The sequence below is a fragment of the Thalassophryne amazonica genome, chromosome 11 (assembly GCF_902500255.1).
Source record: "Thalassophryne amazonica chromosome 11, fThaAma1.1, whole genome shotgun sequence".
NCBI classification, from domain to species: Eukaryota; Metazoa; Chordata; class Actinopteri; order Batrachoidiformes; family Batrachoididae; genus Thalassophryne; species Thalassophryne amazonica.
In genome coordinates this window covers 38,304,199-38,376,287 of record NC_047113.1, presented here as the reverse complement: position 1 = coordinate 38,376,287, position 72,089 = coordinate 38,304,199, and the positions used below count along the sequence as shown (strand labels likewise).

Genomic DNA, 72,089 nt, shown 5'->3' with positions numbered 1-72,089 from the left:
CCCCTATGGGGAGGGGTTTTTGAAAGTTTCAAGGGGGCGCTATTGAGGCATTTTGCCCCGCCCATGGGCGATGCCCCTATGAATTGTAAGAGGTTGTCGTGCTTGACCTGTGTATCAATTTTCATGATGATGTGACAAAATTAAAGCCGTCAAAAGGAAGAACGTAATTTCATGGCGAATGGGCAATATTCGGTACGCCGCCACACGGACGCCGTTACTCGTAACTTCACGGCGTTTATCGCCTATGTTCACCAATTTGTTCTGCATGTTTTAAAAGTGGAATGAAGTTGATTGGGTTAAGTATGTGACATCAGGACCTCTTAAAGTAAAAATAGGACATTTCCCGCCACCACCGGGGGGCGCTATGGCGCAGGTGGGAACCTAAGATATGTAGACGTTCAGGGCGGAGCCCTCATCATGTCCAGCAAGTTTGAAGGATCTACGATGAAGTATGTGGGCGTGACAGCCGTTCGAAGTGAAATGGCGTGCTCCGAAAAGCTCGCCAAAGTTTGACGACCCCTAGCAGCCACGCCTTTTGACTTAATTAGAATATTTTGATAACTTTTGATTACCATTGTGTTGTGATGATTTTGACCAAATTTGAAGTCGATCGGATGAAATCCCTAGGACGAGTTTGTTCAAATGTAAGTAGTGGAAATGGCCAAAAATGGCAAAATTTGCTCAAAATCGAAACTTAAAATCAAAATGGCCGACTTCCTGTCGATATTTCATCATGACAGTAAGATACTTTTTTGTGCGTCCTGGCATGGTAAATATGTGTACCGCATTTCGTGAGGCTACGACGAAAAAAGCCCAATGCGGAGGGGTTTTTGAAAATTGCTAGGGGGCGCTATTTCGTGATTTTTCTACAACCATGTGCAAGGCCCCAAAATATCGAATTTCGGATCCGGCCGGACGACTTTGGAAAGTTTGGTGAGTTTTTGAGCATGGGAAGAGGCCGAAATTTTCGATTTCAAGAGTGAGAATAATAATAATAATAATAATAATAATAATAATAAACAGTGCAATTACAATAGGGTCCTCGTAGGATGTTGCCTACTCGGGCCCTAATAATAAATAACTAGATTTACATGCAAATATTAAGGGTCCAAGCACCCCACGTGCCACTGCGGATGCAGGCCTGCCCCAGGGACCACGAAGAAGCCTTGTAAGACTCACAAGATCTCCATGAATTGCGGACCATGTTAGAGCTATGAAATGTATAAAAATATACTTTGCAGTGCCATCTACTGGTGCAGATCCACCAAATTTGGCACTATGGTTCTAACAGAGGCCATCCACATCCATCAGATTTTATGCTATTCAGTAATCCCATTAATAAGAAAACCCATCATAAATTAAATAGCTGTACACATGGTCAAAGTTAAAAAAACAAAAACAAACCCCTGCAAACAGGAAACATTTTTTAAAGTTTCTGCTTCAAATTTTTAGTCATGAAGCAGAGAACATTTTGATACCAATCTAGCCTTTCTATGTAAATAATATCTAGAGACTAGTTCATGTCGGCCTATTTTGAAGACCATGAGGCCCATATTTCGAAATGTTGAAAAAAGTATCGAAGCACAAATGGGCATGACCTATGCCAGTGGAAAGAGACCATTCTACTGATGGCAACAATATAAAGGTTTCCTTTATGTGACTGAAAACAAACAAACAAACAAAAACTATCTTGTTACAAATAAACGTGGCCTACACCACTGGAAAGAGTTAATCCCCTGATCGCAGCAGTGCAAAGGGTTCTGATGTACGATTGATGGATCAGAATTTTTTAGAAGTTGTTTTTTTTACAAAGTCTATTTATAGCACCACTTAGTGTTTTTTTACTTTACAGACTGTTTGTTTTGTGCTCTACACACCATTAACAGTATTCTGACTGAAGCTGACAAATTTGGCAACATTTTGAGAGCATATTGAGTTGTTTCCGCTGTTCTAAAATGAATTAAAAAAATATGAAATCATTTTTTAAGAGGTGATTCATCATCTTTGTTCTGGCAGCAAAACAGCACCTTTCAGGGATAATCTACATAAAACTTTGAAAAATTTGTACCTCACAACGAAAACAATCCAACAACGCGCCCATGTGTCCGAAAGGGTGTGGGCAGAAGCAAAAGCTTCTAAACGCCCATCCCTTTAACCAAAAGAGAAAAAAATGTATACATATGTATATAAAAATATACATACACCCATGATAACTGCTACAAAATGTAATCATTGAACTAAGATTTCAAACACAAATGCGCCATGCACAAACCCCAAAACAAAATCGATAAACAAAAAACAAAAACTGAAAAACTTTCATTCATTCATTCATATGACAGTTGGAACCTAGTATTCTGAGAATAATTCCGATATTCCACTTGCTTGCATTACATGATTGCATCATTTCATGAGTTACACAATCCATGAACATGACTTTTCAGGTTCTTTTTTCTTTTTTTGTCTTGCAGCTTTGTTTCTACTGGAACATGTTGGGTCTTGTAGTGTCATATCTTCTTGCTTTCTCTTCTGAAGGTCACACCTTTCTCTCCAGGAGTTTTGCAGATCTAGAGTAAATGGTAGAACACAAATTATTTTGGATTATTCTGTGACAAAATCTATTCAAATTATTGTAATTCAGTCTCTACACAGGATAGACAATTTATGGGAATTTATTTTAACACTTTAACGGCTGGCGTTTGTCCATTCTGAATAAATATCTTACCATTACTAACTTATTTCCTTCAATTGTTGCTGAGAAGTGATACGTAGGAAACTGTGCTGAAATGACGTTGTTATCCATACTGACAGGGGCCTAGAACATATGTACAGACGTCACGGAAGCAGTTGAGCTGGTTCACTGTAATATTCTCCTCTATGAATCAATGCTGCATTGTTTAATGTATGAATTTATAAAAAAAAACTCACCTTAAACTTGATGCCTGTCATTGTCTGCAGCTCACACTCCTCACCTACAGTGAATGTGTTGGTCCAGGTCCAGTCGGGGGTGAGCTGGGTCCAGGTGAATGTTTTACCATTCTGAACCACCTCTGTTACAACTTTATGGTCTGTTTTTGACTGAGGGAGTCCTGAACAACATGTTCCAAATGCAGAAAGTAGGCAAGTGTTAAATCAATGACTACACATTTATGTATATTGTGACATTCATGATTCATCTATTAATTAAAATAAATAAATGAAATCCTGGATTCTACCGATTGCTTCCCGAAACGCTTCATAATTTTCTTGGCTCTCCTGCAAATATTTTCCATTGAAATCCATGTTGGTGAAAGCGCTTGGAAAGAGATATGGAAGGAGTTTAAGAGCAAAATGAAAAAAAAAAAAGAAAGAGGAGTGGCCTGCTGCAGATTCTTTTTGTGCTGTGTGAATCTGTACCAAACCTGCCTCTTCCGTTCAAACAGACTGAAAAGACGCCCACAAAATGTCAGGAGTGTTTTTCTAAGAGGGTTTGTCACATGTTTCAGGCTTACGTTGTGTAAACTGACAAAAGACTTTCATATCTTCCCTCAGGCCGTCACCATCAGGTTTTACCGGTGCCTGTGTAACTTGAAAAACATTTGTTTTTCAGGTTGGCGTATGTATGATGGAGCGAGAAAATCCTTTTAAGTGGTGTCGATTTTCAGCTGGTGTTAAGTTTTAAATCCACTCTGAACTGAGGCAAAAATAAAGAAATAAAAATTGATTTAGGGGAAAGAAAACCCTCAAAATGTCTTTTTTTTTTTTTTTTTTTTTTTAGATGTTACTTTGCAGAGGTGGGGATAGATCGGTTGTCTGCCTGGATGGTTGCTATCTATGACTCAAGATTGATCCTGTGGTGTGGTGGATGTGGCATTGCGTAACATCAGAACATGATCCATATTTCTGATAGCCGCTGTTTCCTGAAGGTGGATCTCTTTGCACAGAACAGGCCGCTGCATTTGATGCAAAATGTGCAAGTGGAAGAAAAACATCTGAAAAACCTGTTCCTGAAATGTGCTTTGACATGAAAAGATGTAGCAGAATCGATATAAGGATGTTTCCACGAGAGCCGCTTCTCTTTCAGAAACCGACTGCTTGTTTCTAGGCTGAAAATATGGCTCTTTTATTGAAGCGCAAGCTGTCGTCAACTTCCCACAACACTGGTCGTGACGTGACCTTCTCCACTCTGCAGAAAGCATTTTTCCCTCTTTCCGACAGACACAGTGGGACAAAGCATCTGACCCTCTGAGCTTTATTTAACTCAATAATAAACATTTGAAGGAGGTGCAGACATTCAGTGGTGCAGTGAACAAACAAAAACAGCACTGTTTCCCCTCTCTGTGTGCGCCTTTCAACACTCTGTGCACAGGTCATTATGTCAAATCATCATAAAAAAGCTGAAACGTTTCCTGTAGTTTTTCACCAGGTTTGCACACACTGCAGCAGGGATTTTGGTCCACTCCTCCATACAGATCTTCTCTAGATCTTTCAGGTTTGGAGTTTCAGCTCCCTCCAAAGATTTTCTATTGTGTTCAGGTCTGGAGACTGGCCAGGCCACTCCAGGACCTTGAAATGCTTCTTATGGAGCCCCTCTTTAGTTGCCCTGGCTGTGTGTTTGGGGTCATTGTCATGCTGGAAGACCCAGCCATGACCCATCTTCAATGCTCTTACTGAGGGAAGGAGGTTGTTTGACAAAATCTCGCAATACATGACCCCATCCATCCTCCCTTCAATACGGTGCAGTCGTCCTGTCCCCTTTGTAGAAGAGCACCCCCAGAGTATGATGTTTCCACCCCCATGCTTCACGGTTGGGATGGTTTTCTTGGGGTTGTTCTCATCCTCTAAACATGGTAAGTGGAGTTGATTCCAAAAAGCTCTATTTTGGTCTCATCTGAACACATGACCCTCTCCCATGCCTCCTCTGGATCATCCAGATGGTCACTGGTGAACTTCAAACCGGCCTGGACATGTGCTGGCTTGAGCAGGGGGACCTTGTTGCCCTGCAGGATTTTAAACCATGACAGCATGTGTTACTAATGTAATCTTTGTGACTGTGGTCCCAGCTCTCTTCAGGTCATTGACCAGGTCCTCCTGTGTAGTTCCGAGCTTTCTCAGAATCATCCTTACCCCACAAAGTGAGATCTTGCATGGAATCCCAGACCGAGGGAGATTGACAGTCATCTTGTGTTTCTTCCACTTTCTAATAAATAATCATAACAGTTGTTGTCTTCTACCAAGCTGCTTGCCTGTTGTCCTGTAGTCCATCCCAGCCTTGTGCAGGTCTACAGTTTTGTCCCTGGTGTCCTTAGACAGCTCTTTGGTCTTGGCTATGGTGGACAGGTTGGAGTGTGATTGATTGAGTGTGTGAACAGGTGTCTTTTATACAGGTAACAGTTCAAACAGGTGCAATTAATACAGGTAAAGAGTGCAGAATAAGAGGGCTTCTTAAAGAAAAATTAACAGGTCTGTGTGAGCCAGAATTCTTGCTGGTTGGTAGGTGTTCAAATACTTATTTGCAGCAGTAACATACAAATAAATTATTTAAAAAAAATCATACATCGTGATTTCCGGATTTTTTTTTTAGATTATATCTCTCACAGTGGACATGCACCTAAGATGAAACTTTCAGACCCCTCCATGATTTCTAAGTGGGAGAACAAAATCTCAGGGTGTTCAAATATTTATTTTTCTCACTGTATATATTCAGTCCTCCACCATATCACTGTATGTTGAAGTTTGTTTCACACTGGGGTATTGTGTGTAGAATTTTGAGAAAAAAAAAAAAAGATTTTCATCTATTTTGAATAAGGCTGTAACATAACTAAATGTGGAAAAAGTGAAGTGCTGTGAATATTTTCCAGATGTACTGTATATGTGGGCAAAGACACATTTATGGGTGGCCATCTTAAATTTTCAAATGTGGATGACTAAAATAATTTTGTTATCAACACCATTGATTCCTCGGCCCTGAAAATGCATATTTAGCCACTGGAATCAAGAATCTAAGTCACCTAGAAGCCGTGATATTGAAAAACTTCCATTTTAAAGTAAGATGACCACTACAGTAGCTTCAGGGAAATGGAATAATCCATTTTCTGATTGGCTCTTATATTCACTTTTCAAAATAATATAGTTTTGCAAATCTCCACAACATTTCAATGAAAACTATACCTGAACATAGTGAACATGACTAAAGTGTTTCTTATATCACTGGTAATGTTTGTTTTCAGTTTCAGTTCATTTATTTTTTGAAACCTACCTTAACCCAAACTGTGAGGGATTGTAAGCAGGTGTGTGTGTCTGTTTGTGTCATAAAGTATTGATCTAGCTGACTGTAATGGTTTAAACACAGTTGGACGTTGTTCCTCCAGCACCACCTAGCATCCATCACAGGATGGTTCTGGTCTTCAGTGATACATTTTCACAACAGTTGCTGAAGCTGTTGCAGCTCAAGTTTGATGCTCAATAGCATCCATTCACATTGCTCAAATTTTTACAGGTTTTGTAGGCAAACAGCATTAAAAACACAATAATTAAAGCAACAAATAGGATCCAGAGACACTGGTGGTCTGAAAGCTGGCCACCAGGTCCTATTGTCCTGCTGTGTCTGTCTCACACACAATATGTGTGTGTATTTGTGTGGATGCTTAAAGGAGAAGAAACAAAGAGGCAGAATCCAACAGCAGTGGGGCCACATGCTGCTCTCCATTGATTGAGTGCCACACACTTAAGATTAGAAATAGAATATGTAGCTCCAGAAAGTGAAATCCAACAAGAAGTGGGTTTGGCAAAAAGCAGTGCTCCAAGTGCCAGCTGTCAATGGAGTGTAAATCAGACTGCAAAACATCACTGGACCAGCAGCCAAGAAATCCGCCACTGCCAACTAAGCCACAAAAGCGTCAGTGGGCGTGCAAAGGCTTTGGAAGTGTACCACTGCAGCCGTGATGGAAAGACTTCCCCAAAATGGCAAAATTAGGTTGGGGAATGTTGCTTTTTCCCCCACTGTGGACTCATGTGATTATTTGCTCTTTTTCTCTCCATGACATCATGTCACATATAAAACAGTTTCTCCACAAAGTAGGGCTGCGTGTTCTTTAACATGTTTGTCTATTCTTTGGTTGTGTACACATTATATTGATCCAAAATTAATCCCATCAGGTCTTAATGATTAGCTATCATGAGTAGTTGATAATAGTATTTTGACACTATCATCCGTTACATGGTGCATCCACAACACCATAGAACTGCCTTAGGTCCTGGCAGACATCCGGTCCATCCCACATCTCTAAAGTAACCATCTAATCGCTGCACCCAGGTGAAACTTGAGTATCCCCTTGGCTTTCTCCAGTCTACTGGGTTCCTGCACTCTCAGTCACTCACAGTTGCAAGTGATGCTCTCATCTTAGTCTCCCTCATTAACCGCTCGTTTGATACAAGTCATTCCCAGTGGTACCTAAGGAGCCTCCAAAGAGACGTAGGACCAAAAACATCCAGCCGTTGCCTTAAGTCACCGATGGTGTCCAAGTGTCACAACCATACAGTAAGACAGGTCACACCAAGACTCTAAAGACTTGGACATTCGTTCTTTTGTAGATATCGGCATCACCAAACACCTCTGTCCAGCACCCTCACGACTCCATAAGCTCACAGGTAGGAAGTTGATAAAAGCCTGGATCTTAGTCTTGATCCAGCAAAATCACAAACCCAGACACTTTGATTCCTCACTCAGCTTCTCAAGTTCTGCAATCAGAGTATCCTTTTATTCTGCAAAGATTAAAGCACTGACAAGGTTAGTAAACCATTCCTTGCAAACAAAGGTATCTAGGTCTCTGGTTTCCACTATCCCAGCTAGAACACATCCCTGACATACAGCAGCTTTCACATGGAAAAACTTCCTCCTCTCCATACAGCACTCACGGTAACTGGCTATGACAGGGTTCTCAGGCTGTCCCAGAGAGGGGTCCAATCATCTGAATCAAACATTTTGCAAAACCAACATAAGCTATAAAGAAGAACTGACGATATTCACGCTTGCTTTTTTATGAGTACTTGCAGGGGTGGTGGCCAAGTGGTAATGTGTTTGGTTTCACTGCAGAAGGTTCCGGGTTCCAATCCCACCCTGCCCACATTTCTCCATATAATGTGGAGTTGCATCAGGAAGGGCATCCGGTGTAAAACCTATGCAAATTCAACATGCAGATCCACCTTGGATTTGCTGTGGCGACCCCGAGTGCAAACAATGGAGCAGCCGAAGGGACTTTACTTGCTGGGCTAGAATGTGGTGGATGGTTGACTTTGTGGGCCTGAAGCCAGCAAGTAGCTGGAACTGAAACCTGTTGAATAATCCTTGCAAGCATGTCCCCCGGCACAGAGAACAGTGTGACACCCCTATAGTGTGGCACCACTCTTTCCTTTTCAGACTGGACAAGTCCTTTCTTCCAGTCTGTAGAGATGATACCTGTCTCCCAGACTGAAAGAACAACCCATTCTCACGGCAGTTCATTTCATCTATGGGTTTGTGCCGGGGGTACAAATTAATTTTGTGATGGGGCTGGAAATGTGGGTGGGTGGGGGGGTCTTGGGGGGGTTATGGTTAGGGTTAGGGGAGGGTAGACACTAACACTATGGTTATGGTTAGAGTTAGGGGAAGGGGAAGACTGTAAATAGCAAAATAAAAAAATGTGCCACAAAATCTGGCGCTTTTCGTGACAGGGACATGAAAAAAACAAAACAAAAACGTGACACTGGGCTGTGAAACAAACATCGTTTGCAATGCCAGCAGAGCAGCATCTCCACCAATGTGGAGGAGCTCCAATGCCACAGATCCCTGGAGCTTTCCATTCCCTCAGCTGTTTCATAGCCTTTGCGATCTCACCATTTGGTGGTCCCATCTTATCTTAGGGACCTCATAGTACCATATCACCCCAATAGCGCGCTTCACTCTCAGACTCCAGGCTTACTTGTAGTTCCTAGGGTTTGTAAGAGTAGAATGGGAGGCAGAGCCTTCAGCTTTCAGGCTCCTCTCCTCTGGAACCAGCTCCCAATTCGGATCAGGGAGACAGACACCCTCTCTACTTTTAAGATTAGGCTTAAAACTTTCCTTTTGCTAAAGCTTATAGTTAGGGCTGAATCAGGTGACCCTGAACATCCCTTAGTTATGCTGCTATAGACGTAGACTGCTGGGGGGTTCCCATGATGCACTGAGTGTTTCTTTCTCTTTTTGCTCTGTATGCACCACTCTGCTTTTATCATTAGTGATCGATCTCTGCTCCCCTCCACAGCATGTCCTTTTCCTGGTTCTCTCCCTCAGCCCCAACCAGTCCCAGCAGAAGACTGCCCTCCCTGAGCCTTGTTCTGCTGGAGGTTTCTTCCTGTTTAAAAGGGAGTTTTTCCTTCCCACTGTCACCAAGTGCTTGCTCAGAGGGGGTCGTTTTGACTGTTGGGGTTTTTCCGTAATTATTGCATGGCTTTGCCTTACAATATAAAGCGCCTTGGGCACTGTTTGTTGTGATTTGGCGCTATATAAATAAAACTGATTGATTTGATTTGGTTTTAAAACTGAATGAAGAATCAGCCACAAGAACCCTGGCACCAGCGATATCTAACATCCCAGCAGGAGGATCAACCTCATACTAACTGCTCAAAGCAACCGGGCCAACGTGACAGTACAGCAGAGACACAGTTCAGGATACTATCTATTCATATAAAAAAAGTCACAGGAGGGGGCGGGGCTATACTATACAGCAACAGTGACAGTAAATTAGTAAGTATCGACTGAATTGTTTTGTTTGAAATGGTAAATAAGTATCTAAAGAAATTGTTTAAATTGCTCTTTAAAACAGTAAACAATTTAGAAGCAATTGTTTTGTGTTTTGAAGCAGTGAATCATTTTCTAAAGCATTTGCTTCATGTTTATAAGGCATACTAAGCAGTAAATCAAGTTTACACTGAAATGTTTAGTGTTTGAAACAGTGAATGTCTGAAGCAGTTGTTTCATTTACTCTTTAAATCATTCAATCATTTTAAAGCAATTGCTTATTGTCTTTGAAACAGTGAATCATTTTCTGAAATAGTTCTTTAATTTATTTTCATATATTTTTTAAGAATTTAAAAATGGTGTATCATATGAAACTTAGATTGAATTATTAGTATTTTGAAACACTAAATAATTGTATGAAACTATTACCTGTTTATGTCCCAATCTGCCCCATGTCTGGGTTGTCATCTTGGTTTTGTTCTTTGTCTGTGTCCATGTCCCCAGTGTTTGAGCCTCTGTCTTTGATTTTTGGTTTATGATTACTTTAGTCACTGGTTTTATTTTCCTTTTTTTTTTTTTTACCACTGTATTCATTGGTTGTATTATCTGTTTATTATACTTTTGTCACATGTTGGTCATTTCTAGTTTCAGCTCCAGCCTTGAATTTTCTTGCTGATCTCTTTCAGTTCTCACCTTTCTTTTCCTGGTTTTGATCCTTTGTTCCTTTCATGTGTGGATTGCAGTGGTGGGCAACTGGATTGCAGTTCCGATAATCGATAATTATCGAAGATAATGTTTTCATTATCGGATTTTTTTTTTAGATAACTTGAAAACCATTATCGGACTAATTATCTTGCAATAAAATTTTTAGACCGATAACATGGTAAATAAAGCTGAACAGCTACAAATATTTATAAAACTTAAAATCAGTTGAGCTCCTACCTGTTAAATGTTTCGTAGCTGATGTGTAGTTCTACCCTCTGCAAAACAGAGAAGAGCTGCTTTAAGAAGAAAACGCTCTGTCCTCTGCAGGCAATGGAGAACTGGTTCCCCCCCAAAATATAAAAACTCATTTCTCTTAACCCCATACTAATACGCGGGCAATATCACCCAAGTCATACAGAGGCATACATTTTAACTTATGGTTCAACTTTTAACCAAACTAATATCGGACCAGTTATTTAAATTAATGTCATGTCTGAAATTTTATGAAGTGAAATATCAGATATATGTTTCAGTTTTAAAGTAATACGGTAATTTTTAAGGTTTTAATGTGGATATATGCTGTGCCCAGCAGTGCATTATGGGTAGGATAGGGTAATCTCAGTACGTTCACGACATGAGAAATGCATTTGAAACACTCTGATCAGGTTCTATGGACAACAGCATTAAACTCTAGTGTCTAAAATTCTCATGAATATATTCTCTGGGTTTATAGACGTGTTATTGTGTCTGCGTTTATTAAATTCCACGCATTTTAAATGTAGCAGACACGGATTATCTGGAATTTTGTTTTGGCAAGTTTTCAAGGTCTCTACTGGCCAGTAGTGTTCATTCGCCCTATTGATGTATCCCATAATCCCTTGCGTGCCAGAGAGTCGCTGCAGTCAACAACATATAGAGAATCAACATGATGACAGTTGTAAATTAATATTATACTACAAAAATGTATTTTTTTTATGCTTTTCGGCACGTTATATGAGACTGTTGCATGATACCCTGAAAACTTGCCTAAAACAATTATAACAATAATCCGTGTCTGTTATGTTTAATCTGCATGGAATTTAATAAATGCAAACTGAATTTCAGACATATTATATACAGTGAGGAAAATAAGTATTGAACACCCTGCGATTTTGCAAGTTCTCCCACTTAGAAATCATGGAGGGGTCTGAAATTTTCATCTTAGGTGCATGTCCACAAAAAAAAAAAAAAAAAAAAAAAATCCGGAAATCACAATGTATGATATTTTTAATAATTTATTTGAATGTTACTGCTGTAAATATGTATTTGAACACCTGTGAAAATCAATGTTAATATTTGGTACAGTAGCCTTTGTTTGCAATTACAGAGGTCAAACGTTTCCTGTAGTTTTTCACCAGGTTTGCACACACTGCAGCAGGGATTTTGGTTCACTCATCCATACAGATCTTCTCTAGATCTTTCAGGTTTGGAGTTTCAGCTACCTCCAAGATTTTCTATTGAGTTCAGGTCTGGAGACTGGCCAGGCCACTCAGGACCTTGAATATTTCTACTGAGCCCCCTCCTTAGTTTGCCCTGGCTGTGTGTTTGGGGTCATTGTCATGCTGGAAGACCCAGCCATGACCCATCTTCAATGCTCTTACTGAGGGAAGAAGATTGTTTGACAAAATCTCGCAATACATGACCCCATCCATCCTCCCTTCAATACGGTGCAGTCGTCCTGTCCCCTTTGCAGAAGAGCACCCCCAGAGTATGATGTTTCCACCCCCCATGCTTCACGGTTGGGATGGTTTTCTTGGGGTTGTTCTCATCTTCTAAACATGGTAAGTGGAGTTGATTCCAAAAAGCTCTATTCTGGTCTCATCTGACCACATGACCCTCTCCCATGCCTCCTCTGGATCATCCAGATGGTCACTGGTGAACTTCAAACGGGCCTGGACATGTGCTGGCTTGAGCAGGGGGACCTTGCTGCCCTGCAGGGTTTTAAACCATGACAGCATCATGTGTTACTAATGTAATCTTTGTGACTGTGGTCCCAGCTCTCTTTAGGTCATTGACCAGGTCCTCCTGTGTAGTTCTGAGCTTTCTCAGAATCATCCTTATCCCACAAAGTGAGATCTTGCATGGAATCCCAGACCGAGGGAGATTGACAGTCATCTTGTGTTTCTTCCACTTTCTAATAAATAATCATAACAATTGTTGTCTTCTACCAAGCTGCTTGCCTGTTGTCCTGTAGTCCATCCCAGCCTTGTGCAAGTCTGCAGTTTTGTCCCTGGTGTCCTTAGACAGCTCTTTGGTCTTGGCTATGGTGGACAGGTTGGAGTGTGATTGACTGAGTGTGTGAACAGGTGTCTTTATACAGGTAACAAGTTCAAACAGGTGCAATTAATACAGGTAAGAGTGCAGAATAAGAGGGCTTCTTAAAGAAAATTAACAGGTCTGTGAGAGCCAGAATTCTTGCTGGTTGGTAGGTGTTCAAATACTTATTTGCAGCAGTAACATACAAATAAATTATAAAAAAAAAAATCATACATTGTGATTTCGGACAATTTTTTTAGATTATGTCTCTCACAGTGGACATGCACCTAAGATGAACATTTCAGACCCCTCCATGATTTCTAAGTGGGAGAACTTGCAAAATCGCAGGGTGTTCAAATACTTATTTTCCTCACTGTATATTAGTCTCGAACAAAGAGGACAAACAGTATTGTAAATAACAATAATCAAGATGTTAAAGAGCAAACTTCACTTTCCTCCAGAACAACATGATCAGGAAGCGAGCGTAGCTCACAGCAGCTCCCATTGAAAATAACGTAGAGACAGCCTGTGATTCTCGCATTTTTACATAAAACAATGCAATAACAACGTCCTATAAACCCAGAGAATATATTCACGATAGTTTTAGGCACAATATAAAACTAGTTTTATGTTGCGATGTTAATGGTGTTATCTGGTGCAGCAGACAGTTAAAGTGCAGCGTGATCACAGCATCTCAATGCAGTTCTCAATGTTACTGAGATCCTCACAGTGTGGCGACCTCTCCGAGGTTTTGTGGAATTTGAAACGTCAATACGGCGAATAGCCACACTTATGTGTGAAGACAATGTTGAGTGCATGTTTTACAATATAATAAAACGTTCGCACAACATCATAAAACGTGAGCACATCTCTCCACATGCACAACATTTTGCGATGACACTTCCAGGGCTCCGTAAAAATGCCTGTTTTTACAAATAAAAAATGGAATATTTTACAAAAGCACATTTATCTGTAAACACCAACACACGACACACGTCACATTAACGTGTTGGTTTACATAATGAATGACTGAACCAATCAGTGTTTAGCAGAGGCACATTTTACCCAGAATCATTTGCGATCTGTCTGTTTGTTACAAAACCTCAGAATTAGTGCATTATTCAACATTAAAGATATATGTTATATTTTAACTTTGCACAAATGACAGAATTGACATTAATGGAGTTATTCTATCAGTATTAATGTTATTTATAAATCAAAACCATAAGTCAGCACTGCCTTATTTTCGAAGACCTCCGCCTGACTGGAGCGTTGTGATTGGTAGAGAGCTGGGCTTTATGGCTACTCTCAGCTTGCTTCTGTGCTGGAAGCTTTGTAGTAAACAAGAGCTTCCAGCAGGGGGCAAGATGTTCAAAGACAGAAATGTGGGCTCATTGTTTGGGTTTGTTGTCACTTTTGATGCTACCAGAAGCGAACGTGGTGTTAAAACTCAAATTCAGTTTATTAGTAGTTGCAAATGTACCAGAGACAATACTGGAATTTATCGGTGATCTGTAACTTCCGATACATTTTTGGGTGGTTTATCGTTTTATCTTTATCAAAGATAACTTTTCAGTTATCTGATTATCTGTTATCAAAGTAATTTTTTGGTTCTGTGTCCACCACTGGGGATTGTTTGCATTTACTTTGTATTATTATTGGATTCACCTCTCAGTCTATTTCTGCTTAGTATTTACTTTACTGCTCTCTCTTGCTCCTGCTTGTCTCATCTTGGCCTCTTTCTTCCACTCCTCTGTCTGTTTAGTGTTTATTTTACTGCTCTCTCTTGCTCCTGCTTGCCTCATCTTTGCCTCTTTCTTAAATGCCCCTTCCTGAACTTTCTCACACACCTGGTCTCACTCTCCTTAATCACTACACTTTATATTTGAACCTCACCTTGTTCACTCCCTCTCTGTCAGTTCTGCCACAGCTCTCGTCCACCCTGTTTGTTGCTCTTGTTTTGTCTGTGTTCCACTGTGTGTGCCCTTGCTTTGTATTTTGACCTCACTTTTGCTTCAGCCTTTGTACTTGAACTCACAGGCTCATTTCACATATAGATCTACACAGAAATGAAGAGTTTTCCCTCAAAGTTTGAGCAACATTTATTTATTTATCCACCACAGTTCTCCAAGTGACATTCAGAATGTTTCGTACATCAAACATACAAATAGTTGATTACGTTTCATTGTGCACAGCAGATAAACCAGGCTACACATTATATCCACAACATACCATAAAGATATCAAGTGAATGCAACACAATTGTGACTGTTTGTTTATTACATATCTTACAGAAACCCTTTTCTTTCTCACGTTCGGTCTTTTTGCAAAGGACATGTGGACTTTTAATTTAAAGTGAAATAAAACATTTGTTTCCCGTCATAATTTATTGTTGTCTTTAATCACGTCTCACACACACACACTGGTGTTTTTTCTAATTTGAATACATCTTTGTAACGTTTTTCCTTGCAGTTCACTGAAACAAAGCTTACACACCACTTCACCACAGATACAGTAAGAAAGAACACAATAGGCCTCACACAGCAGCATCTTCACGAGTCTGTCACCGAACACTGCTCACGACCCACACACTGATGTGTGGTCACCCACTGAATCAACAGGTCAAAGTTTGTGAAGCCTCATCACTTACATCCTGTCCTCAGGAATGAAGGTCTGCTTGTTGACTCTCCTGTCAGCGCTCTTACCAAAGGAGAAGGAGAAAACGCCACTGCTGAAGCCCTCTGTAGGTTTCGTTCCTTTGTTGTCTCCTCTCTGCTGGCAGTCTGTGGGGCTAGCACTCAGCATGCTGGGGGTGGACAGCGTTGGGCTTGTGGTCCCCCAGATGAATAATGTTTCTCCTTCGGGGCACGGCGGGAGGCCCTGGCTCAGGTAGCTGGGGCTCGGAGTGGCTGAGGACGGCAGAGTACGCTGGCTGCCATTCAAAAAGCTGGAGTTGTGCTCGGCTGAGCCTTTGCGCGAGTGTTCGCAAGAGCTGAAGTTGGAGGAGCGGTAATTGTACCCCCTCCAGCCGGGGCGCTTCCGCTGGTGACACTGGCATCGGAGGATGCGGATGAAGGCGAGTTTAAACTCACGGTTGTAGCAGGGGTAGATGATGGGGTTCAAGCAGCTGTTGCGGATGAAGGCGAGTTTAAACTCACGGTTGTAGCGGGTAGATGATGGGGTTCAAGCAGCTGTTGAAATATCCCAACCAGAAGATCACTTTGAACAGGACATCAGGAGGGCGCAGGTTCACATTAAAAGACCCTGAAACAGCAAAGGAAGACAAAATGGAAATATTGGATTTAATCATCAGCATGGCTTTACGTAACTGTATGACATGCATGTCTTCATCATCATCATCATCATCATCATTTATTATTATTATAATCATTATTCATTTAAACAAAAGGTCATTCATTTGACATTTTGATGGGAAATAGTAGGAATTTAAAAATATTATTTTCTTTTATTTAGGAGACAAATTATTACAAGTGAAGCTGCATTTGGCCCGCAGGCCTCCTGTTGCCCATCCCCAAACTTTTGGTTTGTTGATCTTGATGAAGCCTAATTAAGTTGTACCCAGTAGATGGCAGCATTGATTAGGACTGCTGCAACATAGGGCGGCTGTGTGTGTGTGTGTGTGTGTGTGTGTGTGTTAAAGTTATGTTTTACAGAATTTTAATAGATTATTCTCCAGCATGAAACTTTCACAAACAGTGAAGTTAATCTCTAAAATGCACTAAAATGTTGAAACCACTTTATGCAGTACTAAGAATGAACTAATTCTACTTCACTGACATCAAACATATATGTATAAGGAATGCATACAAAAACTACTACAATATACATAACTTTTTGGGATAATTAATTAATTAATTTTAATTAAATTAGTTTTACTTTAATTTAAAGTAAACTTAAATAAATGACAAAAATTCCAGCTGTGTGACTTGTATGTGCTGCAGCTTTTGCGATATGGTATTTTTAGAAGACACAGCGTGATCAGTAATGCTGTCCACCCGGTTGTTTCCTTTCATCTGTTTGGAGTCCAAGAATGATTAAGATGTTCTATTTTGTATTGATGGCTGCGAGAACGTCACATGTTCAGCTGAAACAGTAGCAGCAGCAGCTGTTGGCACTGAATTTACTCACTCTCTCATCTTGAACTGCTCACTCTAATTAAGGGTCACAGGGGCACTGAATTTATTTCAAACAAATTTCAGATTTAGTCTGTGGGGCTAGATGGAAATAATACTCGTTTATCCACATTATTTAGCATTACGCATCTCATAAACAAGTCTACTTTTGTGGCCAGATGTGTCTTTTTTCTAAACTGAGGCAGAACTGTTACATCGGAGAACACTTTTAATAGAGATGCTGGTCAGACATGCTGCTTTGAGATAAGGGGAGCTTTTTAATTGACAGTACATGGAATGTCAGCTGAACTAATACAATGACTGTCGAAATAACACTGAGGTTTTAATAGATTTAGGATGCTGTGTGAATACTCAGACAGATGGCAACACAACAATCTCACACGTGTTTGTGTGTGTGTGTGTGTGTGAGTCACATTTCAGTATCAAATTTAAACATTATTAATGACTAAATCTAAAACATCTCATACAATTCCGTGACAGATGTATTTGTCCACTAATGAGTTAAGTGCATTAACTCTGTAATTTTACAAACGAAGCTCTATTTTTGATGTTTTGGGAGTCAAAGTTGTGACATAAATGAAATTTAATTGCGACAAAATTGATTTAGAATCTAAGTGCCATCATGTGCTAACTCACTATAGAAAAACACTATCAATGTGTTACAGAATCAGCCCCTCATCAGTGGTCCATTCGTAATTCAGTGGAAATGGCACTGGGAGAGGATGGTAGGCTAAGGTAAGTGGCTAACAGTATAACTGATCCTATTTAAAAAGTTTGTTTACATTTAGTTAGTAAACCGTGCACATTTACTCAGCGGGACCCTGCTGTGCTGGTGGACACTTCTAATGACATTTTTGCCTGCTCTGGAGTGTTTTTATCATTAATTAGCCGGTTAGCCTGCGAATGTGTTTGTGTTCCAAAACTGATTTTTATTTTTGGACCTGAGTGAAAGATAAAATATCTATAGAGAGAGCCCATGTGGAAAATTTTGAACTTCCCCCTATATAGGCATATAGGATTACACAACATTATCACCCTTTGAAGCCTTTTGTTCTTACAATAAAACATCTTCATTAATTATTTTTGAGGGTGTTTCCCAAGCTCTGGAAACATGGGACTAGTCTGACGATTTCAACACAGCACCTCATCAAACCATGACTCATTTCTGCAGTGCCGTGGCAGCAAAACAATATATACTGCCCATTTGTGCCTCAGTACCGTGAGGCAGCAGAACAACATGTCTGTGCATAGAGCCGCAAAAAACTGGCCTAAAGTCCAGGGCAGTGTCATCGTGGTACTTAGGGAGCCCAACACTCAAACGAATTGTTGCCTTTTGTATCACCTTTTTTCTTCCCCACATTCCAACCTTGAAAGTCCCCGTGTGCCAGAGCGCACAGATGTGTGCGACAGCCACATTTCCACAAGGGAGCTAAATGCACTTGATCTGAAATGATCTGGATCCTGAACTGTTATCAGCATGAATTACAATGACCGGTTGTGTGACTGATGTGTGAATCACATTTTATTCAAATCAATGCTGCCATGTAGAGTATTATGCAAATGTTGAGTTGTTGATTTTGAGGTTGTTGAAAAGTTGATTTTTTTTTTATAAGTACAACTAAAACTAATTTGAAATTTTATTACAGCAAAAATTAACAACAAAATAAATTAAATTAAAAGTTAAAACCTTATATTTTATTACCGGCAGTGGTGGCCACACTTTAGCGAATCAGCTAACAGCTAAGTAGTGAAGCTAATTTATTCATTAGCAGATTAGTTTTTCATCACCTCTGAAAACCATTTGCGCAAACAATTGAAAAAGGTTTAACAGTCTTAAATATTTGTAAACCCTAAAAACCACGTGTGTTCTTGTTGTAGCTCATACATTAATCCAGACAGCAAAACTGACACATCGCGCTAAAGTAATAAGCAGAATAAATGTATTAATTAGATTATTAAAATGATGTTACTGTTTTTTTAATTCTTAGTGTTTCTTATTTAATATATACTTGTACTATGTACTGTGAATAAACTATATGTTGAAGGGAAACTACTGTTTAATTTATTTGTGGTTACATTATTTATGTACAACTGATCATCTATCTGACCCTGCCATGCAAAAACTTTATGAACCTACCTGTTGATGCTACAAATTTCACATTTCTAGGTCTGTTTTCAGCGTTTTTAGAAACCCAAGCCATAACTACTGTTGTGTGGGCTGCCGAAGAGGAGGTACTGCTGGCCCACCACCAGATGGTGCCTGCCTTGTGGGCATCTTTTTGCCAGTAGAGGGCGCTTTGGCCTGTTGGCACCACCAGGTGCGCACCGTTAGGCTGTCAGCTGTCTGTCATCAGTCATCACCCGTCCATAAAAGCATGGGAGAGACACCATAACTCTGACGAGTTATCAGCTTACCACACAGGTAAACCTACTCAGCCGTTTTGTGCCGTACGCACATTCATTGTTACTGAAGTCTTTGCAGTTGTGACTTATACTTGCAGCTTGTAGCCGAGTTGTGGAAGTTGGAGGAGTTGGTGTCTCCACTCCTCACTTCTGACTTACTGAGTATAACATTTGACACTGCACGTCCTCCAGTTTTTCCTCTGCACTCTGGGATTTATTCCTCAAGAGGATAACTGTGAGTTGCTGACTGTTTGCTGGGTGTACACACACCCACCTTAACCTGTTTTTGCTCCTGCCAGCAGTACCGGTCTGACAGCCTTGAGTGGTGGCCACCTGGGGACCAGGACTTGGGCGGCTCTGGTGTATTGCAGGCCTCCGGCTGGTGGTGGAACTTCGTGGGCTCTGGCTCTTCTCTGGATAGGCATCTCCTACCATGGGCCTGCCACGTGTCACCATTTTGTTATTAATTGGACTCAGCATATTCGTCTTCTGTTTGCACTTTTGCATAATAAATTGTTATTTATTGGAATTCCTATTGACCACTCATTTACGCTCCCTAACGTGGGTCCGTGCATTCACTTTCCCAGCAGGATAACTCGGCCACGTCATGGACTCCGAGGGGCGGTTTACTACCTACTGACCAATCAATGGAAGTGCAAGGTGCGCAGGATCCACCAGGAGGATCACTGGGTGAGCTGCAGCACATTCTGTCTAACCTCACTGCTCGGTTGGATTTATTAACTGAGCAGGACGCTCTCCTCAGCCGTTGGATGGAGGCTCTCACCGCGCAGGTAGACGCGTGCGCGCAGCCGCTCCCACTCCAGTGGATCAGCCGCCAAACAGAGTTAATCCAGTGGTCGTTCAGAGCCCCCCATCGCCCGAAGCTTACATAAGTCCCCGGAACATACGGTGGTTGTTGTTGAAACATGTGCGGACTTCCTGATGCAGTGCGCACTGTCTTTTTTCACAACGGCCCATTATGTACGCGTCTTGAGCACAGCCGGTTGGCTTACGTAATTTAATTTACTTTGGGGCAGAGCATGCGCCTGGGCTACGGCGCTCTGGGAACGAGATTCACAGGTCCTCTCTACTTATACTGAGTTTTATAAGGGAGTTTGGACAGGTGTTCAATCATCCCAACAGAGGCCGCTTCAAATATGCTGCTGTCAATGAGACAGGGACGACGGAGTGCTGCTGATTATGCAATCGACTTCCGCATCGCAGCAGCGAGGTCCGGTTGGAATGCAGTCTCACTCTGCGCCGCCTTTGTAACGGGCTGTCTCCTGCCTTAAAGGAGCATCTGGTGGCTAAGGACAGCCGTGGGATTTAGATGGGCTTATTGATCTGGTTATACGCTTAGACAATCGGCTTGAGGAATTCAAGCGGGAGCAAGACGAAGGGCGTGCCGGTGTGCGCGCTGTCCCTCTCCCCTCCAGATCCGAGTTAGTGCCGTCCCTTTCCCCGCTCCAAAGCCTGGGCTCTCCGCGTTACACCAGCTCCCCTGCTGACGTTGCTATGGAAACGAGCAGGGTGAAAGTGACAGTAAAGAAAAAACAAAGGAGACTGGCACGTGGAGAGTGTGTTTACTGCGGCTCGAATGAGCATGCACAGAATAAGGGGCCCCAGGCGGTTAACACCAAAGCTCACCTTAGAGACTGGGCTAAGAGTGAGCCATACAAACCACACGGGTGTCCCACGCAAATGCGCATGACTCCCAGTCACAATCCTCTGTGGGGATTTAACCCTTACCCCTCCAGCACTGATTGACACAGGATCAGAAGGGAACCTACTGGACAGTAGGTGGGCTAAGGCTGTAGGGCTCCCTCTGGTGGCCGTTCCTTCTCCATTAAAGGTGGGGGTACTAGATGGCACCCTACTACCAGAAATAACACACCAGACACAGCCTTTAACCTTGGTTGTCTCTGGTAATCACAGGGAGGAGATTGTGTTTTATGTAACACCTTCTACCTCCAGAGTTATTTTGGGTTATCATGGATGATAAAACACAACCCCGGATTGATTGGCCATCTGGGGTTGTGGCTCAATGGAACGAAACCTGCCACCGGGAGTGTTTAAGATCCTCGGTGCCACCTGGAGATGAAGTTAAAGAGGAGGTCAGAGTCCCCCCAATCTCACGGAGGTGCCGGCTGAGTATCATGACCTTGCTGACGTCTTCAGCAAGGATCTGGCACTCACCCTGCCCCCCGCATAGACCGTATGATTGTGCCATTGATTTGGTTCCGGGCGCTGAGTATCCGTCCAGCAGACTGTACAACCGCTCACGTCCTGAAGGCGAATCAATGGAGACCTACATCTGGGACTCTTTAGCTGCCGGGCTAATCCGGAATTCTTCATCCCCATTAGGTGCAGGTTTCTTTTTGTGGGCAAGAAGTACGGCGGTCTCCATCCATGCATTGATTATAGAGGGCTCAATGAGATCACGGTTTGCAACCCGATACCCGTTACCGCTCTTAGATTCAGTGTTCACACCCCTGCATGGAGCCAAAATATTCATGAAGTTGGATCTTAGGAATGTTTACCACCTAGTTCGGATAAGGAAGGGAGACGAGTGGAAGACGGCATTTAACACCCCCTTAGGGCACTTTGAGTACCTGGTCATGCCGTTCGGCCTCACTAATGCCCCCGCTACATTCCAGGCATTGGTTAATGATGTACTGCGGGATTTCCTGCACGGTTCATCTTTGTATACCTGGATGATATTCTCATCTTCTCCCAGGACGTTGAGACTCATGTTAAGCATGTCCGTCAGGTCCTTCAGCGGTTATTGGAGAACCGGCTGTTTGTGAAGGCCGAGAAGTGTGAGTTCCATCGCACTTCTTTGTCCTTCCTGGGGTTTATTATCTCCTCCAACTCCGTCGCACCCGATCCGGTTAAGGTAGCTGCGGTGAGAGATTGGCCCCAACCGGTAAATTGTAGGAAGCTGCAACAGTTCCTAGGGTTCACCAATTTTTACAGGAGATTCATTAAGGGCTATAGTCAGGTAGTTAGCCCCCTTACAGCCCTGATCTCCACCAAAGTCCCCTTCACCTGGTCGGATTGGTGCGAAGCCGCGTTTAGGGAGTTGAAACACCAGTTTTCAACTGCACCAGTTCTGGTGCAGCCCGAACCTAGCCGCCAGTTCATTGTTGAAGTGGATGCCTCTGACTCAGGGATAGGAGCCATGCTATCCCAGAGCAGGGAGTCCGATAGTGTTCTCCACCCTTGTGCTTACTTCTCCCGCAGGTTAACCCCCGACGAACAGAACTATGACTTTGGCAATCGGGAACTCCTGGCTGTGAAAGAGGCCCTTGAGGAGTGGAGACATCTGTGAAGGGCAGCTGTGGTCCCATTTGTGGTTCTCATTGACCCCCGGAACCTGGAATATATCAGACCGCTAAGCGTCTGAACCCAGGCAAGCCCAGTGGTCACTGTTTTTTGGACGCTTTAGCTTCAAGATCACCTATGCCCCGGGACCAAGAACGTCCGGTCTGACGCCCTGTCCCGGGTGCATGAAGAGGAAGTTAAAGCAAGGCTGTTGGACCCACCGGACACCATCATACCGGAATCCACTATCGTCGCAACCCTCACGTGGGACGTGGAGGGAGTTGTTAGGGAGGCCCTGACGCGACACCCGGATCTCGGAGGTGGACCACACCAACAGACTGTACGTGCCACCAGACACTCGGACTGCCGTGTTGGACTTCTGTCACGGTTCCAAGCTCTCCTGCCATCCGGGGGGTGCGAAGGACCGTGGCAGTGGTCCGGCAGCAGTTCTGGTGGCCGTCAGTCGAAGCCGACACCAGGGACTACATCCGGGCATGCACCACCTGCGCCAGGGGCAAGGCTTCCCACCAGCCGAAGAAGGGGCTCCTTCAGCCGTTGCCTGTGCCTCGTCGCCCCTGGTCCAACATCGGTTTGGACTTCGTCATAGGTCTCCCTGCGTCCCAGGGTAAGACAGTCATCATGAAGATAGTGGACCGGTTCTCCAAGGCGGCCCACTTCGTGGCCCTCCCGAAGCTCACCAGCCTCCGGCTGGCGCTGGAACTTCGTGGGTTCCGGCTCTTCTCTGGATAGGCATCTCCTACCCTCGGGCCTGCCCACGTGTCACCATTTTGTTATTAATTGGACTCAGCATATTCGTCTTCTGTTTGCACTTTTGCATAATAAATTGTTACTTATTGGAATTCCTATTGACCGCTCATTAACGCCCCCTAACGTGGGTCCGTGCATTCACTTTCCCAACAACTACTTTCATATTATAAAAGTTAGTGATTACTGGTCGCATTAGTGAAATGTTTTTAGCTGTTAATGGTGTCACAGTTAACTTTTCAGTTAGCAGATTAGTGGTTACTGAAGGTAAATTTTAGGTCGTCTCAGTCCACCACTGCTAACCGGTACATGACACGTCAGTTGCCAATGTTTACTCAATATTATAATTAATATAAAACCTGAATGCAGTAAACACATCAAGATTTTTTAAATGAACTGCTGGAGATCACATAAATTTTTTAAAAACTGCAGCCTTTCAAATTTCACAAAACTGACTAAATTGAGTTTTCTACCAACATATACGCATTATAATGTTGGTTATTTTTGTAATATGTCACAAAATCACAGCTCATTTTAATGAACACATATTTACTTGATGTGTGTTCATGGAGCGTGCACGCTAACAGTCGTAAGATGTCTTAATCACTTCAGAGGTGCTTTAAAAAAAACAGCCTTTTTAGATTTAGAAGTGTTATTTCTCACTAACTTTTGCAAAATATATGAAAAACATGTTAGATTTATACAGGAAAAAAAGATGTTTTTGGAGTGTTTTCCACCATCTTGGTTTATTTTGTTCGAGTGAGCAGCGACACCTCCTTACTCCGATTGGCAGTTGCTCCATCCTTGCAGCAGCATTCTGCACCAACTGGAGACGTGCAAGAGACGACTGATTAATGCCCGAATAAAGTGCATTACAATAATCAAGTCTGGAGCTGATGAAAGCATGAATGGCCGTCTCAAGATCACATCTACTGAGGAAGTGCTTTATTTTAGCCAAAAGGCTAAGTTGGAAAAAACTAGCATTGACAACAGAATTTATCTGTTGATCGAACCTCAAACAGCTGTCAATATCACTCCCAAATTCTTGACAGCTGGTTTTACATAGTTAGCCAAGCACCAAAATTTGGTGTTACCACATTTGGTATGCCAGAACGCTCAAACACCATGATCTCAGTTTTACCATCATTCAGGTAAAGGAAGTTTTGGGACAGCCACTGCTTTACATCACAAATACAATTAAATAATGATGACAAAGCATCACTCCCATTAGTCCTCACAGGCAGATAGATTTGCAGATCATCTGCATAACAATGAAAGGACAGGTTGTGCTGGGTTATAATTGACCCCAATGGCAAAATGTACAAAGAAAATAGAATCGGCCCAAGGACAGAACCCTGCGGCACTCCACAAGACAGATGAACAGTTGATGAGGAGATGTCCCCAGTCATGACAGAAAAGCTCCTTTCAGCCAAATATGATCTAAACCACTTAAGTGCAGTACCATGAATGCCAATAAAATGTTCTAACCGGGAAACAAGTACCGTGTGATCCACAGTATCAAAGGCTGCTGTGAGGTCCAACAGAACCAGCACAGCAGGATTCCCTGCATCCACCAACAAAGTGATGTCATTATGAACTTTTAAAAGTGCTGACTCAGTGCTGTGTCGTGATCTAAACCCAGATTGGAATTTTTCAAGGATGAGATTGTCTTCTAAAAATGATTGTAACTGTAAAAAGACAACCTTTTCTAAAACTTTAGATAGAAATGGCAGATGAGACACAGGTCTAAAATTGGATAAAACTGATGAGTCCAGGTGAGGTTTTTTAAGAAGAGGTCGAACCACCATAATAAAAGTAATAAAACCAAAATAAAATAAAATAAATAAATACACCAAAATCAAAGTAATAATAAAAACTGCTGTCTGGCTAGGTGAATGCTTTTCTAACGACTGGCTACTCAACCTGCCACAAATTACGCAAGGTGATCATCATTTTTTTTTAATAAGCTGGGGGCGGCCTGTAGAACTTGAGCTGGATTCTGATTGGCACCAAAATGTAAATTGTCCTTTGTTTTGAAGCGATCCATCGCTCCACCAGAGACCTGCTGAAAACCTTTTAAGACAGAAAAAACTCCCAACCGCTGACGACCCACGTAACATCCTCCCAGGCTGAGTTAATAACAAACAGCAAAAACCTCAGGAAAGCAGACAGTGAATTGTTAATCACTGCTTTTATGAGATTAGTGTGAAAAATTTGTGTGTGCAGATAAAAGTGTGTGACTGTTTGTACACAGCTGCCCACATAATTAATATCACATCTAGTGAAAGAGAGGATGCACTATAACCACTGCCTTCAAGCGTGAAATTACCTGTGGTAAGATGTACAGCTGGTACACGGATGAAGTTTCATTAAACATCAGATCCAGAAGTTTCTAACAATTAATTCACATAATGCTGTATATTTTAGAATTCACTGTCTGAAGACAGTGAAAGCAGAAAAAGGTTGGTGTCCAGGTTTGCAGATGACAAGCTGAAATTTTTATTTAGTTTCAGTGTGATGCCACAACAAGCTGCAACTGTGCAAAAAAAAAAAAAAAAAAATTTAAAGAAATATTAACTTCAAATTAATTACAGGAGTGATTCCTCCTGAAAATTAGTGTGTTTGATATTTGTTCTGATGAAAAGTCAAATATCACAAAGACACATGCTATGTCTGCCACTGGTATAACAAGTGGAAAATACATTCTTTTATTACCTCCACCAAGGAGGTTTTTTTTTTTTTTAATTTACTGTGTCTGTGGTTTGTTTGCATGTTAACAGGATAACTCAAAACAAAAACAAAAAAATGCACAGATTTGAGATTTGGTGTGCAGATAGATGGCATTCTGGGAAATAAGTGATTACATTTTGAAGGCGATCTGAAGTACATTCTAGAGCTGAGATTCAGAAATATGATTAGCATATAGCAAGATTTTAACTGAAATTTGGTGAGCAAATGGTATTTCATTTTGAATTTGATCTGGAACATATATTGGATCCAGGATCACAAAGATGTTTGAAGCAATATGTGGCTTTGGCAGAGGTGTGGACTCTCTAGTTCGGTTTGTTCATTTTTTTCCCCACCCTCTTTAGTACAAGATCTACCACAGTTTGTTTACTAAAATTTTAGGATGTTTTCTTAATCGGCTGAGGAGAACAGAGTAATGTGACAAAATGACAGTGTCTCCAAGGGCAGTCACATGACCTCCTCTTTGGCAGAATGTAATCAGGTCTTCCTCTTGACATTATTTGTCAAGACACTCAATGTTATCAGGATATATTCAGAGGTTTTGGACATATCCTTCTAACAAAACACACAAACAGTCGATTGCTGAGTGATAGTCTTACGCACCCAAGTCTGTGTGTTTTCAGAACATCTGCAGATATTTGTGACTGCATAACGGTGCTTCATGGAAAACAAAAAAAGTATCATGCTGAAATGAAAAATGTGGAGCAGACCAAGATTACCATTTAACATTGTTCACGGCTCCTGTTGGACCTTCATGGTTACCAAAGCAGCCACGGGGCCCACAAGGTCTCCAGCATACTTCACCCCAACAGCCAATCTCCTACTTGATCAGGCCCGGCGCCAGAAAAAAAATATTAAGGGGGCGATGAGTTTATCACAGGGGGCGGGGTCGCCCCCCCCACAAAAGTGCACACCGAAACTGCGAGGCGCTATATTTTCCAGTATTTCTTTTCTTTCTTTTTTTATTTTTATTTTTGATAACTCTCATATCCGAGGGGCCGAGGTTGATGACGAGAGGGGCGTTGCCCCCAAACGCCCCCTCGTGGTGCCGGGTCCGTACTTGATCCGTTACCAGGTGTCACGACACGGACGAGGGGTTGGATTTTGACACCCAGTTACAGACATAGTATGTAAACGAGGTGAACACAAGGCTAAAACTTTGTGGGTTTAGGTTACATTAGAAGTGAAAAGTTCTGTCAGTTTTGAAGATTATAAGGATAGATGCACTTGAAAAATATGTTTTAATGGAACCAAATGGCTGGTGTGGTTGCTAGAAATAATTCTTTAAAAAATTCAGTAAAAATGCAAATATTTTTACAACGCTACCTGCAAAAGTTTACAGTATAAATCATGTAATTTACTTTTTTTTTTAAACCAGCAAATCCAACAATACTTTTCTACTCAATTAACATGATCATACTGCTTTTATACTAAATATTTCTAGAAAATTTAAATGCTGTTCTGAAACCCATTCAGTGATATTTCTTTGGGGTTCTACATTTTGCTCAGGGTCACCACAGGAGATTTAAATGGCATCAACTGTTGATTTGGCTTTTTAAAAACAATCCAGCTGCACAAGGAAAATGGGGTGTGCAGCCTTGAACCTGTGATATTTTGCTTTGGAGGTGCCATAGTCTTTTTATACTTTTTTGTTATTCAAATGGAAGTGCACAAATATATTTGTCAGATAAAGTAACCTATTTTAGACTACTGACAAACCCTTCTCAATTCTAAACAGACACATTTTTCAAAACTTCATATTAACATACTTTTACTATTAGTTTTTTTTTTTAAACCTGTCATCATTTGAAAAATGACATACAGCTTCTTTCTGTGTAAAGAGTAAACTCTGCCATCATGCTATAATTTTAACATTTTTTTTCTGTGTTTAAACTACAGGAATCTATAAATTCTACAATGAAATATGACACTTTAAGCATGTGATGACTGTAAAATTAACACGTGTGTTTGGTTCAGTGTTCTACTGCAGAATACTGTAAAGTAAATACTGCTTCACTGCGTTTCTGATTACTTTTTTAAAGCAATGATTCTTTTTAGAAATTCACTGTTAATTTCACAGACTTTTTTACAGTATATAGCTGTGGGATACAAAATGATATTTACCGTAGACTTAAAGACGTGGAATTTATTACGTAAACTATTTATGTAGTTTATTTGTATAGAGCATTTTAGCATATGTTTTCAAATGTGCACCTTATCCAACCAGCCCCCCTACCCAAGCTATAGATGAGATAAGAAATACAATCTGTGTGATATTGCTGCTTTGTTTTACATTAAAGTTGGTCTTCACTTTATTTTTCATTTCCTCTGCACTAATGGGGCTTGGCTTGCACAGTAGAACGTGCGTACGCATTGTCTGCAGTATGCGTGAAGTCGGCACATCCTTCCTTATAAATGCCGGTTCATGTGTGGGAAAAGGTGTACACATTGTTTATGACTGAGGCCCTGGAAGTGCTTTATTACCTCGGCCATGGAGGCAATGTTTCAGCCACTTTAACTCGCCTGTCTGTCAGCAGGCTATTTGCAAAAGACAAAAAAGGATTTTGATGCAGTGAGCTGGAGAGATACACCCTGAGTCAAAAGAGCTGATGAAATTCTAGGCCAGATGTGGATCCAGAATCATGTTTAATTAATGTTGTTATGATGCTGCCCATTTATTTCCATGTTATTTACATCTTAAATAGATGTGAAAAGATTTCAGTGAAATTTTATGAATGTCTCTGCCTTTGGGTCAAAAACAAAGTTGATTAAATTTGTGAGGAAAGTCAGAGCCAAAATAATTTTTATTCATATTTTTTAATGTCACTTAGTGATATTTTTACTTCATCAAAACAACGCTCACACAGGTGCATCACAATTAAAAGAAGGTAAACAAAAGCCTGATCAACTTTGGTGGAGGTACACTGAGTGAAATCTAGTGATGTGGTGATTGAATATTAAAGAAGTAATCTTTTAGATTTTTTTGATGTTGCTCCAGATCTACACCTAAATGGAATCAAAGGCTGATGGCGACTCTCCACTATTTCATTGAAATTGACTTTTTTTTTTTTAGATATCTTGACCTGAAGCATTGACCTTTGATCTTTGAACTTTGATCTTGACTGCTGAACTTGGATCCTGATTACTGACCGGTTTGATCAATGAGTGGATCTAATCTTTTATCTGTAATGAATGATCAGGATCTGGCCCTGCAACAGACTGACGTTCTGTGCAGGGCCAGGGTCCTCATGCCCCATGACTGCTGAGATAGCCTCCAGCACCCCCCCCCCCCCCCCAAACCCTTAACTGGAGTAAGCAGGTACAGAAAATGGATGGATGGAATGATCAGGATCAAAGGTCAGCGATCAGGATCAAAGCACAATCATCACAATGAAAAGTCAGAAGTCAGGATAAAATTTTAAGTTCAGAGATGAGATCTTTGGTCTGTGATGAACAATCAGGATCAAAGGTCAGTGACAAAGATCAAAAGCCAGTGTTCAGGATCAAAGTTGAAAATCAAAGATATGTGATCAGGATCAAAGTTCAGTTGTTGGGATGTACTTTCAGGATCACGAAGAATCAGGATCAAATTTTCAGAAAGTTCTAGTCCACTAGATTGGATTGAGGTGGGGAATTTAATTTGGGGACTGGACTGGTTGTCTGCCTGGGTAGTTGCCATCCAGGCAGTTCTGTGGTGTCATGGATGAGGCAAATTAGATGCTCGCCGACTTGACTTCACTTGACTTTAAATTACAGGGAACTCTGGAGGCTTGGGGATGGTTTGCAGAGTTTGAACACTCTTTTAGTTTTAGTAAGGATACAAGTCACTGTTGTGTTTGTGGAAACTAAAATGATAAATATTGCTTTTCTTTTAAAGTAAATGTTCCTTCTTCTATTAAATGTTTGACCAAATGTTTAAAGTTCTGTTTGTTTGACTGACTGTAACCCTTCTGTCACTTAAATACTAAAGACTCGCTTGGTGTGAAACTTACTGATCAACAGCCTTTTGTGACACATTTGATAAAAACCATTCCTTAGGCTGCCTCCTCAGCCAAATGGCTCCGTGTTACCCTGCTTAAACCCTGATCAATCACAATACAAGAAGAAGCACTGTAGACAGTCTCACAGTGGGACATGGCTTTGGGACCCCCAAGAACTCCTGATCAGGGGCGTAGGTTTGCATATGGACCATAGGGACAAGTCACAACCAATATTTTGGGATGGCAAAATAGTCCCTACCAATATTTAGCATTTTTGTTTATATAACAAAATCATTCACTATTTTTTTGCGAACTCGATACTATAATTTTAGTCGTCATGTTTTGTGTTTTTGACGTGCCAGAGTGACAGGGTTACCCATGTTGCAATTTCATTAGCTCACGTTCTTCTCACATGGACGTAAACAAAGCGCATCTCGTGGCAGGCAGTGCTTCATTTGTAAAGTGGGAGGTCCCGGAGCGCAGAGGATGGGTGGCTCCGGTGCAGTGTTGCCAAATGTACGATAATTATCGTATTTGTACGATAGTTGTGCCCTCTGTACGATGTACGATCAATAATGGGAAAAAATCCAATATGTACGATAATTTCAGTTGGTTGCCCAAACACACATCTCTCTCTGACACCCAAGAATCATTTTGCAGGCGTTGCACTCAGTCAGCATCAAAGACACACCACACACAGGGCTGCTGCTGGCTTTCGGCAACCGTCATTTGAAAACCCGCCCCCTCTCATACAGAGTAATGAGTTCCATCCAATCTGTGCCGTGACAGGAAGATTCCCCAACCATCTTTTTTTTTCGAAACTTTATTTCAACAAATGCAATAACAAACGAACAAAACACAAGAGCAAAGAGATATACAAGAAAAATAAAAAAAAGTTCAAGTTCCTTATGGAGGTGTCAACATTTTTTCTGTGTTCAACAAAATCTGCACAAGTGGCCATGGCATCGGATGACGACAGCGACCTCGAGGTTGAATTCGACTCTTTCTAGTCTGGTAATTAACACGTTTGTGTCCCTTCACAGAAAAAAAAATGTTTCTAGTCTGGTAGTGCATTTGCGTTGTTTTTGTGCCATAGTTTCCCCCATTACTATAATTACTGTTTAAAAATGTGACATAAAATTCTTTGTAAATTAAAAAAAAAAACGCTAAAATAGCTACGTTGTATGCGTTTTGTTTGTGTACGATAATTTCTCCCAAAATACGATCATTTTGAGGTTTTGGTACGATAGTTTCATGTTTCATATCTGGCAACACTGCTCCGGTGCAGAAAAACAAGAAGGGCGGGGTGGAGGGCTTGCGAACAATGCTGTGCGCCACACTTAAACTGCACACCCACACAAACACGCACACACACCTTCACAAATGACACTAACATCCTGCCTTTTCCTCAAAAATTACTACATTTATGTTTGCTGTCTGTCTCTGTACTTTTCTGTCACTTTTGCGCTCTTTTTCATACTTTCCCTTGTTTCAAAAGTCACCGAACGCACTGTTGGAAAGAACGGGTTCTTGGCTTGCTGTCAAATTTTTCAGAGTGAGGGCTTATATGAGAACTTACGGTAATGAGAATCAGCGGCGCACTAGTTATTTTTTATTTTTATTTTTTTCAGCGGCGCACTAGCGTGAAACTTCCGTGTTTTTCCTTTGCGTTATGACATCACAGGCTTACGTTTACCGTAATACACCATATATATCATTGGAAATCTTTTTTTTTTTTTTTTTTGGCAAATTAGGTTGCCAGATACCTACAACTGCATTATTGATGAAGAGAATAGATTATACATCTTGGTTGCAAAAACTTTTTTTTTTTTTTGTTAGCTCCACAAGTATTTTTTTGTTGTCTTGTTTTCTCAGGTGTAGGCCTATAGAATAGATTAGTGATTTTGGGTGCAATTTTGTTATTTAAGCTATTTGTTTGTTTGCCTACACACTTAATAATGTAAATAAAGTGTTAAATTATTCAGCATTATGTCGTCATATGTTATGTATTATGCTGTACTTGTGCGTCTAATGGTATGAGTGGGTTAGGGGGTGGTGGTGGTGGGCAGGGGGGCCGGGGGGGTATTGTCCCTACCAAAGCTGAGACCAAACCTACGCCCTTGCTCCTGATCCACATAGACAGTCTCACAGTGGGACATGGCCCCCAAGGACTTGTAAATGAAAAGGACCCTTTGATCATCTTTTTCATCATCACAGCCCTGTCATAGATAGGAGAACAACCACTACTTCCTTTTCCTCTAACTCTGTGTTTATGTATGAACAAGTGTATTGTGTTAACACTGTATGCATAATTTCTTCCTGCCCTGATGTGGATAAAAGCTGTGCTCAGAAAGCCACACTTTACACTGTTCCAATCAGAGCACACTCTCTGGTTGAAATAGCATCCAAAGCTTTGTATTAAAGCCTGTTATTTGACAAACAGTCAATGTCCCGACTCTTTCTTCTTCCACAGACAAGCCTGAAAATCCTTCGGCCTTGACAGTTGGCATCACAAACAGGATGCTCGCTGGACTGTTGAACCGGAAAGGGTGAATGGCCAAACAGATCCAATGATCTGCCCCAATACCCGGCTTTAGGTTTTTCACGGACGGAGGGGAACCGACCGGTTCGATCGTCAGTGCAGCATTTCCACGAATCATGGGTGTTGTATTTAACAACACGGGTGAGAAAGGCTGTCATTTTTGTTGTGGAAGTTAAAACTGATTGTTTGTCAACAGGCATTGTATGTTAAAATAAATTTTATTTTAACTGAGTTTGGGCCCTGGTAGGAAATAATACTACAATGTGTTATTTCTGAGTGTAGGAGAAGTTTATTCTCTGAGTTTGTAGGAATTCTGAGTTTGGTAGGAAATACTAACCACTGAAGTGTGTTATTTCTGAATTTGTAGGAAATAAAAGTAATTTTATTTCTGAGTTTGAAAAAAAAAGAAAAAAGAAATGGGAAATAAATCAGGAAAAGAAAGCAAAAAAGATGAGGTTGATTGGTCTTCTCCCATTATACAGAGAGAAGGAAGAAAGAATGCTGAAAAGAAGGAGTTACATGAGGGAAAAGAGATGCGCGCACACACACACACACACACACACACACACACACACACACACACACACACACACACACACACACACACACACACACACACACACACACACACACACACACACACACACACACACACACACACCACGGCTCACACATTATCACCTACTAATCTCTCCCCTTCTCCACCACCCTATCCATCCAATTCCTTATATCCGAGTCCGCGAAGGGATGACTGGTGTCCTGTGTTCCGCCAACCTCGACAACAACCAGATCAGCAGCCTGCCGTTGTCCAGCCAAGTCCGCCAGTTCTACCACGAGATGTGGCTTCGCCACTGTCTCCACCAGATGATCCACCTGGCGCTGTGGGAGGACACCCATCTCCATCAGATGATGTGCCAGGCGCAGTGGGAGAACACCTGCAACCACCAGCTGAGGGCATGACAACCCGAGCCTGTGCTCACCAGCAGGCACAACAGAGAGATGACTTCCTCATCCCTGTCCAGCTGTATCTGAAGATTCAAGCTGTTGTTGAGAAGCCAGCAGTTCAAAGATTGAGACAACAGACCATTGCCTGGAATGATCAAGGCAACTATGAAGTCCATGTGCAGCAGATTTGTGATGAAATTAAGGCTAAATGTCCAGTTACTGTGGACATGGCAGCAATTCAAGCCTGCAAGCAAAAACCAGATGAGACTGTGACAGACTTCTTTGTCCAGCTGGAGAAAGAATGCATTGCACACAGTGGACATGGGAAAGATGATGGGGCTTATGATGCAGACAGCGAAACACCATTTGAAGCTGTTCTAAAGTCCTGTCTGGTCACTGGTCTAAGACCAGAAATCCGTCAGGGGCTCGAACAAACCCTGATTGGAGGTTGGGCTGACAACCGTGTGAAAGACATATTGAGACATGCACGTCATGCTGAAGCAAGAGAGGTGAAGAAAGCCACCAAGAAGGAGGACAATGATCATCATATCATGATGAATGCATTAGAGAAATCTACACCATGATGTCTCACAATGATGTCTGTTGAGAGAGGACATCCTCGTCAACATCGCTGACAGAACATTGGTCAGAGACCAAACAACAGAACCCGATCCAGAGACACCGCCAGTCCAGACAGCTGTTTCATCTGTGAGATGTCTGGCCACTGGTCTAACGAGTGCCCACAACGCCGCTCAGGGCAGGGTCGGGGACACAGAAGATTTGGTCGAGGTGGCAACAGAGGGGAACCAGAGCCAGTCCAGCAAAGCCAGAACGCCCTCGTGGACTGACTACGACAGACGGCCAGCCCAGCACACGGTGAATCAAACACACACAACACAGTCACACCCGCGGGACACCAACAAACATGAATTTTGAGAATAAAATAAATGATTATTTGGGTAAGAAACAGATGCAAATTCCTCCGGAAGTACAACAGTTGGTTTTAAATAAGATTGCCAAGTTAAAAAAAAAAAGTCTAATCCATATCATATGTTTCTGAAGCTTCAGCCTTTTGAGATATTGCAAACAGCTGTTTTAATTGTAAATGGGAGAAAACTGAAATTTATGATTGACACCGGTGCTACAACATCCATGATACAGAGCTCTGATTTTGAAGAACTCAAACCCACTCAAAAGACACACGTGTCAGTCTGTGCCAGTGGAGAAACATTACATGAACTGTTTTCCAAACCAGCGCTGTGTTATTGGGAGATAGGAGATCGACAGTTTCAACATGAGTTTGTCATGTCACAAAAGTGCCCTGTAAATTTGTTGGGCAGAGATATTTTGTACACTTGTAATGCAGTCCTGTCCTGCACAGGTAAAGGGATAACTGTCTCCTCCTCTCTTGATTACCCAGACCTGAGTTTGTTGAAAAATGATTCAAATAGACCTTTGTTTGTGTACTGTTGGTCCTTGATCCCACCTACTGGTGAACTGCTGCTAGAGTGTGTTAAACATCTGATCTCGTCAACTTTTGAGACAATAGAGTCAGAAAATATGCACTGTGCAGCATTTGTTTGTGATTTAGGCCAATGCAACTCTCCCTATGGGGAAAAGTTTTTTGTCAATGAGGCTGATGAAAAACTGACAGTGACAGAAGTTTATTTCAATGACTGCTTTGTGGCTGCAGAAATCCAACTCAATCATGATCAACAAGCAGTGTTTGGAGTACATCATTCCACTCACCAACCATGTCTCAGTTGCGAAGCCTGCCTCTAAAACATGGAAAAGTATTGGTCCTTTTGTATCGAACTGTAAAAAAAACTTGTGATTGGGAAAAAAACTGATGTACCTGATGTGTATTTCTCACCCACTGTTAATGCATACAGATGGGAGATTGGTGAACAGCTCATTGCTCATCGAGCGTTGATATTGTTCAAGGACAATGAGGAGTGTCCTCCTCTCACTTCCATGCCAAATTTGGAAGTTCCCTCCTACCTCTCTTCTGTCCCTCCTACCTTGTGGGCGCGACACAAGTACAACGTGGGACTGATCAAAGGCTGTGCTCCAATAGTATTGCAACCAAAATCATCTTTCAGGCCTATTAAGAAGCAATATCCACTCAGACAGGAAGCTGTGGATGGAATAACACCCGTTTTCAATTCCTGCTGGAGGCAGGAATTGTGGTCCCCATCCACAACTCTCCTGTCCTAACGCCATTATTCCCAGTGAAAAAAATTCGTCCTGCTGGACAACCCACTGAATGGCGTTTTGTTCAGGATTTACAGGCAGTAAATGCAGCAATCATACCACCAGCACCACTGGTACCGAATCCACATACAATTTTGTCTCAAATCCCAGGGGATTCACAATTTTTCTCAGTGGCTGTTTTATCAAATGCATTTTTTTTCTGTACGAGTACATCCAGATGTTCAATTCTGGTTTGCTTTTACTTTCATAGGTCAACATTATACCTGGACTCGACTCCTGCAAGGGTATACAAGCAGTCCTCATCATTTCTGTCAGGCTTTGGCTGACAGCTTGGCTCCTTTGACCTTGTCAAAGGGTACAGCCCTTTTGCAATATGTTGATGACCTGCTTCTGGCTGCACCATCCAAGGCTCAATGTGAACATGACACATTGCTCCTCCTTACCCACTTGGCTGAGGAGGGGCATAAGGTCTCACTAACAAAACTGCAGTTTGTTCAACCTGAAGTGTCCTTCATTGGCCACTTGGTGTTGGCAGAGGATAAACGTTTGAGCTCCACACGTGTTCAGGCCATCATTGATGTACCCCGCCCACAGACAAATAAAACAAATGTCCTTCCTGGGAATGTGTTCTTATTGCAGAAATTGCATCCCTGATTTTTCCTGCATGGAAGCCCCATTAAGATCAATGGTGAAGCTTTCTGCTCCTTCTGACTTGGAATGGTCATCTGATGCAGAGGCAGCTTTCTCTGCATTGAAGAAGGCCTTACAGACTGCTCCCACTTTCGGCATCCCGGATCCTGCCAAACCATTTCACTTATATGTGGATGAACGTGCAGGATGTATGACCTCTGTTCTGACACAGCCTCATGGGGATCGTAACTGCCCCTGTGGTTACTTCTCTCGGAAACTTGATCCTGTTGTGCAAGGATTTCCACCTTGTTTGCGTGCTGTGGCTGCAACAGAACAAGCTATTCTGGCTGTTCGTGAACTCACGGGCTATGCTCCTTTGACCGTACATGTTCCTCACTGTGTGTCTTTAATCCTGCATGATCAGAAAGCATCACACGTCTTCTTCCCATTGGATGGACCATCAAGCGTTGTTCCACCTTGAACCCAGCGACCTTGTTGCCCCTACCTGAGGATGGACTACCTCATTCCTGCGTGGCAGCTTTACAAGAGGTTTTGACTCCCAGACCTGATCTCTCTTCCATCCCCATTGCAAACAGTGACATGATCTTGTATGTTGATGGCTCTGCCTCTCGTGGCCCTACTGGTGTTAATCGTGTGGGTTTTGCTGTTGTTTCAGATCATGAAATTATGTATATGGGTTCCCTTCCATCCACCCTTTCTGCCCAAGCAGCAGAATTAGTGGCTTTAACTGAAACGTGCAAATTGGCTACAAATCGATCAGTTACTATTTACACAGATTCTGCATATGCGTTCTGCGTGGTGCATGATTTCGGTGCCCTCTGGCGTCACTGAGGGTTTCTGAAGTCTGATGGCTCTTCCATCCTTCATGGGCCTCTGGTGTCAGCTCTTCTAGATGCCATTTTGCTCCCTTCTTCCATTGCTGTTTGCAGCCCATACTTCCCAAACTGACCCAATTTCTTTGGGTAATAAGTTTTCTGACTGTGCTGCTAAACAGGCCGCTTTTTGTGCTGTGAAACATACCCTCTTATCTGTTTCTGCTCCTGTCACCCCTGTGGCAGACCTGGCCTCACTCTCATCTTTTGTGACTCCTACTGACGTCTCTCTTTGGCGTAAACGTAAAGCTGGTGCTGAGAAGGTAGATGGGATTTGGTACAAGCTGCATCTCCCTTCTGAGCCCTCCAAACCGTGTTTACCGCATGCCCTTTTCCGCACGTATGCTATTTTGTCAAATGGTCAATACCACATGTCAAAACGGGGGATGTGTGCTGACATTCAAAAATTTTGGTTCAGTAAAGGCTTTGTGGCCTATGCAACTGATTTTTGCAAAAGATGCTTGATTTGTGCACAAAACAACCCCAGTAAAACTACTCAGTTGACCTCTGCAGGTGCATATCCTCCTCCTCAAGGCCCCTTTCAACATCTCATGATGGATTTCATTGAATTAACCCCAGCAGAGGGGAAGAAATATTGTCTTGTGATTGTGGATATGTTTTCCAAATGGGTCGAAGCTTTTCCAACAAAATATGCTTCTGCAAAAGCTGTGACAAAGGCTTTACTAACAGACATTGTTCCTAGATGGGGGGTACCAGAAAAACTGTCTTCAGACAATGGTACACACTTTGTGAATGAGCTGATCAAAGAACTCGGTGCCATTTTGGACATAGAGCTAAGGTATCATTGTAGCTATCATCCTCAATCTGGAGGCGCAGTGGAAAGAGAAAATGACACATTGAAAAATAAATTGACAAAATGCACAGCTGAAACTGGCCTAAATTGGGTTAAATGCTTACCCTTGAACTTGATGCAGATAAGATTTCGCACACGACAACGTAATAACCTGTCACCCTTTGAAATACTGTTTGGAAGACCACCTCACACAGGACTCCATCCTAAGGTGTTGACAGGGGAAGATGCAGTGCTTGCTGATCATAACCTTGTGTCTTATTGCATTAAGCTTTCACAAGCTCTTTCTGTGTGCAGGTCTCGTGTGAAGGAAGCCCTTCCATTATCAGCCGAACAACCACTCCACGATATCCGACCCGGTGACTTTGTGATCATGAAGAACCTGAGGAAGAAGCACTGGAACGATCGTCACTGGATAGGCCCCTTCCGAGTGCAACTGACGACGCACACTGCCATCAAGGTTGCAGAAAGGTCAACGTGGATCCACGCAACCCACTGCAAGAACGTACTGAAAGAATTATACCCCGCTCCCGATTCCTCAACCGCCTAAAGAGACTTCTGACCAACATCATCTTATCCACCATGGCTCATGGGCATCAACATCCTCCCAACACAAAGGTTGTATGTCTCCTCTCCGGTTTTCTGTTCTTTGGAATCATGCCTATATTATGGTGGTAGACTCCAGTAGCTCAAACAATCTTCTTACAACTGAAGAATGCCCAACAACCTGCACAATTGAATGAATCAGTGCATCAATGGTTCAGGCGATCTTTCGCACTTTGTCATGTACTGTTTACTGTAACAGTAAACGAAAATGTAGACAGGATAAAATACACTGGTCTACAGGCAAAATGCTTCTGAAATAAAGATAGTCAAACTTTACCAAATTTGGGCCATGGAGAATGAAAATGTTATCTGATTGGCTGTAGTTTAAAAAAATGCTACTACTGTGTTACTAAAGATTAATATATAACCCTTTTGCTGATTTTAAAGTGTTACAAAAGAGAACAGGTAAAATATTATACAAACAGTAAGAGAAACATAAAAGGACCTATGTTTATTATTTTTTAAATGTAAACGCTACTTTTAATATAATATAATTATGTTGACTCAAAATGTACCACCTTGTATTAGAAACAGTAGCTAACTAGCCATTGTTATTGTCATATTTGAAGTCAACTTCTAAATATTTGTATGCCAGTGTTACTTACACTTCAATGTGCGGTTGTAAAATTTTACTAGAGATGCTGCAGCAGCCATTTCCCTTATAGAGTTCCAAAATAGGTTAGCTTTGGAGATGTTCCTGGCTGAAAAGGGGGGTGTTTGTGCTATGTTTGGACAAGATTGTTGCACCTTCATTCCAAATAACAGCTCCTGATGGACGACTGACAAAGGCCCTCAGTGGACTGCGGGCTTTGTCAGATGAGATGAAGGAACATTCTGGCACAAACAACCCTTTAGCAGAACTGTTCGCTAACTTCTTTGGCAGGTGGAGCAAATTGATTATGACAATTCTTATGTCCCTAGCAGTATTTTTGGCCCTATTTCCGGTTTGTGGCTGTTGCTGTATTCCCTGCATTCGAACTTTAATCTTACAATGCATTGACAAAGCAGTAGGTGAACCTAAACCTCCTGCATACATGCTGTTGTCTAAATGCACAAGTATAACTGCACTGAATGTAGGAGAATCGGCCTCAGACATGTTTCTATTTCCGCATTATATGGATGATTCAGAGACAGAAACTGGGGAGAATGACATTTAGATGTAAATATCATGTTTGCTTTGCTGAAAATGTTTATGAAAACTGTTTTCTAAATGCCAATGTTCTAAGAAACAAAATGAAAAAACAAACAACAACATCAACCTTCTGAAGAATGTAATTCTATGACGTGTTGTCTTAAACTTGCAAATGTGTGAGAAAGCAGATGCCATGTTATGTTCTAATTTGTATATAATACTTAATTTGCTATTTTATTAGGAATTAATTGATCAAGTATGATCAAAAGGGGGGACTGTGGAAACTAAAATGATAAATATTGCTTTTCTATTAAAGTAAATGTTCCTTCTTCTATTAAATGTTTGACCAAATGTTTAAAGTTCTGTTTGTTTGACCGACTGTAACCCTTCTGTCACTTAAATGCTAAAGACTCGCTTGTTGTGAAACTTACTGATCAAAAGCCTTTTTTGACACATTTGATAAAAACCATTCCTTAGGCTGCCTCCTCAGCCAAATGGCTCTGTGTTACCCTGCTAAAACCCTGAACAATCACAATGAAAGAAGAAGCACTGTAGACAGTCTCACAGTGGGACATGGCTTCGGGACCCCCAAGAACTCCTGATCCACATAGACAGTCTCACAGTGGGACATGGCTCGAAGACCCCCAAGGACTTGTAAATGAAAAGGACCCTTTGATCATCTTTTTCATCATCACAGCCCTGTCATAGATAGGAGAACAACCACTACTTCCTTTTCCTCTAACTCTGTGTTTATGTGTGAACAAATGTATTGTGTTAACACTGTATGCATAATTTCTTCCTGCCCTGATGTGGATAAAAGCTGTGCTCAGAAAGCCACACTTTACACTGTTCCAATCAGAGTACACTCTCTGGTTGAAATAGCATCCAAAGCTTTGTATTAAAGCCTGTTATTTGACAAACAGTCAATGTCCTGACTCTTTCTTCTTCCACAGACAAGCCTGAAAATCTTTCGGCCTCGACATGTTTTATAAAATGTATGTTTTCTCCGTGTCTATTCAGATGAATGTGCCTTCATGGTGGAGTGCCACAGGTTGCAATAACAAACAAAAATTCAGAAATTTCAGAAAAATTCAGGATTTCTGTTTTCTTGTATGAAAGTCTCTCTGTGTTCCACTCTACCATAAAGCTGTGGAGCAAAAGAAAAAAAAAATTGCACTTTGCCCACTTTCTCCAAACACACCCACAGAAACCTATACCTCCTTCAGAATTGTCAGGGGTGTCTTGGTAGCTTTCCTCCTTCATCTCAATCTTGCAGTCACTGCCAACTCCAGGCATATTCATCAGACAATACAATTCTGTTTGTATTTCTTAATGATTGCATAAATGAAGTTCACAACATATTCATTAACTTAGAAAATGTTCATGTGTCAATCCCTTGTCAAGTGACCGAGTGGGGTCATTTATGACCCCAGGCACATACTTTTTCTGCACCATTTTTCCAGTTTTAATCAGAAAAATGTTTCCTACCATGAATTTGTCAATATATTTGTCCTGCATTTGTTCATAGAGTTTTGCAAGGATTGGCGGCATCCGTGTGGCAAGTATAATCCAAACTTGTGCTGGGTCACTTATGACCCTGGGAAGATCTATGAGATTTTCGACATTACATCTTGAGATGGTTTTGTAATTTGCCAACTCTAATCACTATATTTTACTGTTTTGCAGGGAAACATGGCCAACAGATCATGAATAGCAAGATTTACAGCTGCACAAGCACTGAGACTGATTCTTGATGCCCAGAGTGAGGATGAAAAGGATGATGGACAATATATTCGAGAGTGAAATAAACATGAAGAACCTTAAAACAATCATTTATATACAAGTATTCCAATATAAAGTCAATGGTCATTGGTCATATTAGTTGCTAAAATAGCTTGGTTGCTTGAGGGTTAAAGAGGATAAAAAGCTACAAAAGTGATTATTTCATCCTTATATTTGGAATTATAATAGTTGGTCCAATTACCTTTGACCTCTGAAAATGGAGGGACTGTGTATATAAATGGCTGCAATTACTAAATGTTTCATGCAATATTTTTTATTAAGATCCTCCCGTTTAAGCTGGAAGCACATCCTGATTTCAACTCCATTGTGTTGGTGCACATAGGCCAAACTAATTGTCACTGTCTAATCACCAATGGACCTGACTGTATTTACGAGCTGATTCCCACCTCCCCCCCTCCCACCCCCCATGTCTGAACAAGCCAAATTTTCCCCTGGCAGCAACAGGAAGATATTACTTTCTTCTACTGTTGCAGTTGTAAGTGATTTTGATGAGCACGGGCATGAGAACTGTTCTGTTGGGTTTGGGCCAGTTCTAGTGAGGACACACACACACACACACACACACACACACACACACACACACACACACACACACACACACACACACACACACACACACACACACACACACACACACACACACACACACACACACACACACACAGCTTGTCAAGAGCTACTGCCTCTCTCCCAATGAAAGACTTTGGCTTTCAGTTTCAGAGAGAGAGAGAGGAAATAAACTCCACAGTATCCTATGAAGCTAAAGCAGGACTAGTGCCATTTGCCAGGGGAAAAAAACAGTTGTGCATTTCTGATTGTGTTCCAGGATAAGCCCCCTAAATTTGGCCCCTATGGAGACCAAAAAGGTGAGTTCCTTTCTGCACGTGAGCAGGATAAACGTGATTGAGCTGCACAAAGAGACCTGTCTGGTGGAGAACATGGCTTCCTTAGAGCAGAGGCGGCTGTTTATGTGTTTTATTTTTGTGTAAACATTGTCCGTTTGGTCTGAAGATAAGTTGGACAGCAGCGGTTGGGGTTGATGGTCTTGGCCTTTTTGTTAGGACCAATCCTTGCACCTCCTTCCTGAGGACAAGAGCACACACACATACATACTGTATCTGTCTATGAAACACAGGAACATCTTGACAAACCAAAGCATCCTGTTATTCTCTCTGACTGGAAGAAGCGATACCTCAGCGCACACACACACACACACACACACACACACACACACACACACACACACACACACACACACACACACACACACACACACACACACACACACACACACACACACACACACACACACACACACACACACACAATCTGTTCTCCAAAACCTCTTTATAACACACACAAATATGACTTGTATGTCTTAATCCAAAGCGGCAGTCGTGTTATTGCTCCTGCAGACGGCTTCTCAATGAAATTACAGCACAAAGCTATTTTTACAAAATTGACCTGACATCCCAGAACCTCCTCTTTTGGTCCTTGGCCCCTCCGGCATACGTCAGACGCCTCCTTTTTCCCTCGCGGCTTTGACACAAAGTGTTTTCATATTTCTTCCCCTTCACCAACCATTTCAATTACCCGCAGTGCACAGGGGCACCGGCCAGATCAGTGTACCGAGGCAAGCGCACACGTACACCCACAAGTGAGATGCGCACATTCACACAGCATCACTTCCACAAACACGTATACGCAGAATCAATTAGATCACACATAAGAGTGTTGGTTTCTCTCACATTTGGGGACTCTTTAACACTCAGTTCTGCGAGACCTTCACAGGACATTAGTGCTCGTACTGGGTGTTAAAGAATGCTGCGAAAATGTATGTGATGAAACACGATGCACTTTCCCTCTGGATGAATGTTTTTTTCTTTACAACCCCAAATCAGAAAATGTTAAGGTAGAATGGAAAATAAATAAATAAGAACCCAACACCCCCGCAGTAATTCATACATTTACTCCGGCTTCTCTTTCACTGCAGGCAGTATGAACACAAGATATTTCATGTTTTTTGTGCTCCACTCCATTTAATTAGTTAATATACATCCATTCCAGCATTTTAGAAGAAGGCAGAAGAAGAAGACTGGGCGGCCTGCAGCGATAGCGAGAGCTGTCCCCAGCAAAGAATGTCTGGAGAATTTTGAAGCAAACACCAGTACATCGTAAGAAACCCTTACGTGTTATGAATGGGACAAAATAACACCTGAGACGCTTCATCGCTTGGTGCCACAATATCTTGAGTTTTGTGAGAAGCAATGGCAACATTACAAAGGGGTAACTGCTTTTGTGTCTTAACTTTTGTTTTGTAATGTGCTGCAGGTCCTAAATGAACAGAGCCTTTATTGTCATTGTACATATACAATACATGCATACAAACAATGCAGGAATACGAGATGTAGATGTACACTGACAAAATTAATGAAGCTAATGCGGGGGGGGGGGGGGGGGCATCTTGGATTCATTCTGTCTGCAGTGAAGTGGAAGTCCAAGTAAATGTATGAATCACTCCATTTTGTTTTTTTTTTTCTTTTTGTGATTTGGGGTTGTAAATTCAATGTTCTGTACGGTGCCCTGAAAGTAAATAAATTTTTATATGACAATTCAAATGCTCATATGCTCGTTACAAGCTCATAAATTACATGTTGGGAAAAGAATTATTTTTTGCATAACAAATAAAAAGAATTGTTTTCATGAACTTGTACTTGCAAGTTTTGCTCAATGTATGCATAATTGTAGCTTCTTTCGCATACACTAAAGAATGCTGTCTTTCTTGTGCATTTGATAAGATTTGCACCTTTGCTTACAGTTTTTTGTTTTGCTTTCTGTGTTGCTACGTTTCCCCATAAGACGTTCAATGTGGCACAATTTGAGATTTGACTATACATATACACTGTACATAAGGTGTTTGGTGCAGTTTAATTTTTAGTCAGGGAGGTGACCAAGAACCAGATGGTCACTCTGTCAGAGCTCCAGTATTCCTCTGTGGAGAGAGGAGAACCTTTCAGAAGGACAACCATCTTTGTAGCAATCCACCAATCAAGCCTGTATGGTAGAGTGACCAGATGGAAGCCACTCCTTAGTATAAGGCACATGGCAGCCCGCCTGGAGTTTGTCAAAAGGCACCTGAAGGACTCTCAGACCATGAGAAACCAAATGCTCTGGTCTGTTGAGACAAAGCTTGAACTCTTTGACGTGAATGCCAGACATCATGTTTGAGGAAATCAGGTACCATCCCTACAGTGAAGCATGGTAGTGGCAGCATCATGCTGTGGGGATGTTCTTCAGTGGCAGGAAATGGGAAACTAGTCAGGATTGAGAAAAAGATGAATGCAGCAACAGACAGAGACATCCTGGATGAAAACCTGCTCCAGATCGCTCTTGGCCTCAGACTGGAGTGACAGGTCATATTTCAGCAGGACAATAACCCACAGCACACAGCCAAGATATCAAAGGAGTGGCTTCAGGACAACTTTGTGAATGTCCTTGAGTGGCCCAGCCAGAGCCCAGACCTGAATCTGATTGAACATCTCTGGAGAGATCTGAAAATGGCTGTGCACCAAAGCTCCCTATCCAACCTGATGGAGTTTGAGAGGTGCTGCAAAGAGAAATGGGCAAAACTGCCCAAAGATAGGTGCACCTAGCTTGTGGCATCATATTCGAGAAGACTTGAGGCTGTAATTGCTGCCAAAGGTGCATCAACAAAGTATTGAGCAAATGTGATTTCTTAGTTTTTTTATTTTTAATTTTTAATAAATTTGCCAAAAAGGGACCTTTTTTCATGTTGTTGTTATGGGGTGTTGTGAGTAGAATTTTGAGGGAAAAATGAGTTTACTCCATTTTGAAATCAGGTTGTAACAACAAAATGTGGAAAAAGTAAAGTGCTGTCAATACTTTCCGGATGTACTGTATGTGGTGATCCTGTCAGCAATACCAAAACAATTAGATTTTAAACCAATTTTAAAGTATCATACTATAATATGAGCAATGTTTGTCTGTCTGTCTGTCCCCCTACTTCTGCCTGGTCCTTGGGCCAATTTCAACCAAACCTAGTATGGGGATGAGGGTTAAAGGGTTTGTTTAAGCAAAGGTTAAGGTCATTGGGGTCAAAGGTCACAATCGTGATTTTTCGCTCTGATGTCCACCATATGTAGGTGGGTTCTGGAATTGCCCAAGCAAGATCAAACTTACCTCAGGTCAGTCATTGGGGTCAAGGCTGTTCTGACCAAAGGTTAAAAAATTTAAATTTTTTTCCTATTTGATTTGCACCAAACTTAGCACACAATTGGAAATGGATTATAGAATTGCCAAGCAAAGTCAAATGTGCCATGGGTCAATCACTGGGGCATAAGGTCGTGTTTGTCTGTGTGCTGTCCTGCTCCATCCAGGTCCTTTTGCTGATTTCTACCAAACTTGGTGTGTCAATGAAGGCTGACCCCTGAAAAAATTTGGTTGCCCTTAAAGAATTCATTTTGGTAAAGGTCAAGGTCAAAGAAGTCCGATTTTCAACCTGATTCAGACGGCACGTGGCACACAGTGCAATGGATTCCAGAACAAGTCATTCACTTGTGGTGAAGGTCATAATAATATCTAGGTCTAAATCTAAATTCATTTCATATGTAAGAAGGTAAGCATAATTCAAGTGTGAATATATCTTGAAAGTGTAACTTTAACTTGTAGCCAGTGAGAATGATATAACTCAGGCGTACTATTAATTTGAACCAGGACAATTTAATTAACACAGAGGATTTTGCTGTTAAGTTAGACTGTGGCCGATGAGTGTGCGGGAAATTTCTGGCTTTGTTTTGTCCAAGTAAACTTTTGTGGAATAACATTAACTCTGCAGCTTTGATGCTTCGTTTATAATGAGGACGTGTGTATATCTTACTTTGCTCTTAGTTCCATAAAAGCATTAAAGGGGAACCTCTAAAGGAATAACTCAAACTCTGGGACTAGTTGCCACATCCTTGCCATTTTTGTACAACAAGGGGAGACACAGTGTGGTGCTGAACATTCCCAGCTGGTAACTTGGCATTCCACCCGCTTGATCACTTTGGATGATAATTTAGTAAATGTTCGCTGAAGCACGTCTTTCTGTTCTGACACTGTATTTGGCACTATAAACAACCAACTGTGTTCCTGGCTGAACTGTACTATCACATTTTGATTTTGGTAAATAGAACATTAGCAGTTAGCAGTTCTGCTTTTTTGTGATTGATTGGTTAGGGATATGGATGAGAGTCAGTGGGTGCTGGGGGATAATTATTTACAATAATCAATATTCTGTGAAGTAGTCAGACCCTAGAAGGTACTGCTGAAACCAGATCATGCTTAAATTTTAGTCGATCAATGATGCACTCGTTCACGATGGCCAGGTCAAATTTCGTGAAAATCCAATAAATTTTGTTCAAGTTATCTGGAACACAATAAAAGGGTGACTGGCGCTAGGGTGTATGTGTGGACAGGATGTATTTCTACTTCCTCATTCTGGCTTTACAGTCACTGGAGAATATAGTGGAACAGATAAGTATGACCGTTGGCCAGAATTGTTCACTTGGTGATACAAGCATAAGATTTGACTTGAATGTTCTTCATAAATCAGTGTTTGAGAAAAAAGTTCTGTCCACTTGAATATCCAATATGGCAGCCAGGTAGGGGTCAATGAAGAATTACACAGGGGACAAAATTAAAAAATGCTCCAATCATATTGCAAGCTATACCACATTGTGTATGATCATAAATATTCCAAAAAGGTATTGTTTGTACTATCTATGACTGAATGTTATGGGTTAAAAACAGCAAGAATGGTGACAAAGGTCAGTTTCAGTTTGTAAAGGTGTCAAAAGTTAAAGTTGCTTGAATTTTTGTAAAATGTGATGCAAATTATTTGTTGAGTTAATATGGTTTTAAAAAGAAGTAGTTTGCACCATGTGTCATGATCAGTTGTCAAATTACAGGGTAACATATGTCACATGTCATAGAATCCAATGGACATCGACATTGTTTGACATTTACTTTGCAAACCAAGCATTCAACACAGTCAAAACTATTCCATTTATTATTCCTATTAGTTCAAGGCTGCCATATTGGATTTTCAAATGCTTAGCACTTTTTCTGAAACACTGATTTATGAAGAACATTCATGCCAAATCTGATGCTTGTACAACTCAGTAAGTTGAGTCAGATACAAACAAAGTGTATATAAATTAAAATAAAAACTAACATAAAATGTCTTAGTTTTTGGGCCAACACTTGTCACTTGAACAATTTCAGTTTGTCATAGTTCACATTTTAGCTCCAGTTATGTTCTCTCTGAATTATTACAATAGTTTTTCCTTCATTTTAGCTAGTAGTGTTTTCATGTTGTGATGTTATTTTGGCAATCTCTCTCTCTCTCTCTCTCTCTCTCTCTTAGTTTTGACTTCTCGTTGTGTCCATGCTTTTCTGGATTAATTCACTTTTCTTCATAAGCTCTGTGATAAAGTCTCCTCGTCACCAGACTGCATTAAGTTCCTCCCTGCTTTCTCATGTTTTATGTCTGTGATCTTCTGACTCCATGTACTGACCATGTTATCATTTTTGGACTTCCATTTTTACCTCCTGTTTAGTGGTCACTGTGAGTCTTGACTGCAGGTTAAGTCTGCTGTACGGACACTGTGGGATGAGATCTCTGGGTAATTCTGTGTTTTAACTGTTTTACCATCCAATGTTGTGGTTCACTGCATTGGGGACCTGCTGTGAGTCACTACACTGTGCACTTTGGGATTGGTCTCTGTTAAATCCACTGATGGAACACCATTCTTCCAAAAAGATATTCCCTCATTTTGTATTTTTATGATTTTTAAACTTCAGTGACATATAACATTGCTTTTAGCATCATAAAAAGGGTGTATAATATAACTCCTTCAGGGCCCCTTCACACATAGTATGAATGTGGCCGAATTGCTCACGAAGCAGGAATTGTATGTAATTCGTGTAAAATCCGAGCTGCCTTCAATGCCTCGTACACCTGTCGTTACAGCTATTTGCGCACACCAGCGGCTGAAAGACAGTGTGTGCCCTGTGAGAGCCCATTTGATCCCTCTCACGGCAGCTGTTGGCCAAATTTCAGGTGACACACATGAACATCCGACACCGCTCACTTGATGCTTAGAAAAATTTCACATCCAGCTCGAAACTGATCGTCTGCTCACTATTTTCGTGCTAACAGTGTGAATGGCCACACATTTTCTAAGTGCCCCCACGACTGTGGAACAGATGTGGCGTGCCAGAGTGTCGGCTCCCCCTGCAACACATGTGCCATGTGTGTTAATCGCGTGTATGTTGCGCCCCCCCATTCACCACAAATGTTGCGTGCCGGGGGTGGGAGCGCACTTGCATGAAATGCTGATATGTGCGTACAGATGGAGTGGCCCACCACGTCAGAACACACATGGCACAGCGAGCCGCCTCCCAGCTGCTGACCACAGACTCACTGACAGCTGCAAATGAATGACGACTCAGTGCACGTTGGTGTGTGTGCTGGATGGACAGGGGGTGCGGCCACCGATTGCAGCAGCTGTTGAAATTTCTGGGTCTGGACGTCCTAGCTGGGGAACACGTACTGTGTTTGGACGGACATGATCTAACAACTGTCCACTGTGATGCGCTTGTGTCCGCTTGCTGTCCTCACGTGGACATACATAAAAACATATGCCGTTGCGACGAGCTGCAGCGAGTGAGCACACGGCGCGCACATTAACAGGCTGCCCCAGGTGAAACGGACCATCAGATCATAACACGCAGTGGGCGATCTGAATGTCACGTCACCCACGTGAGCTCTGTTCCACATGATGCGGTGTCTGTCCTGTGGAGCGCTGTCCACAGGACAGGTGTGTCGGGACATGCCGGGCTAGCAGATGTGTACATGAGGGGAGCGCATGAACTGCTTCATTCATGCCATTTCATGATTGTACGTCTGTGACCATGGGTCATCTACAGAGGAACAGCTGGTCATACTTTGCTTGATAAGAGGGATTCAACAAAATGCAGTGTTTTTTTTATGGTGTGTGGTTTTATTATTTTTTGTAAACACGTTTATCTCCTTGCTGATTTCAGGCATTTTACACACCTTTTATAAAACAGTGATGGTAGTGCAGTGATAAAGTTTCTGGATGGCAATCAGAGGTTTTGCAAATTGCAGGTTCGAATCCCGCGGGTGGCATTTATTTTTTATTTTTCACCACAGAAGATGCGCAATGTCGTACCACATGCTCCAGCTGCTCACACTGTGTTCCCGCTGCAATGGTGTTGTGCACGACACCGTCGCAGTGGCATCATTCACACCTGCCCGACCATGTGTCTCTCCCGATGTCTGCTTGATGTTTTCATGGTTCGCTCATACGAGCTGTTTTGGCATAATTCCTATTTTTTTGTCCTATGTGTGAAGGGGCCATTAACAATCACACGCACGCACACTCACACAAACACAAACAAGCAAATATATGAGGACTTACAGCTAGTGCTGAAACAGCCGTTTGATAAATCGAGCAACCCAAATAATCATCAGTGTTTCTGATTGTTTTTCTTTTCAGCTTCTCATGAGAAATTGCTGTTTTTCTCTGATTTATATCATAATAAATGGATATGTTTGGAATGTTATTCAGTCATAGAAAGCGAACTGAAGTCGTTACCCCGGGTTCTGAGAACGTGTCACGAGTTTTTGCATCGCTTTCTGACGCTTCTTTGAATAATTGCTTCATTTTGACAGAAACCAACAGTCGAACTGGTCACAAAAACAAATTATTCCCTCCACAACCATGCATGCTTCTCAATGCATTCACACACACACACACACACACACACACACACACACACACACACACACACACACACACACACACACACACACACACACACACACACACACACACACACACACACACACACACACACACACACACAACCTGAGGCAGCCACATCAATGCCATGTCAGCGACAGTACACTGAAGGACTTTCGGGTTAATAACAAGTGTGAAACAGGAAATCCCACCCTGTGGGTGGACACTAATGAAGACTCAGCGCAAGGAAAGTTCTGTTGCCCCGACGGACGAAGGCATTCGGGGATGAGTCACACAAACAAGATGGACCGAGAGCAGAAGCACAAGCCCAAAATTAAAATTCCCCTGACGAATTTTTGGATAGAAGAGATTCAGTGCTGGGTGTCTCAAACCTTGACACCTTGGATCTACTTTTTTAAAAAAATTTATGCTGCATTATGTAAATTCCCTGTCAAAATACCGTTTCCTTTGTTTGGCTATAGCTGGTTTGCATGCATCCTGCAAGTCTTACAAAGCACCATAAAATAAGGCAGCAAAGGGTTTTTCTCCATATATCAACATTCTACACCATGAGATTGTGCAGAGAAATGTATCCTCGGGGGGATTCTTGGCAGTTTGTTGAATGGTGTTGCATTAACAGGCCACACCCAAACCTCCTGCCTCCTACTTGTCGATCAGACTTTCAATGAGCTCTCTTGCCTGAAGTCCATCAGTAAAGATAAAGACTTCATATTTTTGAAACATCCTCGCTGCATCGTGACTCACAGCATGACGCCTGACTGCAGACTGCGTTCTTTAGTTTCCTCTGCAGTCCTGGGATCTTGAGTGCTCGCCAGTCGCAGTGACATCAGGGAGGAGTGCCAAGCCAATCCCCTGGATTAACTGACCAGAGCAGAGTGAGGCCACCTTCTTTGGCACCGACACTCCTCTTACAGTCACAGAATAAATATAAGATCCTGACCATTTCTCTCTTGGCCTGCTGTTTTTTTTTTTCCCCAAACAGAGGCGGTGAAAACAAAGGTCAGTTTTGCTTTGACCTTTGACATGAAATTTGAAATGCTTTAACTGACAGTCCAACAAATGTAAAACAACATTCAACATGCAAAACAGACCTGATGATGTCATAAAGAGTAGGATATGCATTTGTGTTATTTATATTTTAAAACTCTTTTTAAAACAGAATATGCAACATACCCATGCTTTGAGTTTAGAGGAGCTTTTTAGAGCATGTCTTCCATCCTGACCAAAAAGCAACCACCAGTGGTGAGAAACAAAGCCAACAGGAATGTGTCAAAACTTGCAGTTTTTTGAACAGCCAACTGAGGCTGGCTCCAAAAGCAAGTCTGGCTCTGGTGAAGCCCATGTTAAAATGTCCCACTATAAATCTGTGTCGCGTAGGCAGTTCTCAAAAGCTGAGTGACCATGCTGGAAGGAGACTAGTATGTGCCAGTCAGCTGCGAAGAATCGAATCCGAGTGAGATTGCAAATGTGGTGAATTAGCTAAAGGAAAATGCTGCAGGGATCTGTGGTAGCAGTGCTGAACCTCTTCACGTGGATGAAGATATTTTACTGGCATTGTAAATAATCTTTGCTTTAATTTGGGAGACAGGTATTATCCCTGCAAACTGGAAGAAAGGAATTGTTATTCCTTTCTAAGTAAAGGGTGATCACCTAAATTATACTACACTAGTATTACACTGCTCTCTGTGCTGGGCAGGGTACATACAAGGATCATTCTCAACAGGTTTCAATACCAGTTGCTTGCTGCTCAGCAACAAGAGCCCATAGACTGTATACTAGCTCAGGAAGTTCCAGGGCTTCTTTGTGGTCAGTGTTGATTTTTGCAAAGTCTTTGATTTGGTTGGTCTTGTTGTTTTCTGGGACATTCTGAGAATTCACAGGATCCAGGATCACAAGAGTCATAGGATGTAGATCCCTGGTAATATGCTAGATATCATAGCTGGAGGACACAGGGGTATTGTACACTCTTAACCCAGATTTGTTTTAACTTAAATTTCTGAGTTATCATTAATTATTCTTTCGTGTTTTGTAAAAAAGCATTCTCATTACTAAACTAAATTAGTTGATTGCACTATTCAACTGAAATTTTCGGTGCAATGATCATGTTAAGCAGAGTTAATTTTTTGTCTCAAGTTTCTGTAAGGGAGGGGAGGGGTCCATTTTAAATTCTACCTAGCAACCATGTCAAGTGTGAAGACTCCACTCATCCTACTGCTATTGCTCATGGCTTGCTGTGCTCAAATTCAAAACCTGTGGATTTTGAGAGCAACACATAACTTTCTGGTCAAAAGACGGTTCATTGAAAATAGCTTACTGTTTAAGTGCTGCTTCTTCTTTTTTTTCTCTCTGCTGTACGCAGTGTACACTTGGCTGTGGGTTTTTGAAAGAAGCACTGACTTAAAGAAAGTGAAATGTAGGCTTCAAGTTAGTTATTTGTTGATAACTTTCTGGAAATTAGTTTCGCCCAAAGAGTGGTCCAGTGAGAACACGTTAGCTAAACTGAAGTTATTTTTTGGCAATATAACTCATCATTTGGTGTGCTATTGCTAAATCAAACACATTTCAACTGTTGCTTTTTTTAACATGCACTTAATTTTTTTGTTTAGGTTTAGTTAATGTAATAAATACTTTTTAAACAAAATTGTAGAACTTAAAATCTGTTCATTTATATTATGTGTCACTTTGTTGCCTTTTTTTAGTAAACATTTGTCACATTTTTTACAGTACAGTTTTAATGCATTTTTTCCTGTTTTTACTTGTCTTTTGGTTGACAAGGTGTTCATGAGGTGTTCCTTCGTAATATTTTTTTTAAATAAAAGTCGTTGGAACATTTAAATGTATTGTAGCAATCGCCGGGCCGGTTGCTAAGACTGTGAACTGTTATGCTGAAGTGTATCATGGGAGTACAGGGTTTTGAGAGTTTTAAGTGTTGTTAATGTGTTTCATGTTAGTTTAACAGTGTGGTTAGTGTTACTGATTTATTGTGTTCAATAGTTCAGTTGAGTTAGTCAAGTTTAGTTAAGTGTCTGTTGCCACCATAAGTGAAAAGTGTATTGTGTTTGATGCTTTCCACCATTTTCTGGGTTGTTGGGGTTGCAAATAAAACAGCACCTCCTTGCGGCAGAGTGCAGAAAAGCTCAGAGCGTCTTGTTCTTCCACACCACTCGCCACAGTATTCTTTAATTCCTTCCCTTCCATACACATTTGTTGAAACAATGCATTATAATCTCAAAATAAAGATGGAGTAGTTAATTAAATTACAAGAGAAGACATTACTTATATTAAGAAATTGTTTTAACTATTGATTAATAATGTTTATTATGTTATTTGTTATATGTTTACGTATGTTTAACTTAAAATAGTTATTTTATACACCAATGAGAAACCATTTATGTGAACTAATGATTCTGAGTAGCAACTACTACTGTGATTTGTTAATACAACTTAACCTGATTAGTTTTAGCTTGTGTAAAAACTAAAGCGGTTTAAGGCAACGGGTTTCCACGCAATTTTCTAGTAAACTCAACTAATTCAGGTTAAGAGTGTAGTAGTGGTAGCAGTAGTTGTAGTAGTTTTTTGTCATTTCAACCATGTTCCGTAGTATACAATACACACAGTGAAGTGAAACAACGTTTCTCCAGGACCAAGTTGCTACATAGAACAATAAACTATGAAATTCAACAAAGTGCACATTTGCAGTGGCGTGTTGTAGAATAACGGCAAACTACTTACAATAAATACGATAAGTATAATACACTAAATACAATGGGCAATAAGTACAATAAATACACAACACAATTGCAAACAATAATACATTACAGGGAGGGAATGGTGGGAGCAGTATAGTGCAGTTTACACAGTATACTCTTAAAATTATTTGTAAACGGTTTTAAAAATGAGATTATGTGTGTGTGTGGGTACATCCTCATTCCAGTGCTGTGGGGGCAGAATCTGACTTCTTCCCAATGAATTCTGGTATTCATCAATAATGTATTCTGGCTTCTCCTCTGTCCAGTACTTACATGGACTGGGTGCTGGATAAGATACTGGAGTTCAAGAACTGAGGTGTTGGTGAAGAAAGCGCCAATGATTTTGACTGTGTGGATGATGTTGTGGAATCAATGGATGCTCTGATTACATCACTTGAAAAGGTCACTGAAGACTGAAGCTTATGGAGTTATAAAGTCACTAGACAAAGATGTCTGGTGATACTGACATCTTTGCAAGAGAAAGAAAGTAGAGGTCTTTGGGGTCCTAGTGATTCCAAAGTACCTATATAATTGTGAGATGGACTCAAACCAGTGAATTAAGGTGGTGTATCTGGTAGTCGGTATCTTGAGAAGATCCTTGAGTACTGCTGGAAATATAGTTACTCAGAGAAACTCAGAAGAAGAGTACTAGTACTCCTAGTGATCTACTATTACTACTTGTGAAGGAATGTCAGCTGCAACAATACTACAACCATGTAACTGGTAAATGCCAAGGCGGTGCCCATGTTTCACCTGATGGAGGCAGATAAATGGATAGTTTCAGGAGGTAGGGATGGAACAGTTGATGGTTGCCAACCAAGGCTGAGAGTTCAGTAGTGTGGTGGATGTGTCAACATGCGACAGCAGTGCATCTGACCTGACCTTAGGTCCAAATACAGTATATCTGGCATGATATATATATATATATATATATATATATATATATATATATATATATATATATATATATATATATATATATATATATATATATATATATATATGGTATGCATATTTATGCATATATGCATAGCTTTTAAACAATCCTGTCTTTGTATTTGTTCTTGTTAAATGTCCAAAAATACAATCTAATCTTTTGAATTTCCTGACGTTAAATAAATAAATGACTTTAACATTTTGAGGATGTACTCATTAATCCAGAACCACATGAAAGTCTTACGATTTTTACCAAGTCACGTGAAAATCTGTTTATCTGGGTTCTAGCTACCCTGCAAACACTCAGTCGAGTAAATGCAGTGAAACATCTCCTCTGCTGGTAAATGTAATGGCAGTTTGTTATGCAATGCTTGCAAGCAAACTCACTCATATAGGCTGCCACCTTAATACAACACATAGCTTCAGAGGCAGATTAAGGTGGTCATGGCTCCTGAACTACACTTGGATGTGGACCCTAAAAAAATCTCATAAAATAAATAATTTCACATAATACAAGTGAACACCACCCAATTCAAATACAGCAGCCTTTTCAAAACTTTAAGAAACAATATATAAATAAATAAAATGCATTGTTAAAATTTTAAAATAAATTATGAATATCTGTTTTCCTATAACCCACTGGTTTCTGAGACACTGTTTATGATTTTTAACTTTTGTTTTAATAAACATAAAAATACTGTGAGATCCCAAGGTGTGTCGGTTTCATGTACAAATGTCTTCCCATTTGAATCAGAAGCTCAAAGCACTTTACAATGACGCCTCACATTAACACACCAATGACAGGGTGTCACCATGCAACGTGGTCAACTCCACATGAGAGGCATTTTGGGGATTGAAAATCTTGCTCAAGGGCCCTTAGTGAATTTTTGGTCTCATGGGATTTGAACAGGTCTGGTCTCAAGCCCACCACTGTAACCATCCGACCATAAACTTCCCATGTGCTATAAGCATAGTCTGTATACGTACTGGACAAACCCTCCATGATCTCACCCATAGGTTTTCTGCAGAGGGGTTTTGAAGCGCAAATGGTTCAGCTCTGGATGTCACAATCTTGGCAGTGTTTACCTCTGCTTACCACCCGGCCAACCATAAATGGGCAAAAAGGTGGAGTGGCATGGTGGGATGAATGAAGCCTGAACACATCCACTCCCGCTTGAGTTCCCAGTCAAGCATAGCTATGGCAAACAAGCGAACTTTGGTTCCGACGTTTGATTAATGGATATTGCTGTGGACTGGGTGGTGGTTTTCATAACAAATGCCATTAGTGGACCACGGACTTCTTGATGGTCCATTATTACCATCAACCACAAAGCATGCCATATTACTTCAGCTATTTGTCATAAAATGCTCAGAAAGGACAAACGGTTGACTTGAATCTCTGGTCTGATTGTTTACAATCACAGGCAACATTTGTATGTAACTGCAGTTCTAACAATTGTTTTTTAATCAACTTCCATATGAGTGTAACTCATTATTGGCGAATACACCCAAGTACAAATGATTGCCATTCCATGCTGTGCAAGCGCAAGGTGCTACTTTTCAGTTGTCACCACACTTTTCCAAAAAAAGCTAAAATGTTTGCTAAAATCTCAAAACTGTCTTCAGTTGAAGAGTAAGTGCAACATGCTTTTGGTGGGTTTCATGTTGTGGAGGAGGATCAGAGGATGCGCTGGTCAGAGAACAGTAGATCCTGATTAATGAAAATTGGACTTGATTGTCCACTTTCTCCTGCTTTTACACAAGACTACTCCCGGACTACATCAATCAATTTTGATTATTCACTTTTTAGATCATGATTTATCCTGATGTAATGAACTTTAAAACATGTTAAAAAACTTTCCCACTACAATGCTTGTTTTACCACCAGTTACATTTGATTTCAGGCCCTGATTGGGTATCTGACAAATATATTTGCCACAAAAATGTAGACAATCTGGCATAAAAAAATCAAGCCCAGTGTCTTTTTTTGTGTGATACCATCACAAAATGTATTATATTTCGATGACGCGGTCAACCTTCACTCACTAATCTTATCCCTAACTGTAACCCCAACACCCCCAACCATGTCACCCCAAATTTTGTGATGCCATCACAATTTTTTTTTTTCATGACACCATCATGAAAATCTACTCCATTTCGTGACAGTACCATGAATGAATAGATTAACTCACTTTTTGTGACATCATCACAAACTTGGTGTGAGATGGGGTTGAAAAAATCAGCACTGGGTAAACACTCAAACTCACCCACTCAACTACAGTTTTGCTTGCTGTCCAGCTCTGTATACTGTTACAAGCAGAGAATTTTATAATTGTACAATATATATATATATATATATATATATATATATATATATATATATATATATATATATATATATATATATATATATATATATATATATATATATATATATATTAACATTTGTTATGTTTCACTGATTCTCTCTTTTTCCTGTAAGACTCCACACTAGTTTTTTTGCACAAAAATGTGTGGCTCCTTGCGACTCAGGGGTTCTGCGCATTACCCTGCTGAAAAAATTCTGGAGCCGCCTCTGGCGAACTGCTCTTTTTTTTTTTCTTTCCAAAGATATTTAATTTATTAATTCTTAAAAAAATCCTTAATTTTAAGTTTCGGAATTACATCGGAGTTTAATGTGGAGTGTGCTTAGATTTAAGTAAATGCTCTTTATCCATTTAATGTGGAAAAGCGGAATATGAACTGACCTGTGGAACCTACCTATGGGCAAGGCGAGAAAGAAAGGCAGCCAGCAAAGCGTAAACATGCCGACCACAACTCCCAAAGTTTTAGCCGCTTTCTTCTCCCTGGAGAATTTTAGAAGTTTGACCGTGAGGGAGCTCCTGGAGTGGTGTCCGCGCCCCTTGGCGGTGCCGGTGCTCCCGGAGTCGTCGTGTACCTGAGATCCTTTGTGGATCCTGAGGGTCAGTTCGCCAGAGCTCATCCTCTCCCGCATCACGCCGGCCTCCAGGTTCTTAGTAGTCCGCTTGGCGACGATGTAGACCCGGCAGTACATTACCAGGATGACCACGAGCGGGATGTAGAAAGAACCGAGAGAGGAGAAGAGCGCGTAAAAGGGCTCCTCGGTGATGGGACATACCTTGTCGTCCGGCAGCGGCGGCTGCTTCCAGCCGAGCAGAGGTCCGATGGAGATGACCACCGACAGCACCCACACCCCCAGCATGGCCAGCAGAGCGCGCTTCTCCGTCACGATGCCCGGGTACTGCAGCGGATGGCTCACTCCGATGTAGCGGTCGATGGATATTACGCACAGGCTCATGATGGACGCGGTGCAGCAGAGAACATCCACCGCTGCCCAAATGTCACAGAAGATCCTGCCGAACACCCAGTAGTCTAAGATCTCCAGGGTGGCGGACACCGGGAGCACCGTAGTGCCCAGCAGCAAGTCTGCGATGGCCAGGTTGATGATGAAGTAGTTCGTCGGGGTGCGCAGGTGCCTGTTGCACACCACCGAGAGGATTACGAGGATGTTCCCCGCGATGGCAAACACGATGAACGCCCCCAGCACCAAGCCGAGCGGGATGGCTCGGGTGAGGTCCAACTTGCTGGGTTCCGTGTGGTTCCCTGTGGAGTTGTTGGTGAAGTTGGCCAGTGAGGACGCTGCTCCATCGGGCTCCGATGAATTGTATTTCCACAAGTTTGTGGCATTGTCAGTGCTCAGATTCATGTTGACTCTGGAGGTCCTCCATAGCAGGCTTCACTTCATCTGGAACTGCAAAACTCATGAGAGACGCGCACAAACCGGCTGAATGGCACGAGTGCGCGTGCTTTCCCCGCGTTTTAGTCATTTCATCCCCAAATCAAAGCAGAAACGTCTCATGGCAAATCGTGGAAAGCCGCTCGCTGTGGCGCACAGCCACCGTGCACCGCTGCTCCATCCACTCTGCGCTCAGTGGAGAAGTGAGGAGGTTGGGGAAAAGAAGGGCGTTTGGTGGGGAGTTGGAGGGGGGCAGCACTGATCCCCTTCGTCCTCTCTGCGTGACCAAATACACCTACAGAGAAAAACATAAGCGAGGCGCACGTAACGCACCATTTCAACGTGTCTGTAAAATGACGCACAGCTATTTTTACGCAGTGTTCTTGCAGAAAACAGCGCATTTTTTCTGATGAACCCATGTCATGCATTTGATCTTCACACTTTGCCTCTGTAAAACCTCAGAAGTTAATCCACCTGAAATATTCCGAGAAAACCAGCGGAGCACTTTCAGGTAATTTGAATTTAGAATTAGAATTTATTTTTTCTAAAATTTCCATTGTTGTGCTCTGACATACAGGACTAACCTGGGACGGACCTGCTGGTTGATAATAATTGATCTGCTCCAATCACATCTTCAATTTTCTTTATTTTCTTTTTCTCTTTGTTTCCCCCATTAGAGTCGAAATGTTTGAAAAAGCCAGAATTCTTATTCTGAAAGGTTTTTCAGTGTGATTTACTTTTTTTTTTTTGATTAAAACAGGAGAGGCAAAAAGAAGTGTGAGGAACCTTATTTTAGGCCCATGAGTTCTGTGGCAAAAGGCCACACTTTACATCTCAACAAATCCAACACCACCAATTTGTATCTTGGTCTTCCTGGTGGGGATCTCAACACAAATATGTATTGGTGTTTGCAACTGCAACTTCTACAAATTGTCCCCTATAGGCCAACTGACATATCAATCAATCAATCAATTTTTTTTATATAGCGCCAAATCACAACAAACAGTTGCCCCAAGGCGCTTTATATTGTAAGGCAAGGCCATACAATAATTATGTAAAACCCCAACGGTCAAAACGACCCCGTGTGAGCAAGCACTTGGCTACAGTGGGAAGGAAAAACTCCCTTTTAACAGGAAGAAACCTCCAGCAGAACCAGGCTCAGGGAGGGGCAGTCTTCTGCTGGGACTGGTTGGGGCTGAGGGAGAGAACCAGGAAAAAGACATGCTGTGGAGGGGAGCAGAGATCGATCACTAATGATTAAATGCAGAGTGGTGCATACAGAGCAAAAAGAGAAAGAAACAGTGCATCATGGGAACCCCCCAGCAGTCTACGTCTATATAGCAGCATAACTAAGGGATGGTTCAGGGTCACCTGATCCAGCCCTAACTATACGCTTTAGCAAAAAGGAAAGTTTTAAGCCTAATCTTAAAAGTAGAGAGGGTGTCTGTCTCCCTGATCTGAATTGGGAGCTGGTTCCACAGGAGAGGAGCCTGAAAGCTGAAGGCTCTGCCTCCCATTCTACTCTTACAAACCCTAGGAACTACAAGTAAGCCTGCAGTCTGAGAGCGAAGCGCTCTATTGGGGTGATATGGTACTACGAGGTCCCTAAGAATAAGATGGGACCTGATTATTCAAAACCTTATAAGTAAGAAGAAGAATTTTAAATTCTATTCTAGAATTAACAGGAAGCCAATGAAGAGAGGCCAATATGGGTGAGATATGCTCTCTCCTTCTAGTCCCCGTCAGTACTCTAGCTGCAGCATTTTGAATTAACTGAAGGCTTTTTAGGGAACTTTTAGGACAACCTGATAATAATGAATTACAATAGTCCAGCCTAGAGGAAATAAATGCATGAATTAGTTTTTCAGCATCACTCTGAGACAAGACCTTTCTGATTTTAGAGATATTGCGTAAATGCAAAAAGCAGTCCTACATATTTGTTTAATATGCGCTTTGAATGACATATCCTGATCAAAAATGACTCCAAGATTTCTCACAGTATTACTAGAGGTCAGGGTAATGCCATCCAGAGTAAGGATCTGGTTAGACACCATGTTTCTAAGATTTGTGGGGCCAAGTACAATACTTCAGTTTTATCTGAGTTTAAAAGCAGGAAATTAGAGGTCATCCATGTCTTTATGTCTGTAAGACAATCCTGCAGTTTAGCTAATTGGTGTGTGTCCTCTGGCTTCATGGATAGATAAAGCTGGGTATCATCTGCGTAACAATGAAAATTTAAGCAATACCGTCTAATAATACTGCCTAAGGGAAGCATGTATAAAGTGAATAAAACTGGTCCTAGCACAGAACCTTGTGGAACTCCATAATTAACTTTAGTCTGTGAAGAAGATTCCCCATTTACATGAACAAATTGTAATCTATTAGACAAATATGATTCAAACCACCGCAGCGCAGTGCCTTTAATACCTATGGCATGCTCTAATCTCTGTAATAAAATTTTATGGTCAACAGTATCAAAAGCAGCACTGAGGTCTAACAGAACAAGCACAGAGATGAGTCCACTGTCCGAGGCCATAAGAAGATCATTGTAACCTTCACTAATGCTGTTCTGTACTATGATGATTTCTAAAACCTGACTGAAACTCTTCAAATAGACCATTCCTCTGCAGATGATCAGTTAGCTGTTTTACAACTACCCTTTCAAGAATTTTTGAGAGAAAAGGAAGGAATATCACCATGACATATGATCATGGTGATATTTTACGAAAACATTTAACACACTTTCCTTCATTAAAAATGTTTAAAAAATGGGGATCCCCAAAAAAATAGCACCAATCTCTAAAAGGTAGGACCTGTGGACACTCTGATCCTCCTCAGAGGGCCCCATGGGTGGAGTAAACCCCAGATAAACAAAATGTCCTCATATTTAAGGACAGCTAATAATATCCTTTGCTCATATACTCAGAAAAGGCATACAGAGCTCAGAAATGGCTGCCAAAATAAGACATTCATTTAGATTAAAATGATGTGTGATCTTTCTCTGTACACGAGTGCCAAGACAGAACTGTGTTTAATTTTTAATAACAATGAAAAATAATGCAAAATATTCATTATTTTGGAACTCAATAATTATTTCAATCTTTGGACTAAATCAGCTTCTGATGCTGTCCTAAAATGAGAGAAAAGTCAGCTCCAGTCGTTTCCCCTTTTATTCAGCTGCACATAAACACCTGATAAATAATGTCCTTAGTAACTTGCTTGAAGGTCATTTTCACATGAACACATTACGGTCTTGGAAATATTTAAAATGTGTTTCTGCTGTATAAACAAGTGGACTTTAGGTGGACCTTTGTGCTAAAATGCTTGTTTCAGGCTTAAAGTACAGCTTTTCAAATTCCTGAAAACTTCCAAAATTGAGTTTTGACTGAAATCCAATCATTATGTCTGTTTATTTTTTGAAGTGTGTTGCAAAATTAAAGCTTGTTTTATTGAAGAGAACATATTTACCTGGGACATAACAAATATTTTATTTTATTTTCCGTTTAGCGGGGTCTAGGAAGTGCATGTGCACCAGCTCACAACACCGTGCCCCACTACTCTGATTGGCTGTCACTGTGTGCTTCCCAGCATCTCTCCTGCAAGTCAGGGGAAGCCCCCTACGTGATGTATGACATGGCTATGGTTGCTATCATAGACTGTGTGGGTCCCTATGGAACATAGTTTAAGGACATCTGTTTGAATTTTTTCCCTTCAGGAGAACTGTTTCTTTATTTATTTTCTAGACTGTGAATTTAGAATATATTGGCAAGGTCATATTATGACTCCCCAATTTAAAGGCTAATAATTAAAATTATAGTGGTGTGAAAGAATATTCTTTTTATAATTTAAATCTTAAAAAACCCAAAGGCTGTACACTTTTAAATATCATTTCTTAAACACAGCACTGATCTCTTAAAGCAGTGGTTCCCAACCTTCTTTCTTCAGAAATATCTCCCCCAAACACACACATACACATGTGAACTGATTGATTCCTTTTTTAGGGTAAGGAAAAGGACATTTTTATGTTTCCCGCTTTATCTTTTTAATTACTCTTGATTGTGAAATATATGTGTTATTATGACTTATTTAAGATGGGATCTTTGACTTCTGGGAACCTCAGAGGAGACAAAACCTCGAGCACCCCCTGGAATCTGAAGTTCATGATTAATAAATTTTTTGAATTAAGCAATGTATAATGTGTCTGTGCTCGAGAAATCGTGGCCATATTGGATTTCAGAAGTGTGTGGCCTTGTCTCCACATTTGAGGAATTATGCAATCCAGTCATTGTTCTTAGCAGGGATTTTCAAGGGGGAACACTTTGTATGAATGGCACGCCATTCAGTGCAACAATTTCCAGAAACTCATTTCCACTGCACGGCAGTAAGAAGGCACAGGATAAGCAGACAATATCGGAACTTAAGAGTGTCTATTCATTGTTTTCCAGATTGTACAACTAGCCAATCTATGGAAGGAAATTTGGAAGAATTCTTTAAACATGAGAATTTGCATTACCTTCCATCATTATCTAGAGCAGGCAGCCCGAGGCAAAATGATTATCTTGGATTGAATCTAGGAGCGATCTGGTGGTAGCAGGTACTCAAACTGAAGTTAAAGTCACAGAGGGTGCTGCAGCTGTGCACTTCCCATCGAATGGGAAAAATCAAGGACATTTGGGGAATATGCCAAGGAGGCTTTCCTCCCATACACACCATCAGAACTTGAACGGTCATTTTGATGTGACATTGTATGGCATGTTTTATCTAAAGGATAGCTTAAAACTCACAGCCAGAGAAAACAGACGGGCAAGAGAATGCAGGAGAGTCTCATGTAAAACTCAATGGAAACTGGTAAAATCTCCTAATGAATGACACACATAAGGATGATCTCTTCCCATTTTGGCTACTGAGGAGGGTGTCTCAAATGACACAGGAGATAAAGTTGTAATATCAAGTTCATGAGGCAGTGGTGAGCTCTAATGTGAACCAGAACTGGATAACAACCACACTCACAGATAATGCTGCATGACGCTTGAATTGTGGTTTGAAAAAGGCTCATGATCAGTGCAGGTAACACAGACATGGTTGTCACAGCAGTAGACAATTTCCAGAATTTGGACAACATTGAACATCTCTGGATAGATTTTGGAACGAAATAAGATTTCATGGCCCACAAATGATGAAAGCCTTACTGCTTTTTCACTCATTCACTGCCTGCTATATTACTTCACATTTTACCAGTTATGGCAAAATGTCTGCATAGAATACATGGATTGCATGGGCGGAGATCACAGTTTTACTCTTTTGTCATCCCCATTACCAGCAAGTCCAAATGAGGATGTAATCCAGAAGCCTGAGTTCTTTGTTGTTATCATGTACAGTCATCTTTCTGTTGGATCATCACTCACAGCTTCATAACAGAGTGAAGCAGGGAAGGATGAGCATACAACAAAACAGGTCAAATCTAGGCTTGTTTCTCCCATGTGCCTTCTGGAAAACTGTAGCTGAAATTTCAGATCTTTTTTTTTTTTTTTTTTTTAAGAAAATCCTTCTCTGCTCCATTCCACTATGAAGTTGTATAACTGTTGATGCAACAGTTAAAGTTGCACAATGCACAATTTCTCCAGTCACATCCACAGAAGCCTATAACTGTGTTGTCTGGGTGTCTTGGTGGCTTTCCTCACTAGTCCCCAACTTGGATGGTCCCCAGTTTTTGATAAATGCCTCCTCCAGACAGGTTTACCATAGTGTACCATCCCGTTTGTGTTTCTTAAAAACTGATGTAAATAAAATCTGAGACATATTCAGTGAGTAAATGCTCATGTGTCCATCCCCTGACTTGTCTAAAGCAAACTGGCTGTAAAAGTAATGATTTAGTTGTTATACTTAAGTGTGTGTATACTTATGCACACTATTGTTGACCTTTTGGTATTTTTATTTTATTTGTGCCCTGTTTTAGAAATCAGATTTCACTTGAGTTTAAAAAGAATAGAATAAAATAGAATAGTCTTTATTGTCATTGTGGTGTGAGTGTGTGTGTTTGGTGGGCGTACAACAAAATTGGGGGACAATCTTATACACCACAAAAAATGTTTGAATATGATATACGATGTCCTATTAGAAAAGTATCCGACCTTATTATTTTTTTCAAAACCATATGGATTTGAATCACATGTGATTACATCAGACAGGCTTGAACCCTTGTGGCAGTCGAGAGTTTTTTCACGCCTGTCGTTTACGTCATTCGCCTGTGGGCAGTCTTTGAGTGGGAGTCGCCCACCCTCCTCGTCGTTTTTTTCATTGTTTAGGAATGGCTCAGAGACTGCTGCTTTGTTTGATCAAAATTTTTTCAAAACTCTAAGGCACAACTGAGTGGAAACACCATTCGATAAATTCAGCTGGTTTTTCGGTAAAAATTTTAACGGCTGATGAGAGATTTTGGTCTGGTAGTGTCGCCGTAAGGACGGCCCACGGCGCCTGACGGCGTTTCTGCGCTTTCGAGGTGGCAGCGTCTCGCCGTTCAAGTTGAAAACTTCCACATTTCAGGCTCTGTTGACCCAGGAAGTCGTCAGAGAACAGAACTTTCAGAAGAAGTCGTCATGAGGAGTTTATTCGGACATTCCATTGTTTAACAGACATTTTGCAATGAAGAATGTGCGGGCAGATCGCATGTCGGGCCGGACCGCGCCGCGGGGGGGTCGCGACAGGAAAAACACCTCCGTTGGAAACCTTAACGAGCAAGTTGGAAACAGGCCCAAGCTGTTAAACAATTTCTCAGTTACTCACTTGTTGAAAGCCATCAAAAAAGCCGCCTGAATTTTACAAATGGTTTTCAACACGGAGGTGTTTTTCCTGTCGCGCGCACCAGATTCGCCGAGTCGTCACGGAAACGACTCTGCGAATTTGCCGCACAGTCTTTCAGTTCAAAGTCCCTTAAACAGTGGAATGTCCGCATAAAGTCCCCATGCCGGCCCTCTTATGAATCTTCTCTGTTCTCTCACGACGTCCTGGGTGAATTAATCCTTAAATTATGATGTTTTCAGGTTCGAAACAGGCCAACGACGGCGCCTGGAAGCGCTGCAGGACGTCCTGCTCTGTGGGAAGTACCTTACACCGACAGAAACACCCCATAATCTCTCATCAACCGTTAAACTTTTCACCGAAAACCAGCTTAATTTCTCGAATAGTATCCACTCGGATATTCCTCACAGGTCCAGAAAAATTTTTAATAAAGCAACGCGCGCCGTCTCGAGCAGCGTGTGAAACAAAGGAATTCAGCCGAGAAGGCGGGACCACATCTCACTCAAGGCCTGCCCACAGGGAAATGACGTCACCGACACGCGTGAAAAAACTCACGCATGCGCACGAGGGTTCAAGCATGATTGGTGGAATCGCACGTCATTCAATCCATATAGTTAAAAAAAAAAATAAAAGGGGCGGTTTATTGTCTAATAGACCTCATATATATATATGAGGGTAGGCTGAAAAGTTCTAAGGCTCACTATAATGCAGTTAATGCATTACTCCTTCATGGGGAGCCTTAGAACCTTTCAGCCTACCTCGTATATCACAGCAAGAAGGTCATGTTGTTCATTCCCACCTGTGGCCTTTCTGTGTGGAGTTTGTTGGTCTCCCTGTGTTTGCATGGGTTTTCCATCGGGTGTGCTCCGGTTATTCCCACATCAAAACATGCAGGTTAGGGTGAAGTGGACACTTTATAATTGTCCAGGTCCTCACTTGCAAAAGATGTCTTGATCTCAAGGGACTAACCTGTTAAATAAAAACATAGTCAGGTAAGCATCCACAACCATCCAGTAAGACAGGAAGCATCAGAGCTCTCATTTATAAAACTGAGGATTTGTACTAAAGGAATACATGTAAATAAAAGCCAAAAAATCACACTTACAAAACTCTTGGTATGTACACCTGCAAGCAATGTTCTCTTTGTAAATCACGCACTACGTGGAACTGCGCCTGTGGATATGCCTGAATTCCAAACGCTTCACGCCCATGTTAAACCACAAATGGTCAATGCAACATACTTCATGAATATTCAGCATACACATGAAGCCCGAAGCATGTACTTATCCTGGCAACCGACAGGAAGAGCAGGAAAAGAAACTTTTCTGAAACCGAAATCGAGGTATGTAGTTGTTTGAAGTACTTTTGAATCCCTCATTTACAGCCATTCACTGATGGTGCTGTGTGTTTTGTCAGAATTTTACATTACTTTAACAAGCTCACCTCAAGAACCAGCATACAGCATTTCCAATTAACAGAATACTAGACATTATTTATCACTATACAGTTGTCCTCAGATATCTTGCGCTGCTGTGAGCATGTTGCTGTCTTTATTAAGATAAAAATCTCTCCAAATGAAATCTGAGGAGTGAAAACAATGTGGGTCCATGCTTGAAATAAAATGCAGGATGGAAAATACAGTATTTGCTTCTTACCAGTAGCAACACACAGGACTAGTCAGTCATGTAAAAGTAAGTCCCCTTCGGCTTCCTTTGGCCTGTTTTCACTCAAGGTCGCCACAGCAGATCCAGGTGGATTTGCACATTGATTTTGGCACCACGTTTTACACCATATACCCTTCCTGATACAACTCCACATTAATGGAGAAACGTGTCAGGGGCGGGGTTGAACTGGGAACTTTCCGCACTGAAACCAAGTGCGCTGACCACTTAGGCACCACCCCTGCGACTAGTCAGTCATGTCCACCGCTAATTTATTTACATTTCACCAGCTGCAGTGTGAGATGGCGCTGATGAAATATGAAAAGTTTAGTTTGATTTAAGATTGGAGTCTGCTTGTATATTTTACAACTGAACAGTGGAATAATGGAATAATTATAGCTCATTATCAGAAATAAAACCGCAATTTTTTTAAAGGCTAAAGTAGATGATGTGTACGAGGTGAATTCAAAAAGTATCTGACCTTATTTTATCCCACAGAAACAAATGAAGCGTGTCAGTGCACTCCATTTTGACAGAGGATTTGGGCACACAGAGAGCGTCGGCGAAATTCGTGCCGAAGCTGCTGACTGCAGAGCAGAAGCAACTGTGTCTGGAAGTCTCACAGGACATGCTGGAATGCTCATTCAGCGACTCTGACTTCCTGAACGCAGCCATTACTGGTGGTGAGACACGAGTTTACGCGTATGACCGGGAAACCTAATCTCAGTCATTGCAATGGAAACATCCAAAATCACAGAGGCCAAAGAAAGCAGAGCAGGTGCACAGCAATGTCAAAGTCCTATTGACGCTTTTCTTTGACTCTCATGGGGTGGTGCATCATGAGCAGTGTTGCCACAGTAACTTTGAAAAGTTACTTTATTAGTTACTTTAAACAGTTCTATTTTGCAGTTAATTTACACAGTCACTTCATTAGCAGCTGCGGGCAACTTGTCGGCAGCTGCTGAATGTAACTATTAAAGTTACTAGTGATCTCACTTGGTTATTTTTAAGACTGATTACTCAGAAAAGTGACTATTAGTTATGTTGCCGATTACTCAGTCTCAAGAGTAACCAATAGACCTGTTCAAAATGTCAAATGTTACAAAATCTTTTGGACCACATGTTCTTGTTCCACTAATAAAATAAAAGATCTGTGCCAAATTTTATTGTAATCGGACATTGTTTAGGGGTCCCCCGCAAATCCAGTAATTCCAGTAATGTTCTCCTCTGGGTGACCGATCAGCCACCACTTGTTGTGATTAGAAGCCATCACATGTACCTGTAAAAGAAAAATAATGGCATCAGAGCCTTCTGCTGTTAGGGTGACATTGCCTCACCAGTGGAGGGAGAGGAAAATGTGTCACTCTGGGGGACCTCGAAATCTTATCTGATTGAGTTTGAATTTGGTCTGTACCTATAAAACCCCAAGTGGAACAAAAACAACATGTGGCCCAAAGTCTTTCACAACTTTTATTTTTTCACTATATAACATGAACAGCCCTAGTAACCAAGTTTGATTACTAGTTACATTACTTGCTAGTTGTAAGTTGTGAGATGAGATATACTTTATTGATCTCATAGTGGAAAAATTATGTTTACACTCCAGTTACCTCAAGTGGGCGAAGGTCGCGCAGCAACCCTGAGTCAGCTTGGGGGGGGTTTGACCAGCTGCAGCTAGAACCGCGCCACCCCTGCAGAAGGGAAGGGGTGACGTGAGCAGAAGCCGGAGTGTGTGTGTGTGTGTGTGTGTGTGTGTGGGGGGGTATGGTGGGGGTTGGGGGTGAGGGAGTGGATCATGCTTCAGTCCTATGAAAAACAGTTTATTGTCTTTGTGGGTTGAGATAAGAAAGGAGCCAAATAATCACCAAGGCCTGAAAACATTCCTCTGGAGGAAAACAGTGGGGCAATTTGTCCTTCAGGCTTGATAAGCCTGCCGTGTTGTGGTTTGAGCAGTGAAAAACACTTTTTACAGTTCCACTTGAACAACCAAATCCCAATTATGAATTAGAATATTCCCAATCATGAATTAAGAATATTCCCTGGCCTCCAAAATCTTCAACTTCATCTGCAAGGCACGCATCTGCTCCAAGATGTCATCCAATTTGCACCAAGAGTCATCGCAGTCTGAGAATGCAACGCCTTGCCCACCTCCTTAATCATGACGGACAAGCGAGGGGCCATGGTTCTTGATGCCGCCGTCTTGCCAGTTTTCCGATAGATCAGCGCAGCACATAAGCCAGAAAGTACCAGCCCTGCCACCATAAGACCAAATATGAATAAATCCTCGACGTCCTCAATGGAGAAAGGCACCAAGCATGCAACCCCAAGACCCCCAGGAGTCGAGAACATAGCCCGCAGGATACGTTCCATCTGGGCGGTAGGATCCCCCGGTCCTGACCTTCTTGTAGAAAAGATGGTGTCAATAGTGTTCAGAGACCAGCTGATCAATTCCATGGTTAATCTAATAGTAGTCCAATAGAACCAGTATCCAATATAATTTGAGGAATTCACTGTCTGGTGAAGTAGGGACTTGAAGATTAAAGCAGAGAGCAGAGATAAGGGAGAGTGGAGGAGATGTAACCGCCCTCGTCGGACTCCCAAGCAGATCCAGTTGTTGGCAGCTCCTAATAAAGTAACTGTATAAACCTGCTAATGAAGTAACTGTATAAAGTAACTTTTTAAAGTAACTGTGGCAACACTGATCATGAGTACGCACTAGAAGGCCACAATATTAATCAAGAGTATTATCAAGAGGTCCTACGTAACCTTTGAGATGATGTACGCCCCAAAATGACTGGGGGGTGAAAAGTTGTCAGCTTCATTGTGACGATGCCAAGCACCCGCCCATTCTTCTCAGCTGATTCGGGCTTTCCTGGCCAAACACATATTCCTCTCATTCATCAGGCTCCCTACCATCCTGCTATGGATCCCCCTGTCTTAGATTTCATTTGCTTCTCTTTTCAGCCCACTTTTGTTTGTATGCAACAGTTGTTGCAGTTCAAAACCCAGAGCATGAGAATTAGGACCCAAATTGCAAAGAACAGAATGTGATAAAAGGAACAACAATTTATTGCAAATAATGAATTGTGCATTGTGGTAGTCACTGACTACCAGTGACCAAGACCAAGACAGCACAACACCCTATTTCAGTAAACCTTAGTCAAACTTATATGTTTATAAAAAATATGTAGTTTGATAAAAACAACTTTCTTTCATTGGACAGAAAGGGTACCTTAGAAACTGGCCTGAAGATCAAGAGGTTAAAAACAACAAAAGGGTCCAAGTTCTTAGCTTCAACTCAGAAGGCACAAGGCACTCATCCAAAGCATGAGTGCCTTGCTGGCCAATGTAGAGGCATGACTCTGTGGGAGAAGGTTCGTCTGGTCTACACCTGTTGTGTGAGTATGTGCTGGAGTGGAAGAAACTCCAAAGGTGGATGAGGAACAGCATCTAACATTTAAATTGGGCAGCATGGTGGGCCAGTGTTTAGCACTCTTGCCTCACAGCATGAAGGTCCCAGGTTCCACCTAGGTCAGTTCTGTGGAGAACTATTGTGTTTTCTGCATGGGTTTTCCTGAGGTACTCTAGCTTGCTCCTGCCATCAAAACCTGCACATTATGTTTATGCTCTTTCCACAGGCTATGTGACCAAGGCACTGCTGGAAGTTTTGGAGTTGGTCCCCAGAGTTCACCCAGTGGATGCCTATTCCCATTGTCAAGGTAATCCCTAGGTAGTGATTTTTTTGATCGATTCCCAGATGGAATGGTGGACTCTGATGTGACTGAACATCTGACAGATGCTGCATGTGGTTGCTGTGGCACGCTTCTGCTGGTCAGGATGTTTCTCCTTCCACCTTCTCCTCTGTGTTATTCATCCACATTTTTCAAGGACTTCCACTCCCATGTGGATCATTGCTCACCAACTGGCTTGTTCACTCACTTGTTCTTCCCTGGTCTTCCAGTTAATGGAGCAATTCTTGAGTTGTTGAGGTTGTGCTTCAGGAGGTCCTTGTAGCATTTCTTCCACCCTCTGGACCATTTTCCTTTACTCAGGTGGGAGTAGAACATCTGCTTGTAAAGTTGACTTTCATTCATCCTAATGACGTGACCCTCCCACCAACGCCAGTTCTTGACGATGACACACTATGCGCTGGAGCTTGGCTTTCAGCCAGGACGCTGATGTTGGCACGGTAGTCTTCCCACCTGATGTGGAGGATACTCCTCAGGGAGCATGGTGGAATCACTCAAGGACCTTTGGGTGGTGGCAAAAGGTGGTCCAGGTCTCAGATCCATACAGCAGGTAGGCATGACAACAGGCTTGCAGACAAGGATTTCCATCTTGTGTTGAAGGCCTCTGTTATTGAAAACATAGGTGTGAAGCTGGTGGAAGGCAGTTTCTGTACATTTCACGTCCAGAAGATCATGGGTTCAAATCCCCTTTGGGCAAGGCCTTTAATCCCCTATTGCTGTTGTGTGTTGGGGGAGGTTTGGCTGGACAAGGTTGGGTTGTTTTGTGTTTATTTTCCTTCCCAGGTGATTTGGGGCTGTTCTCTGAGGAAAATGTGCTGCAGAAGAGTCTCTCTCCTCTGTTACGATGATTGGCTGCACCTGTTGCATTCTCGTGCGGCTCTCTATCAGGACAATCCACGACACCTGTG

General features: G+C 41.6%; 2 protein-coding genes across 3 annotated transcripts; both read right to left on the bottom strand.

The window, feature by feature from the left end:
* Positions 1-1,715: 1,715 nt before the first annotated feature.
* Positions 1,716-3,341, bottom strand: LOC117520080 (gastrotropin-like). Its single transcript, XM_034181381.1, has 4 exons — positions 3,213-3,341; positions 2,926-3,086; positions 2,723-2,812; positions 1,716-2,564 (listed from the first exon to the last, which is right to left on the bottom strand). Exons 1-4 carry the CDS (start codon positions 3,277-3,279, stop codon positions 2,505-2,507), a joined length of 378 nt encoding a protein of 125 aa, XP_034037272.1. The 5' UTR covers positions 3,280-3,341; the 3' UTR covers positions 1,716-2,504.
* Positions 3,342-14,820: 11,479 nt separating this feature from the next.
* Positions 14,821-59,181, bottom strand: LOC117520065 (alpha-1B adrenergic receptor-like). Of its 2 annotated transcripts, XM_034181370.1 has the most exons (3): positions 57,977-59,181; positions 15,930-15,996; positions 14,821-15,865 (listed from the first exon to the last, which is right to left on the bottom strand). In XM_034181370.1, the coding sequence occupies exons 1-3, from the start codon at positions 58,941-58,943 to the stop codon at positions 15,379-15,381; spliced, it is 1,521 nt and encodes a 506-aa protein (XP_034037261.1). In that variant the 5' UTR covers positions 58,944-59,181; the 3' UTR covers positions 14,821-15,378. The 2 variants fall into 2 exon arrangements, with proteins under 2 accessions (XP_034037261.1, XP_034037260.1); XM_034181369.1 differs by having other exon boundaries at positions 15,862-15,996; positions 57,964-59,181.
* Positions 59,182-72,089: the final 12,908 nt, after the last annotated feature.

Coding starts and splice junctions, on each gene's coding strand:
- LOC117520080 (XM_034181381.1), bottom strand. CDS start 3,279: ATGGATTTCAATGGAAAATATTTGCAGGAGAGCCAAGAAAATTATGAA. Junction 2,813..2,925: donor TGACAGGCATCAAGTTTAAG/GTGAGTTTTTTT, acceptor CATATGTTCTAG/GCCCCTGTCAGTATGGATAA. Junction 2,565..2,722: donor AAGGAAATAAGTTAGTAATG/GTAAGATATTTA, acceptor CATTTACTCTAG/ATCTGCAAAACTCCTGGAGA.
- LOC117520065 (XM_034181370.1), bottom strand. CDS start 58,943: ATGAATCTGAGCACTGACAATGCCACAAACTTGTGGAAATACAATTCA. Junction 15,997..57,976: donor CTTTCTCGCCTTGCCCATAG/GTAGGTTCCACA, acceptor TTGCTGTTTCAG/GGTCTTTTAATGTGAACCTG. Junction 15,866..15,929: donor ATCTTCTGGTTGGGATATTT/CAACAGCTGCTT, acceptor CGCCTTCATCCG/CAACAGCTGCTTGAACCCCA.